This window comes from Oncorhynchus kisutch, linkage group LG7 (genome assembly GCF_002021735.2).
Source record: "Oncorhynchus kisutch isolate 150728-3 linkage group LG7, Okis_V2, whole genome shotgun sequence".
Lineage (NCBI taxonomy): Eukaryota > Metazoa > Chordata > Actinopteri > Salmoniformes > Salmonidae > Oncorhynchus > Oncorhynchus kisutch.
In genome coordinates this window covers 53,986,741-54,057,312 of record NC_034180.2, presented here as the reverse complement: position 1 = coordinate 54,057,312, position 70,572 = coordinate 53,986,741, and the positions used below count along the sequence as shown (strand labels likewise).

The following is a 70,572-nucleotide window of genomic DNA, read 5'->3' as shown; positions in this document are numbered from 1 at the left end:
TAGACAGGTGTGTGCCTTCCCAAATCATGTCCAATCAAAATAATGTAATCCATTTTAGAATAAAGATGTAACGTAACAAAATGTGGAAAAGGTTAAGAAGTCTGAATACTTTCCGAAGGCACTGTACATACAATGAATTAAGACTGACACTTAAGTACTGTGGTCGGTTTGTATTACCTTATAAACTAAATTAAAGTATAGTGGTTGGTGGGGGTCTACTTGGGGAGAGTTGGTCCACTGAGATGAGGGGTGAGTGGAGGCCCCACGCAAACCTCAGAGAAGTGTCTGATAACCTCGCAGTCACCACATCCCAGTCACCCCATCCCAGTCACCCCATCCCAGTCACCCCATCCCAGTCACCTCAGGGAAGTGTCTGATACCCTCCCAGTCACCCCATCCCAGTCACCCCATCCCAGACACCTCAAAGAAGTGTCTGATACCCTCCCAGTCACCCCATCCCAGAAACCTCAGAGAAATGTCTGATAACCTCCCAGTCACCCCATCCCAGTCACCCCATCCCAGACACCTCAGGGAAGTGTCTGATACCCTCCCAGTCACCCCATCCCAGTCACCCCATCCCAGACACCTCAGAGAAGTGTCTGATACCCTCCCAGTCACCCCATCCCAGACACCTCAGAGAAATGTCTGATAACCTCCCAGTCACCCCATCCCAGTCACCCCATCCCAGTCACCCCATCTCAGACACCTCAGGGAAGTGTCTGATACCCTCCCAGTCACCCCATCCCAGCCACCCCATCCCAGTCACCCCATCCCAGTCACCTCAGAGAAGTGTCTAATACCCTCCCAGTCACCCCATCCTAGTCACCTCAGAGAAGTGTCTGATACCCTCCCAGTCACCCCATCCCAGTCACCCCATCCCAGTCACCTCAGAGAAGTGTCTGATACCCTTCCAGTCACCCCATCCCAGACACCTCAGAGAAGTGTCTGATACCCTCCCAGTCACCCCATCCCAGACACCTCAGAGAAATGTCTGATAACCTCCCAGTCACCCCATTCCAGTCACCCCATCCCAGTCACCCCATCCCAGTCACCCCATCCCAGTCACCCCATCCCAGACACCTCAGGGAAGTGTCTGATACCCTCCCAGTCACCCCATCCCAGTCACCCCATCCCAGACACCTCAGAGAAGTGTCTGATACCCTCCCAGTCACCCCATCCCAGACACCTCAGAGAAGTCTGATACCCTCCCAGTCACCCCATCCCAGACACCTCAGGGAAGTGTCTGATACCCTCCCAGTCACCCCATCCCAGCCACCCCATCCCAGTCACCCCATCCCAGACACCTCAGAGAAGTCTGATACCCTCCCAGTCACCCCATCCCAGTCACCTCAGAGAAGTGTCTGATACCCTCCCAGTCACCCCATCCCAGTCACCCCATCCCAGTCACCTCAGAGAAGTGTCTAATACCCTCCCAGTCACCCCATCCTAGTCACCTCAGAGAAGTGTCTGATATCCTCCCAGTCACCCCATCCCAGACACCTCAGAGAAGTGTCTGATACCCTTCCAGTCACCCCATCCCAGTCACCTCAGAGAAGTGTCTGATACCCTCCCAGTCACCCCATCCCAGTCACCTCAGAGAAGTGTCTGATACCCTCCCAGTCACCCCATCCCAGTCACCCCATCCCAGTCACCCCATCCCAGACACCTCAGAGAAGTGTCTGTTACCCTCACAGTCACCCCATCCCAGTCACCTCAGAGAAGTGTCTGTTACCCTCCCAGTCACCCCATCCCAGTCACCCCATCCCAGTCACCTCAGGGAAGTGTCTGATACCCTCCCAGTCACCCCATCCCAGTCACCCCATCCCAGACACCTCAAAGAAGTGTCTGATACCCTCCCAGTCACCCCATCCCAGACACCTCAGACAAATGTCTGATAACCTCCCAGTCACCCCATCCCAGTCACCCCATCCCAGTCACCCCATCCCAGTCACCCCATCCCAGTCACCTCAGGGAAGTGTCTGATACCCTCCCAGTCACCCCATCCCAGTCACCCCATCCCAGACACCTCAAAGAAGTGTCTGATACCCTCCCAGTCACCCCATCCCAGACACCTCAGACAAATGTCTGATAACCTCCCAGTCACCCCATCCCAGTCACCCCATCCCAGTCACCCCATCCCAGACACCTCAGGGAAGTGTCTGATACCCTCCCAGTCACCCCATCCCAGTCACCCCATCCCAGACACCTCAGAGAAGTGTCTGATACCCTCCCAGTCACCCCATCCCAGACACCTCAGAGAAATGTCTGATAACCTCCCAGTCACCCCATCCCAGTCACCCCATCCCAGTCACCCCATCTCAGACACCTCAGGGAAGTGTCTGATACCCTCCCAGTCACCCCATCCCAGCCACCCCATCCCAGTCACCCCATCCCAGACACCTCAGAGAAGTGTCTGATACCCTCCCAGTCACCCTATCCCAGACACCTCAGAGAAGTCTGATACCCTCCCAGTCACCCCATCCCAGTCACATCAGAGAAGTGTCTAATACCCTCCCAGTCACCCCATCCCAGACACCTCAGAGAAGTGTCTGATACCCTCCCAGTCACCCCAACCCAGTCACCCCATCCCAGTCACCTCAGAGAAGTGTCTGATACCCTTCCAGTCACCCCATCCCAGACACCTCAGAGAAGTGTCTGATACCCTCCCAGTCACCCCATCCCAGACACCTCAGAGAAATGTCTGATAACCTCCCAGTCACCCCATCCCAGTCACCCCATCCCAGACACCTCAGGGAAGTGTCTGATACCCTCCCAGTCACCCCATCCCAGTCACCCCATCCCAGACACCTCAGAGAAGTGTCTGATACCCTCCCAGTCACCCCATCCCAGACACCTCAGAGAAGTCTGATACCCTCCCAGTCACCCCATCTCAGTCACCCCATCCCAGTCACCCCATCCCAGACACCTCAGGGAAGTGTCTGATACCCTCCCAGTCACCCCATCCCAGCCACCCCATCCCAGTCACCCCATCCCAGACACCTCAGAGAAGTGTCTGATACCCTCCCAGTCACCCCATCCCAGACACCTCAGAGAAGTCTGATACCCTCCCAGTCACCCCATCCCAGTCACCTCAGAGAAGTGTCTGATACCCTCCCAGTCACCCCATCCCAGTCACCCCATCCCAGTCACATCAGAGAAGTGTCTAATACCCTCCCAGTCACCCCATCCTAGTCACCTCAGAGAAGTGTCTGATATCCTCCCAGTCACCCCATCCCAGACACCTCAGAGAAGTGTCTGATACCCTCTGAGTCACCCCATCCCAGTCACCCCATCCCAGTCACCTCAGAGAAGTGTCTGATACCCTTCCAGTCACCCCATCCCAGTCACCTCAGAGAAGTGTCTGATACCCTCCCAGTCACCCCATCCCAGTCACCTCAGAGAAGTGTCTGATACCCTCCCAGTCACCCCATCCCAGTCACCCCATCCCAGTCACCCCATCCCAGACACCTCAGAGAAGTGTCTGTTACCCTCACAGTCACCCCATCCCAGTCACCTCAGAGAAGTGTCTGTTACCCTCCCAGTCACCCCATCCCAGTCACCCCACCCCAGTCACCTCAGAGAAGTGTCTGTTACCCTCCCAGTCACCGCATCCCAGTCACCTCAGAGAAGTGTCTGATACCCTCCCAGTCACCCCATCCCAGTCACCTCAGAGAAGTGTCTGATACCCTCCCAGTCACCCCATCCCAGTCACCTCAGAGAAGTGTCTGATACCCTCCCAGTCACCCCATCCCAGTCACCTCAGAGAAGTGTCTGATACCCTCCCAGTCACCCCATCCCAGTCACCTCAGAGAAGTGTCTGATACCCTCCCAGTCACCCCATTCCAATCCCCCAGATAAAGCCCCTCTCTATTCTCACCAATAACCACCATTAAATCTTAGTTATTATGAGGAATAATACAGATTCCTAATCTGTCCAGAACTCTTATTCATTTTACGATGGATTTGCAAATTCACACAAATATTGAATACATTTACATTGTAGAATAATGAAGTCCTTCATTCTCCCTCTCCCAAACTAAATCCATCCCTCTCCACCAGCAGTCCCATCCCTCTCCCAAACTAAATCCCTCCCTCTCCACCAGCAGTCCCATCCCTCTCCCAAACTAAATCCCTCCCTCTCCACCAGCCCCTCCCAGTTCTCCCTCTTTACCTCTACCAAGCCAAGCTTATCCCAACCTCCCATCTTTACTCAACCAAGCCAAGCTTATCCCAACCTCCCATCTTTACTCAACCAAGCCAAGCTTATCCCAACCTCCCATCTTTACTCAACCAAGCCAAGCTTATCCCAACCTCCCATCTTTACTCAACCAAGCCAAGCTTATCCCAACCTCCCATCTTTACTCAACCAAGCCAAGCTTATCCCAACCTCCCATCTTTACTCAACCAAGCCAAGCTTATCCCAACCTCACATCTTTACTCAACCAAGCCAAGTTTATCCCAACCTCCCATCTTTACTCAACCAAGCCAAGCTTATCCCAACCTCCCATCTTTACACACCCTTGCCCCCCCCCCAAGCCAATCTTATCACCACCTTCCAGCCCTATCTTAAGGAACACCTTATCACCCCCCTATGCCCTCAGAACAAGCCTCAATTCGTCGGGACATGGACTCTCCAAGGTGTCCAAAGCATTGGGTGGTGGACCGCTCTCGATACACACAGGAAACCCAGCAACGTTGCAGTTCTTGACACAACCAGTGTGCCTGGAACCTACGACCGTACCCCCGTTCACAGGCGCTAAAATCATTGGTCATCCTCTGAACGGCACACAATCCATGTCTCAATTGTCTCCAGGCTTAAATGTTTTTATTTATCCCGTCTCCTCCCCTTCATCTACACTGACTGAAGTAGGTTTAACAGGTGACATCAATCAGGGATCCTTTCTTTCAACTGGATTCACCTGGTCAGTCCATGGAAAGAGCAGGTGTTCATAATGTTTTGTCCTCCCAGTGTATGTTCTTAAGAATAACTTAATAATTATTCAATTTGACTCATGCTTGCTGCCAAAAGGCATATAATATGATAAGTGGTTGAGCAACGAAACAACGGCAAGGTGACAGGAAGTTCGATGCTCTCTCCATCACGTAGAGGAGTGGGGGGGTGTGAGGGGTGTTAGCAGTTAAGGTGAAACTGAGCCCTAGAGGCCTGCAGCTTTGTGGAGGTGGAGCTGGAGAGAGAGGAGAGAGAGAGAGAGAGAGAGAGAGAGAGAGAGAGAGAGAAGCAGCCAATGAGGGAATGTGGTGTGAGAGAGAGAGAGAGAGAGAGAGAGAGAGAGAGAGAGAGAGAGAGAGAGAGAGAGAGAGAGAGAGAGAAACAGCAGATGAGGGAATGTGGTGTGAGAGAGAGAGAGAGAGAGAGAGAGAGAGAGAGAGAGAGAGAGAGAGAGAGAGAGAGAGAGGAGAGGATGTGGTGAGAGACACAACACCCTGAGTGCTGAAACACAGGCGGTATGATGAGAAACAACGAACATGTACCCTTCCATCTCACCACAACCCAAACCACCCCTCTGCTCTGCTCAGGTTTCTGCAAACACAACCGTTTGTCACAGGGCTGTTTGACGCGGGACAATGTTCCATTTCTATCTGTGTCACACATGTTGTCACAGTCACAGACACAGCTGTTCCTGTTGAATCTGGTGCAAAGAAATGACAAGTAGTGTAGCCTATCTAGTTTAGTATAGTGCCCAATGCACATACTGTGCAGTATCTCTCCTGGGTCATGTCTCTATGTTCTATGAATGTAGTTGTACATCATATACAGCTCCCTATACTGTTCTGAAATCAAGGAGTTTCTGAGACTCACGTCTCCAGTAATGTTACTGTGAGTCCCTGGGAATATAGTGTTCTTGCTACAGCAACGGTCATGATGCCATCTGTTGATTTGGAAAGTGGAGAAGATAATGATTCCTGTAATCAACTCACTGTAAATAGCAGCACCACATTTAAACACGTACTGTAACATTTAGTCAATGTGAGAGTTAATGACTCTTAATGATAGTGTGTGTGTGTGTGTGTGTGTGTGTGTGTGTGTGTGTGTGTGTGTGTGTGTGTGTGTGTGTGTGTGTTTTCGTACAGCGCCCTGGCGAACCTGTCATAGTGTGGGCGCTGGCAGCACAGTACCAGACAGACCAGACAGTACCAGACAGACCAGACAGTACCAGACAGACCAGACATTACCAGACAGAACAGATAGTACCAGACAGTACTAGACCGACTAGACAGTACCAGACAGTACCAGAAAGACCAGACAGTACTAGACAGACCCGACAATACCAGACAGACCAGGCAGACCAGACAGACCAGACAGACCAGACAATACCAGACAGACCAGGCAGACCAGACAGTACTAGACAGACCAGGCAGACCAGACAGACCAGACAGTACCAGACAGACCAGGCAGTACCAGGCAGACCAGACAGTACCAGACAGTACCAAATAGACCAGACAGTACCAGACAGACCAGACAGTACCAGACAGACCAGACAGTACCAGACAGACCAGACATTACCAGACAGACCAGACAGACCAGACAGACCAGACAGACCAGACAGTACTAGACAGACCAAACAGTACCAGATGGACCAGGCAGACCAGACAGACCAGACAGTACCAGACAGTACCAGACAGTACCAGACAGACCAGGCAGTGCCAGACAGACCAGGCAGTGCCAGACAGACCAGACAGTACCAGACAGACAGTAACAGACAGTACCAGACAGACAGTAACAGACAGTACCAGACAGATCAGACAGTACCAGACAGACCAGACAGATCAGACAGTACCACACAGACCAGACAGACCAGACAGTACCAGACAGACCAGACATTACCAGACAGACCAGACAGTACTAGACAGACTAGACAGACCAGACAGTACCAGACAGACCAGACAGTACCAGACAGTACTAGACAGACCAGACAGTACTAGACAGACCAGACAGACCAGACAGTACCTGACAGGCAGACAGTACCAGACAGACCAGAGGGTACTAGACAGACCAGACAGACCAGACAATACCAGACAGACCAGACAGTACTAGACAGACCAGACAATACCAGACAGACCAGAGCGTACTAGACAGACCAGACAGACCATACATACCAGACAGACTAGACAGACCAGACAGTACCAGGCAGACCAGGCAGACCAGAGGGTACTAGACAGACCAGACAGACCAGACAATACCAGACAGTACCAGGCAGACCAGACAGTACCAGACAGACCAGACAGTACGAGACAGATCAGACAGTACCAGACAGACCAGACAGTACCAGACAGTACCAGAAAGACCAGACAGTACTAGACAGACCCGACAATACCAGACAGACCAGGCAGACCAGACAGACCAGACAGTACCAGACAGACCAGACAGATCAGACAGTACCAGACAGACCAGACATTACCAGACAGACCAGATAGTACCAGACAGTACTAGACAGACCATACATACCAGACAGACTAGACAGACCAGACAGTACCAGGCAGACCAGGCAGACCAGGCAGACCAGAGGGTACTAGACAGACCAGACAGACCAGACAATACCAGACAGTACCAGGCAGACCAGACAGTACCAGACAGACCAGACAGTACGAGACAGATCAGACAGTACCAGACAGACCAGACAGTACCAGAAAGACCAGACAGTACTAGACAGACCCGACAATACCAGACAGACCAGGCAGACCAGACAGACCAGACAGTACCAGACAGACCAGACAGTACGAGACAGATCAGACAGTACCAGACAGACCAGACAGACCAGACATTACCAGACAGACCAGATAGTACCAGACAGTACTAGACCGACTACACAGTACTAGACAGTACCAGACAGAACCAGACAGTACTAGACAGTACCAGACAGTACCAGAAAGACCAGACAGTACTAGACAGACCCGACAATACCAGACAGACCAGACAGTACCAGACAGACCAGACAATACCAGACAGACCAGGCAGACCAGACAGACCAGAGAGACCAGACAGTACCAGACAGACCAGACATTACCAGACAGACCAGACAGTACTAGACAGACTAGACAGACCAGACAGTACCAGACAGACCAGACAGTACCAGACAGACCAGACAGTACTAGACAGACCAGACAGTACCAGACAGGCAGACAGTACCAAACAGACCAGAGGGTACTAGACAGACCAGACAGACCAGACAATACCAGACAGACCAGAGCGTACTAGACAGACCAGACAGACCATACATACCAGACAGACTAGACAGACCAGACAGTACCAGGCAGACCAGGCAGACCAGAGGGTACTAGACAGACCAGACAGACCAGACAATACCAGACAGTACCAGGCAGACCAGAGGGTACCAGACAGACCAGACAGACCAGACAGTACGAGACAGATCAGACAGTACCAGACAGACCAGACAGTACTAGACAGTACCAGACAGTACCAGAAAGACCAGACAGTACCAGAAAGACCAGACAGTACTAGACAGACCCGACAATACCAGACAGACCAGGCAGACCAGACAGACCAGACAGTACCAGACAGACCAGACAGTACCAGACAGTACCAGACAGACCAGACAGTACCAGACAGACCAGACAGTACTAGACAGTACCAGACAGTACCAGAAAGACCAGACAGTACTAGACAGACCAGGCAGACCAGACAGTACCAGACAGACCAGACAGTACCAGACAGACCAGGCAGTACCAGGCAGACCAGACAGTACCAGACAGTACCAAACAGACCAGACAGTACCAGACAGACCAGACAGTACGAGACAGATCAGACAGTACCAGACAGACCAGACATTACCAGACAGACCAGACAGTACCAGACAGACCAAACAGTACCAGATGGACCAGGCAGACCAGACAGACCAGACAGTACCAGACAGACCAGACAGTACCAGACAGACAGTACCAGACAGTACCAGACAGACCAGACAGCGCCAGACAGACCAGACAGTACCAGACAGATCAGACAGTACCACACAGACCAGACAGTACCAGACAGACCAGACATTACCAGACAGACCAGACAGTACTAGACAGACTAGACAGACCAGACAGTACTAGACAGACTAGACAGACCAGACAGTACCAGACAGACCAGACAGTACCAGACAGTACTAGACAGACCAGACAGAACTAGACAGACCAGACAGACCAGACAGTACCAGACAGTACCTGACAGGCAGACAGTACCAGACAGACCAGAGGGTACTAGACAGACCAGACAGACCAGACAATACCAGACAGACCAGACAGTACTAGACAGACCAGACAATACCAGACAGACCAGAGCGTACTAGACAGACCAGACAGACCAGACAGTACCAGGCAGACCAGGCAGACCAGAGGGTACTAGACAGACCAGACAGACCAGACAATACCAGACAGTACCAGGCAGACAAGACAGACCAGGGGGTACCAGACAGACCAGACAGTACCAGACAGACCAGAGGGTACTAGACAGACCAGACAGACCAGACAATACCAGACAGACCAGACAGTACTAGACAGACCAGACAATACCAGACAGACCAGAGCGTACTAGACAGACTAGACAGACCAGACAGTACCAGGCAGACCAGGTAGACCAGAGGGTACTAGACAGACCAGACAGACCAGACAATACCAGACAGTACCAGGCAGACCAGAGGGTACCAGACAGACCAGACAGTACCAGACAGACCACACAGTACGAGACAGATCAGACAGTACCAGACAGTACCAGAAAGACCAGACAGTACTAGACAGACCCGACAATACCAGACAGACCAGGCAGACCAGACAGACCAGACAGACCAGACAGTACCAGACAGACCAGACAGTACCAGACAGTACCAGACAGACCAGACAGTACCAGACAGACCAGACAGTACCAGACAGACCAGACATTACCAGACAGACCAGATAGTACCAGACCGACTACACAGTACTAGACAGTTCCAGACAGACCAGACAGTACCAGACAGTACCAGAAAGACCCGACAATACCAGACAGACCAGACAGTACCAGACAGACCAGACATTACCAGACAGACCAGACAGTACTAGACAGACCAGACAGTACCAGACAGTACCAGACAGTACTAGACAGACCAGACAGTACTAGACAGAACCAGACAGTACCTGACAGGCAGACAGTACCAAACAGACCAGAGGGTACTAGACAGACCAGACAGACCAGACAATACCAGACAGACCAGAGCGTACAAGACAGACCAGACAGACCATACATACCAGACAGACTAGACAGACCAGACAGTACCAGGCAGACCAGGCAGACCAGAGGGTACTAGACAGACCAGACAGACCAGACAATACCAGACAGTACCAGGCAGACCAGACAGACCAGAGGGTACCAGACAGACCAGACAGACCAGACAGTACCAGACAGACCAGACAGTACTAGACAGTACCAGAAAGACCAGACTGTACTAGACAGTGTGCCGCTCCTCCAGACAGACCAGACAGTGTGCTGCTCCTCCAGACAGACCAGACAGTACCAGACAGTGTGCTGCTCCTCCAGACAGACCAGACAGTGTGCTGCTCCTCCAGACAGACCAGACAGTACCAGACAGTGTGCTGCTCCTCCAGACAGTACCAGACAGACTAGACAGTGTGCTCCGTCTTCTCCAGGCTTATTTTTGTTTAGTTTTATATAACTATGAAAGCTCAAAGGCTAATTTCTTTAACATTTATAAAACAAGCATTATCCCTTAGGACTAGCACAGCAGATACTTCCATTGTTGAAGCATATGTTGTAGAACAGTGGTGTTGATCTGACCAAATCTCCAGGCTCATCTTTTCAGAATCACAATTTTGAGATTAATATTCGTTAAAGTCACAGAGAGCTATTGTAAGAAACTACATCAGATAATTTTTCAGTTAATATCCATTATTGAATTTTTTTTTTAAATATATATATATATATATATATAGTGATTATGAGTGGTAGTACACCAGTCTCAGGTTCATAGCCTGACCTCTAGTGGTTATGAGTGGTAGTACACCAGCCTCAGGTTTAGCCTGACCTCTAGTGGTTATGAGTGATAGTACACCAGTCTCAGGTTAAGCCTGACCTCTAGTGGTTATGAGTGGTAGTACACCAGTCTCAGGTTTATAGCCTGACCACTAGTGGTTATGAGTGGTACGGCCTATTTTCTTTACTGCCAATGCTTCCTATGGAGCATCTTGAGTTCTTCAACCTGATGACTATTCCGTAGGGACTTGGTGAGAGTCAAGAGGCATTGTTCAAGAGGTTCTGATAGACTCCGCCACAACATATTTAATCAAAATCACATTTTTTTATTCATCACAATATTTACAAACAGTAGAATGAAACAAAAATTAATAAAATGAGTCGATACGATACAGCAGCAACAGTGATTAATAGGAGTTTATCTGGTACAGCAGGAAGACAATTTGTCAGTGGAAGAACAATGGAGTGGCTGTTGAATTGAATTGAATCTACCTGTAGCTGACTACAAGGAAAGAAGAACCCTGACCTCACAGATGCATGTCTCTGTGTCTGTGTGGGAGGGGGAGGGGGGGGTCCCTCATCTCCACAACAACCAGTCCCTCTTAGTTCCACAACAACCAGTCCCTCTTAGTTCCACAGCAACCAGTCCCTCTTAGTTCCACAGCAACCAGTCCCTCTTAGTTCCACAGCAACCAGTCCCTCTTAGTTCCACAGCAACCAGTCCCTCTTAGTTCCACAGCAACCAGTCCCTCTTAGTTCCACAACAACCAGTCCCTCTTAGTTCCACAACAACCAGTCCCTCTTAGTTCCACAACAACCAGTCCCTCTTAGTTCCACAACAACCAGTCCCTCTTAGTTCCACAACAACCAGTCCCTCTTAGCTCCACAACAACCAGTCCCTCTTAGCTCCACAACAACCAGTCCCTCTTAGCTCCACAACAACCAGTCCCTCTTAGCTCCACAACAACCAGTCCCTCTTAGCTCCACAACAACCAGTCCCTCTGCATGATCTAGATTATACAGCTCTATCTGAACAGATGCAGGCAAACATAGTCAGTCCCTTTGATTCATGATGACAGTACCTTTGATTCATGACGACAGTCCCTTTGATTCATGACGACAGTCCCTTTGATTCATGACGACAGTACCTTTGATTCATGACGACAGTCCCTTTGATTCATGACGACAGTCCCTTTGATTCATGACGACAGTCCCTTTGATTCATGACGACAGTCCCTTTGATTCATGACGACAGTCCCTTTGATTCATGACGACAGTCCCTTTGATTCATGACGACAGTCCCTTTGATTCATGACGACAGTCCCTTTGATTCATGACGACAGTCCCTTTGATTCATGACGACAGTCCCTTTGATTCATGACGACAGCCCCTTTGATTCCTAAACAGTGAATGATTGAAACATGACGACAGTCCTTTTCCATAGATGCTGAAGACCTAAGGGCTGTTTGGCGGTTCAGAGTTAAGGGGCCAGTTTCCCAGACCCAGGTTAATTAAGACCAGTCCTGGACTGAAAAAGAGATTATAAATTGAAAATGTTTTTAGTCCACGCAGCACTGGGCTTTTAATCTGAATGTCGGAAACTGGCTCCAAATGTTCCAGGTTTTATACTAGTGCCCTTCCACAGGGCCCCCACCCCAACCCTTCCCCTCCACAGAGCCCAACCTGAACCCTTCCCCTCCACAGGGCCCCAACCAGGACCCTTCCCCACCACAGAGCCCCAAACTGGACCCTTCCCCTCCACAGAGCCCCAACCTGGACCCTTCCCCTCCACAGAGCCCCAACCTGGACGCTTCCCCTCCACAGAGCCCCAACCTGGACCCTTCCCCTCCACAGAGCCCCAACATGGACCCTTCCCCTCCACAGAGCCCCAACCTGAACCCTTCCCCTCCACAGAGCCCCAACCTGAACCCTTCCCCTCCACAGGGCCCCAACCTGGACCCTTCCCCTCCACAGAGCCCCAACCTGGACCCTTCCCCTCCACAGAGCCCCAACATGGACCCTTCCCCTCCACAGAGCCCCAACATGGACCCTTCCCCTCCACAGAGCCCCAACATGGACCCTTCCCCTCCACAGAGCCCCAACCTGAACCCTTCCCCTCCACAGAGCCCCAACCTGGACCCTTCCCCTCCACAGGGCCCCAACCTGGACCCTTCCCCTCCACAGAGCCCCAACCTGGACCCTTCCCCTCCAAAGGGCCCCAACCAGGACCCTATCCAGGACCCTTCCCCTCCACAGGGCCCCAACCTGGACCCTTCCCCTCCACATTGCCCCAACCTGGACCCTTCCCCTCCACAGGGCCCCAACCTGGACCCTTCCCCTCCACAGGGGCCCAACCTGGACCCTTCCCCTCCACAGGGGCCCAACCAGGACCCTTCCCCTCCACAGGGGCCCAACCAGGACCCTTCCCCTCCACAGGGGCCCAACCAGGACCCTTCCCCTCCACAGGGGCCCAACCAGGACCCTTCCCCTCCACAGGGGCCCAACCAGGACCCTTCCCCTCCACAGGGCCCCAACCAGGACCCTTCCCCTCCACAGGGCCCCAACCAGGACCCTTCCCCTCCACAGAGCCCCAACCTGGACCCTTCCCCTCCACAGGGCCCCAACCAGGACCCTTCCCCTCCACAGGGCCCCAACCAGGACCCTAACCAGGACCCTTCCCCTCCACAGAGCCCCAACCTGGACCCTTCCCCTCCACAGAGCCCCAACCTGGACCATTCCCCTCCACAGGGCCCCAACCTGGACCATTCCCCTCCACAGGGCCCCAACCTGGACCATTCCCCTCCACAGAGCCACAACTTGAACCCCTTGTTTGTAAACAACGTAATTGTAAATGCTGTGTAGCCTCAAAAGATGGTTAAAACTATAATTGTGACATCATGGATGGTCAGTCCTTGCATCCATAGATCTGTGAATAAATTTGGAAGCATCATTCCTCAGACGGACACCACAGACAACTAACAACAACATGATATTGGGTGGTGGTCTGTTTCCCTGTCTTTCTAATCAAAAAACACAGAACAGCGCCCCCTTCTGGATGACAGAATTCTCCTCCCTGGATTATACATCATTATACACCATGATCACAGGGGACAGTGTTTATTTTATTCCTCATGTTTGTTAAACTACTGATGGTCAGTGTTCAATAAATGTGTTTCAAACAGTGAATTCTACTCTTTATTATATAAAAAAAATTAAAAAAAATATATATATATTATATATATATATAAAAAATATATATCTATGAATATAGAGTTATAGTTATATGACTTATGTTGTTTATGTTCAGTACTGTCTGGTATGCTTCTGTTTCAGTGCGTTTGAAAGCTTGCACCTGGGTGACCTATATTATGAACTGTTAGTAGTGGCCGGGGGGGGGGGGGGGGGGTCTTTAGTCCCCGTAGATAGGGTTTAAACACCTCGTGATCTTTAGTTCCCGTAGATAGGGTTTAAACACCTCGTGATCTTTAGTTCCAGTAGATAGGGTTTAAACACCTCGTGATCTTTAGTCCCCGTAGATAGGGTTTAAACACCTCGTGATCTTTAGTTCCCGTAGATAGGGTTTAAACACCTCGTGATCTTTAGTTCCCGTAGATAGGGTTTAAACACCTCGTGATCTTTAGTTCCCGTAGATAGGGTTTAAACACCTCGTGATCTTTAGTCCCCGTAGATAGGGTTTAAACACCTCGTGATCTTTAGTTCCCGTAGATAGGGTTTAAACACCTCGTGATCTTTAGTCCCCGTAGATAGGGTTTAAACACCTCGTGATCTTTAGTTCCCGTAGATAGGGTTTAAACACCTCGTGATCTTTAGTCCCCGTAGATAGGGTTTAAACACCTCGTGATCTTTAGTCCCCGTAGATAGGGTTTAAACACCTCGTGATCTTTAGTCCCCGTAGATAGGGTTTAAACACCTCGTGATCTTTAGTTCCCGTAGATAGGGTTCAAACACCTCGTGATCTTTAGTCCCCGTAGATAGGGTTTAAACACCTCGTGATCTTTAGTCCCCGTAGATAGGGTTTAAACACCTCGTGATCTTTAGTCCCCGTAGATAGGGTTTAAACACCTCGTGATCTTTAGTCCCCGTAGATAGGGTTTAAACACCTCGTGATCTTTAGTTCCCGTAGATAGGGTTTAAACACCTCGTGATCTTTAGTCCCCGTAGATAGGGTTTAAACACCTCGTGATCTTTAGTCCCCGTAGATAGGGTTTAAACACCTCGTGATCTTTAGTTCCCGTAGATAGGGTTTAAACACCTCGTGATCTTTAGTCCCCGTAGATAGGGTTTAAACACCTCGTGATCTTTAGTTCCCGTAGATAGGGTTTAAACACCTCGTGATCTTTAGTCCCCGTAGATAGGGTTTAAACACCTCGTGATCTTTAGTCCCCGTAGATAGGGTTTAAACACCTCGTGATCTTTAGTCCCCGTAGATAGGGTTTAAACACCTCGTGATCTTTAGTTCCCGTAGATAGGGTTCAAACACCTCGTGATCTTTAGTCCCCGTAGATAGGGTTTAAACACCTCGTGATCTTTAGTCCCCGTAGATAGGGTTTAAACACCTCGTGATCTTTAGTCCCCGTAGATAGGGTTTAAACACCTCGTGATCTTTAGTTCCCGTAGATAGGGTTTAAACACCTCGTGATCTTTAGTCCCCGTAGATAGGGTTTAAACACCTCGTGATCTTTAGTCCCCGTAGATAGGGTTTAAACACCTCGTGATCTTTAGTCCCCGTAGATAGGGTTTAAACACCTCGTGATCTTTAGTCCCCGTAGATAGGGTTTAAACACCTCGTGATCTTTAGTTCCCGTAGATAGGGTTTAAACACCTCGTGATCTTTAGTCCCCGTAGATAGGGTTTAAACACCTCGTGATCTTTAGTTCCCGTAGATAGGGTTTAAACACCTCGTGATCTTTAGTCCCCGTAGATAGGGTTTAAACACCTCGTGATCTTTAGTGCCCGTAGATAGGGTTTAAACACCTCGTGATCTTTAGTCCCCGTAGATAGGGTTTAAACACCTCGTGATCTTTAGTCCCCGTAGATAGGGTTTAAACACCTCGTGATCTTTAGTTCCCGTAGATAGGGTTTAAACACCTCGTGATCTTTAGTCCCCGTAGATAGGGTTTAAACACCTCGTGATCTTTAGTCCCCGTAGATAGGGTTTAAACACCTCGTGATCTTTAGTCCCCGTAGATAGGGTTTAAACACCTCGTGATCTTTAGTCCCCGTAGATAGGGTTTAAACACCGTGATCTTCATTCTCAAACAGTCGTGAAATAACGCTGCATTTGAATCATCACAGAAGAGACTTCAGATCTTCAGAGAGGTGTAAATAAGGGTACGCAACTAGGGTATTGGAGTAATTAAGGGTATGTAACTAGGGTATTGGAGTCATTAAGGGTACGTAACTAGGGTACGTAACTAGGGTATTGGAGTCATTAAGGGTACGTAACTAGGGTATTGGAGTCATTAATGGATACGTAACTAGGGTATTGTAGTAATTAAGGGTACGTAACTAGGGTATTGGAGTAATTAAGGTTACATAACTAGGGTACGTAACTAGGGTATTGGTGTCATTAAGGGTACGTAACTAGGGTATTGGAGTCATTAAGGGATACGTAACTAGGGTATTGGAGTCATTAAGGGTACGTAACTAGGGTATTGGAGTCATTAAGGGGTACGTAACTAGGGTATCGGAGTCATTAAGGGATACGTAACTAGGTTATTGGAGTCATTAAGGGTACGTAACTAGGGTATTGGTGTCATTAAGGGTACGTAATTAGGGTATTGGGGTCATTAAGGGTACATAACTAGGGTATTGGGGTCATTAAGGGTACGTAACTAGGGTACATAACTAGGGTATTGTAGTCATTAAGGGGTACGTAACTAGGGTATTGGAGTCATTAAGAGTACGTAACTAGGGTATTGAAGTCATTAAGGGTACGTAACTAGGGTATTGGAGTCATTAAGGGTACATAACTAGGGTATTGGAGTCATTAAGGGTACGTAACTAGGGTATTGGAGTCATTAAGGGTACATAACTAGGGTACATAACTAGGGTATTGGAGTCATTAAGGGTACATAACTAGGGTATTGGAGTCATTAAGGGTACGTAACTAGGGTATTGTAGTCATTAAGGGATACATAACTAGGGTATTGGAGTCATTAAGGGTACGTAACTAGGGTATTGGGGTCATTAAGGGTACGTAACTAGGGTACATAACTAGGGTATTGTAGTCATTAAGGGTACATAACTAGGGTACATAACTATGGTATTGTAGTCATTAAGGGTACATAACTAGGGTACATAACTAGGGTATTGTAGTCATTAAGGGTACGTAACTAGGGTACATAACTAGGGTATTGGAGTCATTAAGGGATATGTAACTAGGGTACATAACTAGGGTATTGTAGTCATTAAGGGTACGTAACTAGGGTACATAACTAGGGTATTGCAGTCATTAAGGGATATGTAACTAGGGTACATAACTAGGGTATTGTAGTCATTAAGGGTACGTAACTAGGGTACATAACTAGGGTATTGTAGTCATTAAGGGTACGTAACTAGGGTACATAACTAGGGTATTGGAGTCATTAGGGGATATGTAACTAGGGTATTGGTGTAATGTTACAAGGTTCATTCCCAACTCCTTTAGTGAAAAACAGAAAACTTCTTATTTCTACATGTTCAGTTTGAACAAAACCACTTCATTTTTTTTGTGTTCATTTTAAAAAGCTTCTTTAATTTCATCATTAGATCACACAGTGGAGCGAATCCTCCAATCAGACGGTACCAACGAGATAAGATACCTTCCTGACAATACTAAACCATAAAGCCCAACGTGTCAGTGAGACGCAGCGGAGCAGACTAAATAATTATGGATAAGAACACACAGCTGGCTTTGACAGGCTCTCTCTCACACCAGCTTAGAAACAAACTATTTGGATACCATGCAGTAAGCTTGTGGGCACTTTCACATTCAACACAGTCAAGCTCTCTCTTGCAGACACACACACACACAGACACACACACAGACAGCAGCTGTTGTTCTTTACTGATGGAATGGGGTTTTGGGGAGTGGTAGAGGGGGGGATGAGTGGTAGAGGGGGTTTGGTGCGTGGTAGAGGGGGTTTGGTGCGTGGTAGAGGGGGTTTGGTGCGTGGTAGAGGGGGGGTGGTGCATGGTAGAGGGGGTTTGGTGCGTGGTAGAGGGGGTTTGGTGCGTGGTAGAGGGGGTTTGGTGCGTGGTAGAGGGGGTTTGGTGCGTGGTAGAGGGGGTTTGGTGCGTGGTAGAGGGGGGTGCATGGTAAAGGGGGTTTGATGCGTGGTAGAGGGGGGATGCGTGGTAGAGGGGGGATGCGTGGTAGAGGGGGGATGCGTGGTAGAGGGGGTTTGGGGAGCGGTAGAGGGGGGTTGGTGCGTGGTAGAGGGGGGTTGGGGAGCGGTAGAGGGGGGTAGGGGGGATTGGGGTAGAGGGGGTAGGGGGGATTGGGGAATAGGGGGTTGGGGAGCGGTAGAGGGGGTAGGGGTAGAGGGGGTAGGGGAGCGGTAGAGGGGGTTTGGGGAGCGGTAGAGGGTGGTTGGGGGGTAGAGGAGGTTTGGGGAGCGGTAGAGGGTGGTTGGGGGGTAGAGGACTGGTAACAGGCCCATGTTCATAGTCTCGACTCCCTAGTGAGTGAGAGGTGTCCGTGTGATCAGTCGATCAGTCAGAGACATAAAGAGACTTGAAGCCAGAGGGGAAAAAAACTGTCCCTGACAGCAGTAATACTGTAGTAGTACTAGATAGTAGTACTGTAGTAGTACTAGTCTTCATTTCCCCAGACCAATCTTCTTGGCCTCCGTTTCGTAGATCAACAGCCTCCACATTTTAACTATGAACACCTCGGCCTCTTCGTCCAGAACCTGCAGGTACAATACATAATTCAGTCAAGTTAGTTAGTGATCTCGTCTCTTAACACTTTCATAACCAACTCAAATGTAGGATTTACATATCATTTTTACATTTCACGTTAGTCCTTTAGCAGACTCTTATCCAGAGCGACTTACAGTTGACTGCAGTCATCTTAAAAATAACTGAGGTGAGACAACAACTACACATCTCAGTCGTAGAAAGTCTGAGCGAGTGGAACAAGCTAGAAGTAGCTCATCCGGGTGAACACACGATCACTATTAGTGGTTCAGCCTTGAAGATCGTTCCAATGACCATGTTTAATGATTGGCTAATGATCTACTCACCATGGCAACATCATCCAAGATCCCCTGCGGTGTGCCGTGAGACATGACCTTCAGGAGATAACATAACAAGCTGGTCAGACATCACACAGTGAGACATGACCACTACAGTTTTATTTATTTATTTATTTTACCTTTATTTAACCAGGTAGGCAAGTTGAGAACAAGTTCTCATTTACAATTGCGACCTGGCCAAGATAAAGCAAAGCAGTTCGACAGATAAAACGACACAGAGTTACACATGGAGTAAAAACAAACATACAGTCAATAATACAGTAGAAACAAGTCTATATACAATGTGAGCAAATGAGGTGAGAAGGGAGGTAAAGGCAAAAAAGGCCAAGATGGCAAAGTAAATACAATATAGCAAGTAAAATACTGGAATGGTAGTTTTGCAATGGAAGAATGTGCAAAGTAGAAATTAAAAAAATAATGGGGTGCAAAGGAGCAAAATAAATAAATAAATTTAAATTAAATACAGTTGGGAAAGAGGTAGTTGTTTGGGCTAAATTATAGGTGGGCTATGTACAGGTGCAGTAATCTGTGAGCTGCTCTGACAGTTGGTGCTTAAAGCTAGTGAGGGAGATAAGTGTTTCCAGTTTCAGAGATTTTTGTAGTTCGTTCCAGTCATTGGCAGCAGAGAACTGGAAGGAGAGGCGGCCAAAGAAAGAATTGGTTTTGGGGGTGACTAGAGAGATATACCTGCTGGAGCGTGTGCTACAGGTGAGAGATGCTATGGTGACCAGCGAGCTGAGATAAGGGGGGACTTTACCTAGCAGGGTCTTGTAGATGACATGGAGCCAGTGGGTTTGGCGACGAGTATGAAGCGAGGGCCAGCCAACGAGAGCGTACAGGTCGCAATGGTGGGTAGTATATGGGGCTTTGGTGATAAAACGGATTGCACTGTGATAGACTGCATCCAATTTGTTGAGTAGGGTATTTGAGGCTATTTTGTAAATGACATCGCCAAAGTCGAGGATTGGTAGGATGGTCAGTTTTACAAGGGTATGTTTGGCAGCATGAGTGAAGGATGCTTTGTTGCGAAATAGGAAGCCAATTCTAGATTTAACTTTGGATTGGAGATGTTTGATATGGGTCTGGAAGGAGAGTTTACAATCTAACCAGACACCTAAGTATTTGTAGTTGTCCACGTATTCTAAGTCAGAGCCGTCCAGAGTAGTGATGTTGGACAGGCGGGTAGGTGCAGGCAGCGATCGGTTAGTAGTGAGTCATTTAACAGACTCTCTGATCCACTACAGTAGTGAGTCATTTAACAGACTCTGATCCACTACAGTAGTGAGTCATTTAACAGACTCTCTGATCCAGAGCCACTACAGTAGTGAGTCATTTAGCTGACTCTGATCCAGAGCCACTACAGTAGTGAGTCATTTAGCTGACTCTCTGATCCAGAGCCACTACAGTAGTGAGTCATTTAATAGACTCTGATCCAGAGCCACTACAGTAGTGAGTCATTTAACAGACTCTCTGATCCAGAGCCACTACAGCAGTGAGTCATTTAGCAGACTCTCTGATCCAGAGTCACTACAGTAGTGAGTCATTTAGCAGACTCTCTGATCTAGAGCCACTACAGTAGTGAGTCATTTAACAGACTCTCTGATCCAGAGCCACTACAGTAGTGAGTCATTTAATAGACTCTGATCCAGAGCCACTACAGCAGTGAGTCATTTAGCAGACTCTCTGATCCAGAGTCACTACAGTAGTGAGTCATTTAGCAGACTCTCTGATCCAGAGCCACTACAGTAGTGAGTCATTTAACAGACTCTCTGATCCAGAGCCACTACAGTAGTGAGTCATTTAACAGACTCTCTGATCCAGAGCCACTACAGTAGTGAGTCATTTATCAGACTCTCTGATCCAGAGTCACTACAGTAGTGAGTCATTTAGCAGACTCTCTGATCCAGAGCCACTACAGTAGTGAGTCATTTAGCAGACTCTCTGATCCAGAGCCACTACAGTAGTGAGTCATTTAACAGACTCTCTGATCCAGAACCACTACAGTAGTGAGTCATTTAACAGACTCTCTGATCCAGAGCCACTACAGTAGTGAGTCATTTAACAGACTCTCTGATCCAGAGTCACTACAGTAGTGAGTCATTTAACAGACTCTCTGATCCAGAGCCACTACAGTAGTGAGTCATTTAACAGACTCTCTGATCCAGAGCCACTACAGTAGTGAGTCATTTAACAGACTCTCTGATCCAGAGCCACTACAGTAGTGAGTCATTTAGCAGACTCTCTGATCCAGAGCCACTACAGTAGTGAGTCATTTAACAGACTCTCTGATCCAGAGCCACTACAGTAGTGAGTCATTTAACAGACTCTCTGATCCAGAGCCACTACAGTAGTGAGTCATTTAGCAGACTCTCTGATCCAGAGCCACTACAGTAGTGAGTCATTTAGCAGACTCTCTGATCCAGAGCCACTACAGTAGTGAGTCATTTAACAGACTCTCAGGTACAACTCACCTTCGAACAAACAAAGTCAACTAGCGTAGCTTCCTCCTCTCCGATATATTCTATAATCTTCTTGTTGATCCAGGGTCTGATGCGACGGTCCATCAGAGTCTGAGGAGAAGAACAAAAAAGGTGGCAGATTTGGTGTTTTAAAAGAGACACAGGAACGACAGTCCCAACTCCGACAACTTTTTTTATTTTATTTTTTATTTTAACTTACACACACACGCCCAAATTCATACCGGCGCGATTAAACGGTTAGCCACGGCGCCTCGGAAATGTAAAAGGAAGAGAGCACATCTCCAGCAAGAAAAAAAAACGAAGAGGCATTTGTGGCTCATTCCCGACTGCAACCGAACTCTAATTTACAAAACGAGAGACTTTATTCCAGACCTCGGGACGACTAAGTAATCCCCTACCACAAAGCATAGCTAATAGAGATTATAACACAACATTCAGGTTCTACTTCTCTATCGAACAAGCTGAGTCGACAAAAACATGTTTACAATAGTGGTGGTATATGTACCCCACTTTGGGTGGAGTCTCATCCTCCTCCTCCTCCTCCTCCTGTTCCTTCTCCCTTAATTAAACGTGACCTGACCCCGCCCCTTAATTAAACGTGACCTGACCTCGACCCCGCCCCTCTTCATCACTAATACATGACTCTCTCCCCTTATCAATGCCTGCCACATGTGATCGTCCTCTCTAACACTCAATACATCCCAAGCTTAATTGCACACACTATATACCTTCCTCCTACAGATACCCCATTAACCTCTGGTGTACACACTCTAAACCATAGCACTCAATAATTCAATAGAATACCTGATAATTCACCCTATTTCAAGTGTAGGAGTTAGAATCCATCACTCTATATTTAGAGAAGAGAGCTCTAGCCTGGGTACCAGTCTGTTTGTGCTATCATCTATTGGGAGTTGAAATGAAACATCTCAGGGACCAGGTTAGAAGAGCTCATCCTAAATGAGTCCACAACAGTCTGTTGATGTAAATCTCAGTAATCTATCCATACGACCAGGTCCTATAGTCTCTCCACAACCCCTCTTCATCCTTACCGAGTCCACAGCAGTCCAGTCCAGAGGGTAGTTAAACAGCTCCGGTCTGGCTGTAGGGATCTTCTCAATGAGACTCCTGATGTGTTTCCGTTTCTCCTCTGTGTTTTGTCCTCCCTTCCCTCCAGGTACCTCTGCCCCGTCCAGACCCAAGCTCTTATCATCCTCGCCGTAGTCCAGTGGAACCAGCTTACGTTTACGAGGCGCCTCGTCGGCCTCCTCCTCTCCGAACTTGTTGAAGACGCTGTCGACGTTGGCCAGCTTCTTACGTTTACTCCCAGTGTGGACCTGATGGCTGGGGCTGGCGCCGGCTCCTGGGGACGGGAGAGGGGGAACAAGAGAGAAACAGTGGGTTATAGTGGGGAAGGAAAGCGAGAGAGAGTGAGAGGGAAGGAGAGCGAGAGAGAGAGAGAGAGAGGGAAGGAGAGCGAGAGAGAGAGATGGAAGGAGAGCGAGAGAGAGAGAGAGGGAAGGAGAGCGAGAGAGAGAGAGAGGGAAGGAGAGCGAGAGAGAGAGATGGAAGGAGAGCGAGAGAGAGAGAGGGAAGGAGAGAGAGAGAGGGAAGGAGAGAGAGAGAGAGAGGGAAGGAGAACGAGAGAGGGAAGGAGAGCGAGAGAGGGAAGGAGAGCGAGAGAGAGAGAGGGAAGGAGAGCGAGAGAGAGAGAGGGAAGGAGAGCGAGAGAGAGAGAGGGAAGGAGAGCGAGAGAGAGGGAAGGAGAGCGAGAGAGAGAGAGGGAAGGAGAGCGAGAGAGAGAGAGGGAAGGAGAGCGAGAGAGAGAGAGGGAAGGAGAGCGAGAGAGAGGGAAGGAGAGCGAGAGAGAGAGAGAGAGGGAAGGAGAGCGAGAGAGAGAGAGAGAGAGAGAGGGAAGGAGAGCGAGAGAGAGAGAGAGAGAGGGAAGGAGAGCGAGAGAGAGAGAGAGAGGGAAGGAGAGCGAGAGAGAGAGAGAGAGAGGGAAGGAGAGCGAGAGAGAGAGAGAGGGAAGGAGAGCGAGAGAGAGAGAGGGAAGGAGAGCGAGAGAGAGAGAGGGAAGGAGAGCGAGAGAGAGAGAGAGAGAGAGAGGGAAGGAGAGCGAGAGAGAGAGAGAGAGAGAGAGGGAAGGAGAGCGAGAGAGAGAGAGAGAGAGGGAAGGAGAGCGAGAGAGAGAGAGAGAGAGAGGGAAGGAGAGCGAGAGAGAGAGAGAGAGAGGGAAGGAGAGCGAGAGAGAGAGAGAGAGAGGGAAGGAGAGCGAGAGAGAGAGAGAGAGAGGGAAGGAGAGCGAGAGAGAGAGAGAGAGGGAAGGAGAGCGAGAGAGAGAGAGAGAGAGGGAAGGAGAGCGAGAGAGAGAGAGAGAGAGGGAAGGAGAGCGAGAGAGAGAGAGAGAGGGAAGGAGAGCGAGAGAGAGAGAGGGAAGGAGAAGCGAGAGAGAGAGAGGGAGGGAAGGAGAGCGAGAGAGAGGGAGGGAAGGAGAGCGAGAGAGAGAGAGGGAGGGAAGGAGAGCGAGAGAGAGAGAGGGAAGGAGAGCGAGAGAGAGAGAGAAGGAGAGCGAGAGAGAGGGAAGGAGAGCGAGAGAGAGGGAAGGAGAGCGAGAGAGAGAGGGAAGGAGAGCGAGAGCGAGAGAGGGAAGGAGAGCGAGAGAGCGAGAGAGGGAAGGAGAGCGAGAGAGAGAGAGGGAAGGAGAGCGAGAGAGAGAGAGGGAAGGAGAGCGAAGAGAGAGAGAGGGAAGGAGAGCGAGAGAGAGAGAGGGAAGGAGAGCGAGAGAGAGAGAGGGAAGGAGAGCGAGAGAGAGAGAGGGAAGGAGAGCGAGAGAGAGAGAGGGAAGGAGAGCGAGAGAGAGAGAGGGAAGGAGAGCGAGAGAGAGAGAGAGAAGGAGAGCGAGAGAGAGAGAGAAGGAGAGCGAGAGAGGGAAGGAGAGCGAGAGAGGGAAGGAGAGCGAGAGAGGGAAGGAGAGCGAGAGAGGGAAGGAGAGCGAGAGAGGGAAGGAGAGCGAGAGAGGGAAGGAGAGCGAGAGAGGGAAGGAGGGAGGGAGAGCGAGAGAGGGAAGGAGAGCGAGAGAGGGAAGGAGAGCGAGAGAGGGAAGGAGAGCGAGAGAGGGAAGGAGAGCGAGAGAGGGAAGGAGAGCGAGAGAGGGAAGGAGAGCGAGAGAGGGAAGGAGAGCGAGAGAGAGAGAGGGAAGGAGAGCGAGAGGGAAGGAGAGCGAGGAGAGAGGGAAGGAAAGAGGAGAGAGGGAAGGAGAGCGAGGAGAGAGAGGGAAGGAGAGCGAGAGAGAGGAATGGGGGTGTGGCCCGGTTCCTATTTTTAGAAATACTTCACAAACGAAAAGCCGAAATGTCTTGAGTCAATAAGTCTTCAACCCCTTTCGTTATGGAGCCTAAACACATTCAGGAGTAGAAATCTCCTTCATCTGATCACATACTAAGTTGGAGCATGGACAGCGTATGCAATGAGTGTGTTTGACATGATTTTTGAATGACTACCTCATCTCTGTACCCCACATATACAAGCACCGTGCGTTGACACTTTGGCATCAGTGGTCGGGAAGTAGGGGGGGGGGGAAAGATGGCTCCTTCGGCTCTTTGTGGAGAACTATCAGTTGGCAGTTCGACAGTTCGTGCAACTCTGTAGAAGTCTTGTTAATTTTCAGCATGTTTAGCTTGTGAAATGCTTAAGTCGATGGCCCTGTGTTAGCGCTCTAGCTCGTGGTTATCTGTTGGGACCGCTCCGGGTCATCGATCGCATGGAGTGGTAGCAACATCGTTGTGAAGCTACGACAAACAAACCAACCACCAGGTGTATCCGACGGACAGTCAGTGAAACTATAAGGCAAGACGTCAACAGGTGAAACTACAAGGCAAGACGTCAACAGGTGGAACTACAAGGCAGGAAGTCAACAGGTGAAACTACAAGGCAGGAAGTCAACAGGTGAAACTACAAGGCAGGAAGTCAACAGGTGAAACTACAAGGCAGGAAGTCAACAAGTGGAACTACAAGGCAAGAAGTCAACAGGTGAAACTACAAGGCAAGAAGACAACAGGTGAAACTACAAGGCAGGAAGTCAACAGGTGGAACTACAAGGCAAGAAGTCAACAGGTGAAACTACAAGGAGTCAACAGGTGAAACTACAAGGCAGGAAGTCAACAGGTGAAACTACAAGGCAGGAAGTCAACAGGTGAAACTACAAGGAGTCAACAGGTAAACACTGTTCTCTCGCCATCATTCGTTTTCTCTCTATCGTTCCAGTGCTTTACACTGCAGCAGAGTGGTCCCCCCCCCAATGCGCTCCCTGTGATTGGTCGAACCGATTAAATCGGAATGGCCAATTAATTAGGGCCGATTTCAAGTTTCATAATAATCGGAAATCGTTATTTTTGGACACCAATTTTGCCCGATTACACCTTTAATCTTTATTTAACTAGGCAATTCTTAATGCAATTCTTACATTCTTATTTTCAATGACGGCCTGGGAACGGTGGGTTAACTGCCTCGTTCAGGTGCAGAACGAGAGGTTTTCACCTTGTCAGCTCGGGGGATCCAACCCTGCAACCTTACAGTTAACTAGTCCAACGCTCTAACGACCTGCTTCTCTCTCGTTGCACTCCACAAGACTGCTTGTTAAGCGAATGCAGTAAGCCAAGGTAAGTTGCTAGCTAGCATTACATGTATCTTTAAAAAAAACAATCAATCATAATCACTAGTTAACTACACATGGTTGATGATATTACTAGATATTATCTAGCGTGTCCTGTGTTGCATATAATCTGACTGAGCATACAAGTATCTAAGTATCTGACTGAGCGGTGGTAGGCAGAAGCAGGCGCGTTAACATTCATTCAAACAGCACTTTCGTGCGTTTTGCCAGCAGCTCTTCGTTGTGCGTCAAGCATTGCGCTGTTTATGACTTCAAGCCTATCAACTCCCGAGATGAGGCTGGTGTAACCGAAATGAAATGGCTGGCTAGTTAGCGCGCGCTAATAGCATTTCAAACGTCACTCGCTCTGAGCCTTCTAGTAGTTGTTCCCCTTGCTCTGCATGGGTAACGATGCTTCGAGGGTGGCTGTTGTCGTTGTGTTCCTGGTTCGAGCCCAGGTAGGAGCGAGGAGGGGGACGGAAGCTATACTGTTACACTGGCAATACTGAAGTGCCTATAAGAACATCCAATAGTCAAAGGTATATGAAATACAAATGGTATAGAGGGAAATAGTCCTATAATTCCTATAATAACTACAACCTAAAACTTCTTACCTGGGAATATTGAAGTCTCATGTTAAAAGGAACCACCAGCTTTCATATGTTCTCATGTTCTGAGCAAGGAACTGAAACGTTAGCACATATTGCACTTTTACTTTCTTCTCCAACACTTTGTTTTTGCATTATTTAAACCAAATTGAACATGTTTCATTATTTATTTGAGGCTAAATGGATTTTATTGATGTATTATATTAAGTTAAAATAAGTGTTAATTCAGTATTGTTGTAATTGTCATTATTACAAATTTTAAAAAATATATTATTATTATATATTTTTTTTACATCGACGATGTAACACCCATTCCTACACACCACCACACCCCCATTCCTACACACCACACCCCATCCTACACCCCCATTCCTACACACCCCCATTCCTACACACCCCCATTCCTACACACCACCACACCCCCATTCCTACACACCACCACACCCCCATTCCTACCACCACACCCCCATTCCTACACACCACCACACACCCATTCCTACACACCACCACACACCCATTCCTACACACCACCACACACCCATTCCTACACACCACCACACACCCATTCCTACACACCACCACACCCCATTCCTACACACCACCACACCCCCATTCCTACACACCACCACACCCCCATTCCTACACACCACCACACCCCCATTCCTACACACCACCACACCCCCATTCCTACACACCACCACACACCCATTCCTACACACCACCACACACCCATTCCTACACACCACCACACCCCCATTCCTACACACCACCACACCCCCATTCCTACACACCACCACACCCCCATTCCTACACACCACCACACCCCCATTCCTACACACCACCACACCCCCATTCCTACACACCACCAAACCCCCATTCCTACACACCACCAAACCCCCATTCCTACACACCACCACACACCCATTCCTACCCTCCCCCAATCACTCCTCCCACACCCCAGTAGGCTAGTTGAGAACAAGTTCTCATTTACAATTGCGACCTCCCCCCACACCCATTACCTTACTGTAATAGATTTCCATTACAATCACCTAAGAGCCATTTCTCAAGGAAGAATTTAGCTAGGACTGTCTGGGAGTCGTCTGATTGGGTAGTGGAATACTGAAAACTAGTTGTTATTGGCAGAGAGGTTTGGAACTCTGTCATTGGTCTATTAACCAATTTACCACATGGTGATGTAGTATAGGCTCTACCCGGCCCGGTCGGAATAGTTCTACCCGGCCCGGTCGGACCAGTTCTACCCGGCCCGGTCGGACCAGTTCTACCCGGCCGGGTCAGAATAGCTCTACCCGGCCGGGTCAGAATAGCTCTACCCGGCCCGGTCAGAATAGCTCTACCCGGCCCGGTCAGAATAGCTCTACCCGGCCCGGTCAGAATAGCTCTACCCGGCCCGGTCAGAATAGCTCTACCCGGCCCGGTCAGAATAGCTCTACCCGGCCCCGTCTGAATAGTTCTACCCGGCCCAGTCAGAATAGTTCTACCCGGCCCAGTCAGAATAGTTCTAACCGGCCCAGTCAGAATAGTTCTAACCGGCCCAGTCAAAATAGTTCTACCCGGCCCAGTCAAAATAGTTCTAACCGGCCCAGTCAAAATAGTTCTACCCGGCCCAGTCAAAATAGTTCTACCCGGCCCAGTCAAAATAGTTCTACCCGGCCCAGTCAAAATAGTTCTACCCGGCCCAGTCAAAATAGTTCTACGGCTCTACCCGGCCCAGTCAGAATAGTTCTAACTCACCCAGTTTGAGGCTGAGGCCTATCTTGGGCCGGTGTTCATCTGTGGGCTGGGCGTCTGGAGAGTTCTCATGAGGAATGATGATGCCACACGGAGACTCGTTGCCAGGGGAGTTGGGCGTGGCGCCGCCGCTGCCCGACGACACAGAGGGTGCCGACGTGATTGGCCGCAGTGTGGGCTTGAGGTGTGGGTGTGTCCTGGCGTCTGACGAGTCGTCCCCGTCACGATCGTCAAGCTCCTCTCCATCCTCCACGTCATCGTCTGATTGGGACTGAGGGTGTTCGGGAGGAGGCCTGTCTGCACCTCCTCCTCCTCCTCTCCTGTCCCTGTGGTGCTCCCTCTCTCGGTGCTCCCTCTCTCGGTGCTCCCTCTCTCGGTGCTCCCTCTCTCGGTGTGGTTTCTCCTGCTGCACCTCCTCCTCCGGCTTCACTGGGGGCTGCCGCCTCCGCTCCGCCTCCTCCTCCATCTTGGTTTAAAATCGAATCACTATTTATTTAAAGTCTCAACACACTAAAATGTCATGAATGTGCCTTGTTGATTTAGTGTGTATTGTCCCCATTTGAAAGGTACAATACACACTGATCAACATTTCTCATTTCTGTTACTGTGCCAAAGTTAACCAGCTGGTTGATTTTACTCTGTAGTACAGGAGACAGACAGGAGGCGCACGAGAGACAGACAGGAGACAGACAGGAGGCGCACGAGAGACAGACAGGAGGCACACAGGAGACACACAGGAGGCAGACAGGAGGCACACAGGAGACACACAGGAGACAGACTGTAGCTCCTGTTCCACAACAGACAGTCAGACATACCCTCTGCAGCTCCTGTTCTACAACAGACAGACATACCCTCTGCAGCTCCTGTTCTACAACAGACAGACATACCCTCTGCAGCTCGGCCTCAGGGTCTGGGTGTCCCTCAGCTAACAGTCTCTGTCTGATCTGATCATGCTCCTCCTTCTCCCTCTTCCGGTCTCTATCATCCAGCTCCGTCTCCTTCTCACGGTCTCTCAGACGCTTCTGCAATGCACTACCCCTGAGGGGAGGGGGGACAGAGAGACAGTCAGTCATACACTACCCCTGAGGGGAGGGGGGACAGAGAGACAGTCAGTCATACACTACCCTTGAGGGGAGGGGGGACAGAGAGACAGTCAGTCATACACTACCCCTGAGGGGAGGGGGGACAGAGAGACAGTCAGTCATACACTACCCCTGAGGGGAGGGGGACAGAGAGACAGTCAGTCATACACTACCCCTGAGGGGAGGGGGACAGAGAGACAGTCAGTCATACACTACCCCTGAGGGGAGGGGGGACAGAGAGACAGTCAGTCATACACTACCCCTGAGGGGAGGGGGGACAGAGAGACAGTCAGTCATACACTACCCCTGAGGGGAGGGGGGACAGAGAGACAGTCAGTCATACACTACCCCTGAGGGGAGGGGGGACAGAGAGACAGTCAGTCATACACTACCCCTGAGGGGAGGGGGGACAGAGAGACAGTCAGTCATACACTACCCCTGAGGGGAGGGGGACAGAGAGACAGTCAGTCATACACTACCCCTGAGGGGAGGGGGACAGAGAGACAGTCAGTCATACACTACCCCTGAGGGGAGGGGGGACAGAGAGACAGTCAGTCATACACTACCCCTGAGGGGAGGGGGACAGAGAGACAGTCAGTCATACACTACCCCTGAGGGGAGGGGGACAGAGAGACAGTCAGTCATACAGATTAACACTACAGACCCGGGTTCAAGTACTATTTGGAATCATTCAAATACTTAGCATTTGCTTTAGGCTGCCTATAGCGCCACATGGGCGGGGTTTGCTTCTTTTTTTACACCACACAAACTCAAATCAAGCCCAACTTGAGCTTATGAAATGATTTTAAAATAGTGTCATCTCACCGGTAGTATTTGGACTCATCTCACCTGTAGTATTTGGACTCATCTCACCTGTAGTATTTGGACTCATCTCACCTGTAGTATTTGGACTCATCTCACCTGTAGTATTTGGACTCATCTCACCTGTAGTATTTGGACTCATCTCTGTTATAAACGGTGTCATCTCACCTGTAGTATTTGGACTCATCTCACCTGTAGTATTTGGACTCATCTCACCTGTAGTATTTGGACTCATCTCACCTGTAGTATTTGGACTCATCTCACCTGTAGTATTTGGACTCATCTCACCTGTAGTATTTGGACTCATCTCACCTGTAGTATTTGGACTCATCTCACCTGTAGTATTTGGACTCATCTCACCTGTAGTATTTGGACTCATCTCACCTGTAGTATTTGGACTCATCTCACCTGTAGTATTTGGACTCATCTCACCTGTAGTATTTGGACTCATCTCTGTTATAAACGGTGTCATCTCACCTGTAGTATTTGGACTCATCTCTGTTATAAACGGTGTCATCTCACCTGTAGTATTTAGACTCATCTCTGTTATAAACGGTGTCATCTCACCTGTAGTATTTGGACTCATCTCTGTTATAAACGGTGTCATCTCACCTGTAGTATTTGGACTCATCTCTGTTATAAACGGTGTCATCTCACCTGTAGTATTTGGACTCATCTCTGTCATCGTCATAATCTTCCAGGAACTCTTTCAGACGCTTGCCTTCTTTGGTCTGGAGGAAGAGGAAGAACACTGGATTACATACTAAGTCTAAGTCTCCACACATCACAGACAGAATCAGAGGCCAGGACAACTAAACGGATGACATGTACGTGGCATTACTGTCACGTTTGTTAGTATAGACGGACCAAGGTCGCAGCGTACGTAGAGTTCCACATTATTTATTAGAGAGTGAAACTTAGAAAAACCAAAACAATAAACGAACCGTGACGACAATGCAGAGCGAACAGGCAACTAAACATAAACAATATCCCATCACCCACAGGTGGGAAAAAAAATACTACTTAAGTATGATCCCCAATTAGAGACAACGATAACCAGCTGCCTCTAATTGGGAATCATACAAATCACCAACATAGAAAATCAAACCTAGAACCCCACATAGAAAATATAAACTAGAACAACCCCCCCAGTCACGCCCTGACCTACTTTACCATAGGAAATATAAACTAGAACAACCCCCCCCAAGTCACGCCCCTGACCTACTCTACCATAGAAAATATAAACTAGAACACCCCCCCCCCCAGTGACGCACTGACCTACTCTACCATAGAAAATATAAACTAGAACAACCCCCAAGTCACGCCCTGACCTACTCTGACATAGAAAATAAAACCTTTCTATGGTCAGGATGTGACAATTACAGGTTGACAGAATCAGGAAGATTGTATACTTATAGAAGGCATATACAGTGGGGCAAAAAAAGTATTTAGTCAGCCACCAATTGTGCAAGTTCTCCCACTTAAAAAGATGAGGCCTGTAATTTTCATCATAGGTACACTTCAACTATGACAGAAAAAAAAATCCAGAAAATCACATTGTAGGATATTTAACCTCTTGCGACGAGCAAACCCGTATCCGGGAGCGTAATCATAGCCTCAAGCTCATTACCATAACGCAACTTTTCCTAGTCATGAAAATCGCAAATTAAATGAAATAAATTTATTCAAACACAAGCTTAGCCACAATTGGTGGCTGACTAAATACTTTTTTGCCCCACTGTATAGAATCATCTCTCTGACCATATCATGGCGTCTCTCCTCCTCTCTCTGGTTCTCTTTGTCATAGTCCCGAGCCTTCTTCCTCTCCCTGATCTCCCAGTTCTTCAGACGCTGAGAAGAAGAGAAACAGCATCTGATATATATACACACACACACACACGGAATGCTGTTTCAGCCAATCAGCATCCAAAACCAACTGTAATTTGCATCTATACATAGACAGGTGTTCAATTGAGTTGTCTGAAGACAGAGCTAGTGTGAGCAGTGTCTGTGTCTCAAAAATAACCCTGCTCTGGTCTAAAGTAGTGAACTATATAGGGAATAGGGCTCTGGTCTATAGTAGTGCACTATATAGGGAATAGGGCTCTGGTCTATAGTAGTGCACTATATAGGGAATAGGGCTCTGGTCTAAAGTAGTGAACTATATATAGGGAAAAGGGTGCCATAGGGCTCTGGTCTAAAGTAGTGCACTACATAGGGAATAGGGCTCTGGTCTAAAGTAGTGAACTATATAGGGAATAGGGCTCTGGTCTAAAGTAGTGCACTATATAGGGAATAGGGCTCTGGTCTAAAGTAGTGCACTACATAGGGAATAGGGCTCTGGTCTAAAGTAGTGAACTATATATAGGGAAAAGGGTGCCATAGGGCTCTGGTCTAAAGTAGTACACTATATAGGGAATAGGGCTCTGGTCTAAAGTAGTGCACTATATAGGGAATAGGGCTCTGGTCTAAAGTAGTGCACTATATAGGGAATAGGGCTCTGGTCTAAAGTAGTGAACTATATAGGGAATAGGGCTCTGGTCTAAAGTAGTGCACTATATAGGGAATAGGGCTCTGGTCTAAAGTAGTGAACTATATATAGGGAAAAGGGTGCCATAGGGCTCTGGTCTAAAGTAGTGCACTATATAGGGAATAGGGCTCTGGTCTAAAGTAGTGCACTATATAGGGAATAGGGCTCTGGTCTATAGTAGTGCACTATATAAGGAATAGGGCTCTGGTCTAAAGTAGTGCACTACATAGGGAATAGGGTTGCATAGGGCCCTGGTCTAAAGTAGTGAACTATATAGGGAATAGGGTTCTGGTCTAAAGTAGTGCACTATATAGGGAATAGGGCTCTGGTCTAAAGTAGTGCACTATATAGGGAATAGGGCTCTGGTCTAAAGTAGTGCACTATATAGGGAATAGGGTTCTGTAGGGCCCTGGTCTAAAGTAGTGCACTACATAGGGAACAGGGTGCCATTTGGAACAGATGCCTAAGTGCCTTAATTAAGCCTGAGGGAATCAGAAAGAGTTGTCAGACTGGTTGTGTTCTCATGCTACGACAGTATATTGCAGTAGTGCCTAAAGTAAAGCCTAATTTACCCTACACAAGTATGTAATGCAAGAAAGCTGTTAGCAAATAAGAATGTTAATCGTGTATGGAGTTGCATGTTTGTGTATTTTTGCAACGTCACAGAACTACCACCATTCCTCCGTGGGTAATGTAGTTTTTACCTTGTGTACTTGCGTAGGGTATAAATTCAGCCTCGTCAAACATGGACTACATGTCAAACTTACTTCCTGGTAAGCAGTCTCCTTGTCCCTCATCTTCCTCTCCAGTTTCCTGCGTTCGTACGCCTCCTCCTGATCTTCCTCGCGGTCGTGTTTCTTCTCATCGCGGCTCCGTTCTCTACAGGCAGAGACGTGAGTTTAAATACTCGCCACTGGACTAGCGCCTCGGAGTGCTGAACTAGGGACCTCATACCAACCTGGATTTACTGCGGTCTTGGCTGACTTCTCGACTCCTCTCCTTCACGCGTTCCCTCTCTCCTCGCTCCCTCTCTCCCCGTTCCCTCTCTCCCCGTTCCCTCTCTCCCCGTTCCCTCTCTCCCCGTTCCCTCTCTCCCCGTTCCCTCTCTCCTCGTTCCCTCTCTCCTCGCTCCCTCTCTCCCCGTTCCCTTTCTCTCTCCTTCGTCCGTTCACGTTCCCGATCGATCCGGTCCCGGTCTCTCTCCTTGATGTTGTCGTTTCTCTCCTTCTCCTTCTCCCTCTCGCGGTCCCGGCGCTCCCTCTCTCGCTCCCTCTCTTTGTCCCTCTCCCTCCTGTCCTTATCGATCTCTTGCCGTTCCTGCTCTTTTTTTCCCTTCTCCTCCTCCAGTTTCTACGGGAAGAAGAGGAGTATCCTGTGTTATCACTCTACCGTTGTATTCACCAAGGACAACAGTTTCTACGGGAAGAAGAGGAGTATCCTGTGTTATCACTCTACCGTTGTATTCACCAAGGACAACAGTTTCTACGGGAAGAAGAGGAGTATCCCGTGTTAGTCACTCTACTGCTGTATCCCCCATAGACAACACAGTCAACACAGCAGTGAGAGAGAACAAGCTACCTGAACCATGAAAAAAAAAGCCCTAGTCCATTATTTCTCCTCCACAAACTTTACAGTTGGCACTATGCATTGGGGCAGGTAGCGTTCTTCCGGCATCCGCCAAACCCAGATTCGTCCGTCAGACTGCCAGATGGTGAAGTGTGATTCATCACCTCAGAGAAAGCGTTTCCACTGCTCCGGAGTCCAATGGTGGTGAGCTTTACACCACTCCAGCTAACGCTTGGCATTGAGCGTGGTGATCTTAGGCTCGTGTGCGGCTGCTCGGCCATGGAAACCCATTTCATGAAGCTCCCGACAAACAGGTATTGTGCTGAAGTTGCTTCCAGATGCCCACGTGACACCCGAACTGGACTCGCATGTAAAGAATGCATGCATTGGGGTCTAGGAAACTGTGCAGTATCCCAACATCCCTACGGACGATGCCCACTACGATCGATTGAGTCGAGGCAGAGATCTGGGGAAGGGTACCAAACAAATGTCTGCAGCATTGAAGGTCCCCAAGAACACAGTGGCCTCCATCATTCTAAAATGGAAGAAGTTTAGAACCACCAAGACTCTTCCTTGAACTGGCCACCCGGCCAAACTGAGCAATCAGGGGAGAAGGGCCTTGGTCAGGGAGGTGACCAAGAACCCGATGGTCACTCTGACATCTCTGGGGAGATGGGAGGACCTTCCAGAAGGACAACCATCTGTGCCACTCTCTACCAATCAGGCCTTTATTGTAGAGTGGCCAGATGGAAGCCACTCCTCAGTAAAAGGCACATGACAGCCTGCTTGGAGTTTACCAAAAGGCACCTAAAGACTCTAAAGACTCTCCGACCATGAGAAACAAGATTCTCTGGTCTGATGAAACCAAGATTGAACTCTTTGGCCTGAATGCCAAGCGTCACGTCTGGAGGAAACCTGGCACCATCCCTACAGTGAAGCATGGCGGTGGCAGGATCATGCTGTGGGGAGGTTTTTCAGCTGCAGGGACTTGGGAGACCAGTCAGGATCGAGGGGAAGATAAACAGAGCAAAGTACAGAGAGATCCTTGATGAAAACCAAGGATCCAGAGCGCTCAGGACCAAAGACTGGGGTGAGGGTTCGCATTCCTATCTCCTACATGGGGGCGGCAGGGTAGCCTAGTGGTTAGAGCGTTGGGCTAGTAACGTGTATATATATACAGTGCAGTAACAGTCTCAGAGCCAGCTGCCCCTATGCAAGTCCTCCAGAAAGGAACGCCCGAGACGTAGAGAGAAGAAATTAAAAGATTATGCTTACATCATCCCCAAAGCTCTGAGATTCATCAATATATCGTCTACCATAATGGTTGGGGTTTTATAATCAATAGATCTAAAAGAACCATTACATTACATCCACCCTACTCTCTAGCTGGTAGTTCTGCTGCGTAGTTTCATCCCAAGTCACTATTAGTTAACAGTTGATCCTACGATGTTGGGGCTACTGAAATAGCAGGGCATTGTCGACTGATGGATACATATTGTTTATAAAATATTACATTTTTATCAAGTTCAATTGATCAAATGCACAAAATGAGGAAATATCAACTAATGATGTTGACAATATGAATTAATGATCTTAGGAAGGGTGTTCAATACATGAATTTGAAGTCTAATAGGTAACAGGATGTTGAAACTACACTAGGTGTAGTGTAGATGTGGGTATTGTAGTTCTTTTCTCTCCAAAGCCTAATGAGTGAGTGGTAAGGTAAGAGAACAGTGGGCTGTGTTACCTTGTGAGTGTCCCGGAACTTAGAGATCTCTCTGGATATCAGGTCTCTTTTGTCATCCTCCATCTCCATCACATTGATGTCCTCCTGGGAAACACAAGTCACGAAACAGGTTATCCAATGGCTGGAGGTAATACAGTACAGGAAGACAAGTCACGGAACAGGTTATCCAATAGCTGGAGGTAATACAGTACAGGAAGACAAGTCACAAAACAGGTTATCCAATGGCTGGAGGTAATACAGTACAGGAAGACAAGTCACGAAACAGAAACAGACTACTGTACATACACTAACATTACCAAAAGTACGTGGCCACCTGACAGATTCGTCCGTCAGAACGCCAGATGGTGAAGTGTGATTCATCACTCCAGAGAGCGTGTTTCCACTGCTCCGGAGTCCAATAGAGGCGAGCTTTACACCACTCCAGCCGACGCTTGGCATTGAGCATGGTGATCTGAGGCTTGTGTGCGGCTGCTCGGCCATGGAAACCCATGAAGCTCCCGATGAACAGTTCTTGTGCCGACGTTGCTTCCAGAGGCAGTTTGGAACTCGGTAGTGAGTGTTGCAACCCAGGACAGAAGATTTTTACGCACTTCAGCACTCGGCGGTCCCGTTCTGTGAGCTTGTGTGGCCTATCACTCTGCGGCTGAGCCGTTGTTGCTCCTAGACGTTTCCACTTCACAATAACACCACTTACAGTTGATCCGAGGCAGATCTAGAAGGGCAGACATTTTACGAACTGACTCGTTGGAAAGGTGACTTCCTACGACGGTGCCACGTTGAAAGTCCCTGAGCTCGTCAGTAAAGGGCCATTCTACTGACAGTGTTTGTCTATGGAGATTGCATGGCTGTGTGCTTGATTTTATACACCTCTCAGCAACAGGCGTGGCTGAAATAGCCAAATCCACCAATTAGAATGAGTGTCCGGTAAATGTATGTAAATGAGTTTGATAAGATGACATTCTCTCGCCACAAAATGGCAACTCGCTAGTATTTAAATCTGACCAATGGGGGGGTGAGAACACATTTATGATTTCAGGTCAACCAGAATCACTAATAGTACTAGCATTTGTTGGTAGCTTGCAGTCGGGCTGAATTAATACACGTATTTTACATTGACCAACTTTATTTAATCTCTACGACTTCGCTGTCCTCCTGGAACATACAGCGCCTTGCGAAAGTATTCACCCCCCCTTGGCATTTCTCCTATTGTGTTGCACTTTCAACCTGGAATTAAACATCCATTTTAGGGGGAGGTTGTATCATTTGATTTACAGAACATGCCTACCACTTTGAAGATGAAAAAAAAAAATTGTGAGACAAAGCACCAATAAGACCAAAAAACCTGAAATCTTGAGCGTGCATAACTATTCACCCCCCCACCACCCACAAAGTCAATACTTTGTAGAGCCACCTTTTGCAGCAATTACAGCTGCAAGTCTCTTGGGGTATGTCTCTATAAGCTTGGCACTAGAGGTCGATCAATTCATCGGAATGGCCGATTAATTAGGGCCGATTTCAAGTTTTCATATAACAATAGGAAATCTGTATTTTTGGGCGCCGATTTCCGATTTTTTAAATACCTTTATTTAACTTGGCAAGTCAGTTAAAGAACACATTCTTATTTTCAATGACGGCCTAGGAACAGTGGGGTTAACTGCCTTGTTCAGGGGCAGAACGACAGATTTTCACCTTGTCAGCTCAGGGGTTCCAATCTTGCAACCGCACAGTTAACTAGTCCAACGCTCTAACCACCTGCCTCTCATTGCACTCCACAAGTAGCCTGCCTGTTACGCGAATGCAGTAGAAGCTAAGGCAAATTGCTAGCTAGCATTAAACTTCTTATATTTTTTTTTTACATAATTATGACATAACATTGAAGGTTGTGCAATGTAACAGGAATATTTAGACTTATGGATGCCACTCGTTAGATAAAATATGGAACGGTTCCGTATTTCACTGAAATAATAAACGTCTTGTTTTCGAAATGATAGTTTCCGGATTCGACCATATTAATGACCAAAGGCTCGTATTTCTGTGTGTTATTATGTTATAATTAAGTCTGATTTGATAGAGCAGTCTGACTGAGCAGCAGCAGGCCCGTAATCATTCATGCAAACAGCACTTTGCAAGCACAGCGTTGGTTATGACTTCAAGCCCATCAGCCTAATGGCTGGTGTAACCAATGTGAAATGGCTAGCTAGTTAGCTGGGTGTGCGCTAACACTGTTTCAAACGTCACTCGCTTTTAGATTTGGAGTAGTTATTCCCCTTGCGCTGCAAGGGCCACGGCTTTTGTGGAGCGATGGGTAACGATGCTTCGAGTGTGGCTGTTGTCGATGTGTTCCTGGTTCGAGCCCTGGTAGGAGCAAGGAGAGGGATGGAAGCTATACTGTCACACTGGCAATACTATAGTGCCTATAAGAACATCCAATAGTCAAAGGTATATGAAATACAAATGGTATAGAGGGAAATAGTCCTATAAATACTATATTAACTACAACCTAAAACTTCTTACCTGGGAATATTGAAGACTCATGTTAAAAGGAACCACCAGCTTTCATATGTTCTCATGTTCTGAGCAAGGAACTCAAACGTTAGCTTTCTACATAGCACATATTTTCATGGCACACATTGCATGTTGGCAACACTTTGTTTTTGCATTATTTAAACCAAATTGAACATGTTTCATTATTTATTTGAGGCTAAATTGATTTTATTGATGTATTATATTAAGTTAAAATAAGTGTTAATTCAGTATCGTTGTAATTGTCATTAGTACAAATAAATTAAATTCAGCCGATTAATCGGTATCGGCTTTTTTGGTCCTCCAATAAATCGGTATCATAATCATAATCGATCGACCTCTACTTGGAACATCTAGCCACTGGGATTTCTGCTCATTCTTCAAGGCAAAACTGCTTCAGTAGCTCCATCTGCTCACGTTGGATGGGTTCCGCTGGTGTACAGCAATCTTTAATTTTTACCACAGATTCTCAATTGGATTGAGGTCTGGGCTTTGACTAGGCCATTTTTTTTTTAACCTTTATTTAACAAGGCAAGTCAGTTAAGAACAAATTCTTATTTTCAATGACGGCCTAGGAACAGTGGGTTAACTGCCTGTTGTGGGGCAGAACGACAGATTTGTACCTTGTCAGCTCGGGGGTTTGAACTTGCAACCTTCCGGTTACTAGTCCAACGCTCTAACCACTAGGCTACCCTGCCGCCCCCCATGTAGGGAATAGGGTGCCATTTTGGATACAAGCTTGTGTTTGTAGCTACTAGCTAGTTGACATGGTTAACAGGAGGCCCACTGGCAGTGTGAATAGAAGGCCAGCGAGAGACCAGTAAACCAGGTCCTAGAGGTGTACAGGTGTAACCACTAGGCTACCTAACTCCTCTCTCCAGAGGAACGGACGCTACTACCTCCCCTCTCCAGAGGAACGGACGCTACTACCTCCCCTCTCCAGAGGAACGGACGCTACTACCTCCCCTCTCCAGAGGAACGGACGCTACTACCTCCCCTCTCCAGAGGCACGGACGCTACTACCTCCCCTCTCCAGAGGCACGGACGCTACTACCTCCCCTCTCCAGAGGCACGGACGCTACTACCTCCCCTCTCCAGAGGAACGGACGCTACTACCTCCCCTCTCCAGAGGAACGGACGCTACTACCTCCCCTCTCCAGAGGAACGGACGCTACTACCTCCCCTCTCCAGAGGAACGGACGCTACTACCTCCCCTCTCCAGAGGAACGGACGCTACTACCTCCCCTCTCCAGAGGAACGGACGCTACTACCTCCCCTCTCCAGAGGAACGGACGCTACTACCTCCCCTCTCCAGAGGAACGGACGCTACTACCTCCCCTCTCCAGAGGAACGGACGCTACTACCTCCCCTCTCCAGAGGAACGGACGCTACTACCTCCCCTCTCCAGAGGAACGGACGCTACTACCTCCCCTCTCCAGAGGAACGGACGCTACTACCTCCCCTCTCCAGAGGAACGGACGCTACTACCTCCCCTCTCCAGAGGAACGGACGCTACTACCTCCCCTCTCCAGAGGAACGGACGCTACTACCTCCCCTCTCCAGAGGAACGGACGCTACTACCTCCCCTCTCCAGAGGAACGGACGCTACTACCTCCCCTCTCCAGAGGAACGGACGCTACTACCTCCCCTCTCCAGAGGAACGGACGCTACTACCTCCCCTCTCCAGAGGAACGGACGCTACTACCTCCCCTCTCCAGAGGAACGGACGCTACTACCTCCCCTCTCCAGAGGAACGGACGCTACTACCTCCCCTCTCCAGAGGAACGGACGCTACTACCTCCCCTCTCCAGAGGAACGGACGCTACTACCTCCCCTCTCCAGAGGAACGGACGCTACTACCTCCCCTCTCCAGAGGAACGGACGCTACTACCTCCCCTCTCCAGAGGAACGGACGCTACTACCTCCCCTCTCCAGAGGAACGGACGCTACTACCTCCCCTCTCCAGAGGAACGGACGCTACTACCTCCCCTCTCCAGAGGAACGGACGCTACTACCTCCCCTCTCCAGAGGAACGGACGCTACTACCTCCCCTCTCCAGAGGAACGGACGCTACTACCTCCCCTCTCCAGAGGAACGGACGCTACTACCTCCCCTCTCCAGAGGAACGGACGCTACTACCTCCCCTCTCCAGAGGAACGGACGCTACTACCTCCCCTCTCCAGAGGAACGGACGCTACTACCTCCCCTCTCCAGAGGAACGGACGCTACTACCTCCCCTCTCCAGAGGAACGGACGCTACTACCTCCCCTCTCCAGAGGAACGGACGCTACTACCTCCCCTCTCCAGTGGGAACGGACGCTACTACCTCCCCTCTCCAGTGGAACGGACGCTACTACCTCCCCTCTCCAGTGGAACGGACGCTACTACCTCCCCTCTCCAGTGGAACGGACGCTACTACCTCCTCTCTCCAGTGGAACGGACGCTACTACCTCCTCTGTACAGCGGAACGGAAGCTACTACCTCCTTTCTCCGGAGGAACGGACGCTACTACCTCCTCTCTCCGGGGGAACGGACGCTACTACCTCCTCTCTCCGGGGGAACGGACGCTACTACCTCCTCTCTCCGGGGGAACGGACGCTACTACCTCCTCTGTACAGCGGAACGGAAGCTACTACCTCCTCTTTCTTCTCTCTCTTCTTCTTGCGGGGCTGGTTGTCTCCGTCCTGAGAAGGGGCGTTGAGCTCACTGCCGTACTCCCGGATCAACCCCTCGATCGCCCCTTTTACTATCTGGTCACGACGCTTTGTGTCCTCATCAAGATCCTCCTCCTCCTCCTCCTCCTCTTCCTCTTCCTTGAGCCCGTCCTCTGTCATGGCTCCCTATGAGACAGAAACAGAAAGCGGAGACGGAGGTTCTTATTATGAATTCCCATGTCTAATGGATATGATATTTACCTTGGCTGTAAATAGAATCATAGGTTGTATCCCGAGTGGTGCAGCGGTCTAATGCACTCCATCTCAGTGCTAGAGACGTCCCTACAGACATCCTGGTTCAAATCCAGGCTGTATCACAACCGGCCGTGATTGGGAGTGGCATAGAGCGGCACACAATTGGCCCAGCGTCATCCGGGTTTGGCCGGTGGTAGGCCGTCATTGTAAATAAGAATGTGTTCTTAACTGACTTGCAGTTAAATTAAAATTTTTATTAAATCTGAGTCTGTCCTTCATCACCTCTCATGATAGACAGGACATAGGTCTACTGATCACCCCATGTTCTGTGTGTGTGTGTGTGTGTGTTCACCCCGTTGGAGTTCCTCTTCCTAGCCTTCCATTCTTCAAGCTGGGCCTTGGTCTTAGCATCCACCTTAACCAGCAGCTTCTTGTCTCCCAGCAACAGCTCATGTAGCAGACGAAGGGAACGCAGGGTGGACTCTGGCTCCTTGTACTCACAGAAACCAAACGCTACAGAGACACAGACAGAGAGGAAGGGAGCGAGGGAGAGAGAGAGAGAGAGAGAGAGAGGAAGGGAGCGAGGGAGAGAGAGAGAGAGAGAGGAAGGGAGCGAGGGAGAGAGAGAGGAAGGGAGCGAGGGAGAGAGAGAGGAAGGGAGCGAGGGAGAGAGAGAGGAAGGGAGCGAGGGAGAGAGAGAGAGGAAGGGAGCGAGGGAGAGAGAGAGAGGAAGGGAGCGAGGGAGAGAGAGAGAGGAAGGGAGCGAGGGAGATAGAGAGAGGAAGGGAGCGAGGGAGATAGAGAGAGGAAGGGAGCGAGAGAGATAGAGAGCGCGATAGAGAGGGGAAGGGAGCGAGGGAGATAGAGAGCGCGATAGAGAGGGGAAGGGAGCGAGGGAGATAGAGAGCGCGATAGAGAGGGGAAGGGAGCGAGGGAGATAGAGAGCGCGATAGAGAGGGGAAGGGAGCGAGGGAGATAGAGAGCGCGATAGAGAGGGGAAGGGAGCGAGGGAGATAGAGAGCGCGATAGAGAGGGGAAGGGAGCGAGGGAGGAAGAGAGCGCGATAGAGAGAGGAAGGGAGCGAGGGAGATAGAGAGCGCGATAGAGAGGGGAAGGGAGTGAGGGAGATAGAGAGCGCGATAGAGAAGGGAAGGGAGTGAGGGAGATAGATAGAGAGAGGGGGGAGGGGAAGATGGAGACGGAGAGAGAGAGAAGGAGACATGGAAGATGTCACTAACGTTACAAACAGAGAGTGGTTACTAGTGAACACTCAGGTGGGGAAAAGACAAGAGTTAGTACCGAGCTGACAGAGAAAGACAAACTCTGTTCTCTTTCAAATCTTATTTTGAATAAATTAACTGATTTACATCAGCGATCAAAAAGAAAAGTTTATTTGTTTCTAAAAACCCATCTGTTGTAGAGAACTAGAGCCAACTCCTTAACATAACATGAAGCTGGTCTCATCACCTCACTATGTAAACAGTCATCATGAGGCTGGTAACGACACGGGCTTGGAGGTAACAACACGCTAACAAAACGCTAACAAAACGCTAACAACACGCTAACAACACGCTAACAACACAGGATTGGCGGTAACACGGGCTTGGCGGTAACACGGGCTTGGCGCTAACAACACGCTAACACGGGCGTGGCGCTAACAACACAGTAACAACACGCTAACAACACGGGCGTGGCAGTAACAACACGGGCTTGGCGGTAACAACACGGGCTTGGCAGTAAAAACACGCTAACAACACGGGCTTGGCGGTAACACGGGCTTGGCAGTAACAACACGCTAACAACATGGTAACAACACGGTAACAACACAGGCTTGGCAGTAACAACACGGTAACAACACGGGCTTGGCAGTAACAACACGCTAACAACACGGGCTTGGCGGTAACAACACGGGCTTGGCGGTAACAACACGGGCTTGGCGGTAACAACACGGGCTTGGCGGTAACAACACGGGCTTGGCGGTAACAACACGGTAACAACACGGGCTTGGCGGTAACAACACGGGCTTGGTGGTAACAACACGGGCTTGGTGGTAACAACACAGGCTTGGCGGTAACAACGCGGTAACACCACGGTAACAACACGGGATTGGCGGTAACACGGTAACAACACGGTAACACCACGGTAACAACACGGGATTGGCGGTAACAACCCGGTAACACCACGGTAACACCACGGGATTGGCGGTAATACGGTAACAACACGGTAACACCACGGTAACACGGGATTGGCGGTAACACGGTAACACAACGGGGTTGGCGGTAACAACACGGTAACAACACGGTAACAACACGGTGTTGGCTGTAACAACACGGTAACACCACAGTAACAACACGGTAACAACACGGGCTTGGCGGTAACAACACGGTAACACAGGCTTGGCGGTAACAACACGGTAACAACACGGTGTTGGCGGTAACAACACGGTAACACCACGGTAACAACACGGTAACAACACGTGTTGGCAGTAACAACACGGTAACAACACGGTAACAACACGGTAACACAGGCTTGGCGGTAACAACACGGTAACAACACGGTGTTGGCGGTAACAACACGGTAACAACACGGTAACAACACGGTGTTGGCAGTAACAACACGGTAACAACACGGTAACAACACGGTAACAACACAGGCTTGGCGGTAACAACACGGTAACAACACGGTGTTGGCAGTAACAACACGGTAACACCACGGTAACAACACGGTAACAACACGGTGTTGGCAGTAACAACACGGTAACAACACGGTAACAACACAGGCTTGGCGGTAACAACACGGTAACACCACGGTAACAACACGGTAACAACACGGTGTTGGCAGTAACAACACGGTAACAACACGGTAACAACACAGGCTTGGCGGTAACAACACGGTAACACCACGGTAACAACACGGTGTTGGCAGTAACAACACGGTAACAACACGGTAACAACACGGTAACAACACAGGCTTGGCGGTAACAACACGGTAACAACACAGGCTTGGCGGTAACAACACTGTAACAACACAGGCTTGGCAGTAACAACACGGTAACAACACGGTAACACAGGCTTGGCAGTAACAACACGGTAACAACACGGTAACAACACAGGCTTGGCGGTAACAACACGGTAACAACACGGTAACAACACGGTAACAACACAGGCTTGGCGGTAACAACACGGTAACAACACGGTAACAACACAGGCTTGGCAGTAACAACACGGTAACAACACGGTAACAACACGGTAACAACACAACAAGGAAAGGAGGGAAAGTATAGTAGAAGTGATGTACCTGTTTTGTTTTTACCTTGCAGTTTCCCAGAAGCCCCTTGGACCCTCTTCCAGCTCAGGACCAGGCCACATTTCTACAGGATGGAGGAAAGGAGGGGACCTCATCTGAGACTAAACGCCAATGTCAGAGTGATCCATCATCAATCCCATTACTTCATAGTAGAGGTCGACCTCTACTTAATATATGCCCTTTTATATGTAAAACGGTTGTCACAAAGTGTTTGACATTTTAACACGGACCAGACGCCAAAGAACAGGCAGAAGAAAAGAACCAGAACACAAACTAGAAATGGGTCATTTTCCTGAAGATACATTATGTGCAGGGTTTACAGTAATATGACTGAAACTTATATTGATCTCAGATGGATTGTCTGGGGCCAAAGTTAACCTGCCCTTTCATGTCAGAAAGTCATGACCATCATGTTTTTAGGGAAAGAGGATCATTTTGTACATTTTGTGATGTAAATTCCAGTCCCTTTGCTGAAGGACTCCGGGGGATTCTTTACTCTATAATGAATTTATTTGATTTATTATGCCGACATCTTCGAAACTATCATTTTCACCTCTGGAAATGAGCCCAATAACATATTGGTAAAAAATATATATATATATTGGACCATGGATATGGGGTTCCCGAGTGGCGCAGGGGTCTAAGGCACTGCATCTCAGTGCTAGAGGCGCCACTACAGACAGCCTGGTTAGAATCCAGGCTGTATCACAACCGGCCGTGATCGGGAGTCCCATAGGGCTGTGCACAATTGGCAAAGCGTCGTCCGGGTTTGGCCAGTGTAGGGTGTCATTGTAAATAAGAATTTGCTCTTAACCAACTTGCCTAATTAAATAAAGGTTAAATTAAATTAAAATAATATAGCCCAGGGTTCTGCAATCTTGTACCTGGAGAGCTACCGTTCTGTAGGTTTTCGCTCCAACCCTAATCTAGTGCACCTGATTCTAATTATTAGCTGGTTGACAAGATTAATCAGGTTTGTAAACAACTGGGATTGGCCCGAAAACCTACAGGAGGGTCTCTCTCCAGGGACAAGGTTGGAGAGCCCTGGACTAGATAGATGTAAACCTACTGTATGTAGGTATCTCTCCAGGAACAGGGTTGGAGAGCCCTGGACTAGATAGATGTCAACCTACAGTAGGCATCTCTCCAGGTATCTCTCCAGGAACAGGGTTGGAGAGCTCTGGACTAGATAGATGTAAACCTACTGTAGGTATCTCTCCAGGAACAGGGTTGGAGAGCCCTGGACTAGATAGATGTCAACCTACAGTAGGCATCTCTCCAGGTATCTCTCCAGGAACAGGGTTGGAGAGCCCTGGACTAGATAGATGTCAACCTACAGTAGGCATCTCTCCAGGTATCTCTCCAGGAACAGGGTTGGAGAGCTCTGGACTAGATAGATGTAAACCTACTGTAGGCATCTCTCCAGGAACAGGGTTGGAGAGCCCTGGACTAGATAGATGTAAACCTACTGTAGGTATCTCTCCAGGAACAGGGTTGGAGAGCTCTGGACTAGATAGATGTAAACCTACTGTAGGTATCTCTCCAGGAACAGGGTTGGAGAGCCCTGGACTAGATAGATGTCAACCTACAGTAGGCATCTCTCCAGGTATCTCTCCAGGAACAGGGTTGGAGAGCTCTGGACTAGATAGATGTAAACCTACTGTAGGTATCTCTCCAGGAACAGGGTTGGAGAGCCCTGGACTAGATAGATGTAAACCTACTGTAGGTATCTCTCCAGGAACAGGGTTGGAGAGCTCTGGACTAGATAGATGTAAACCTACTGTAGGTATCTCTCCAGGAACAGGGTTGGAGAGCCCTGGACTAGATAGATGTCAACCTACAGTAGGCATCTCTCCAGGTATCTCTCCAGGAACAGGGTTGGAGAGCTCTGGACTAGATAGATGTAAACCTACAGTAGGCATCTCTCCAGGTATCTCTCCAGGAACAGGGTTGGAGAGCCCTGGACTAGATAGATGTCAACCTACAGTAGGCATCTCTCCAGGTATCTCTCCAGGAACAGGGTTGGAGAGCTCTGGACTAGATAGATGTAAACCTACTGTAGGTATCTCTCCAGGAACAGGGTTGGAGAGCCCTGGACTAGATAGATGTCAACCTACAGTAGGCATCTCTCCAGGTATCTCTCCAGGAACAGGGTTGGAGAGCCCTGGACTAGATAGATGTCAACCTACAGTAGGCATCTCTCCAGGTATCTCTCCAGGAACAGGGTTGGAGAGCTCTGGACTAGATAGATGTAAACCTACTGTAGGCATCTCTCCAGGAACAGGGTTGGAGAGCCCTGGACTAGATAGATGTAAACCTACTGTAGGTATCTCTCCAGGAACAGGGTTGGAGAGCTCTGGACTAGATAGATGTAAACCTACTGTAGGTATCTCTCCAGGAACAGGGTTGGAGAGCCCTGGACTAGATAGATGTAAACCTACTGTAGGTATCTCTCCAGGAACAGGGTTGGAGAGCTCTGGACTAGATAGATGTAAACCTACTGTAGGTATCTCTCCAGGAACAGGGTTGGAGAGCCCTGGACTAGATAGATGTCAACCTACAGTAGGCATCTCTCCAGGTATCTCTCCAGGAACAGGGTTGGAGAGCTCTGGACTAGATAGATGTAAACCTACTGTAGGTATCTCTCCAGGAACAGGGTTGGAGAGCCCTGGACTAGATAGATGTAAACCTACAGTAGGTATCTCTCCAGGAACAGGGTCGGAGAGCCCTGGACTAGATAGATGTAAACCTACTGTAGGTATCTCTCCAGGAACAGGGTTGGAGAGCCCTAGACTAGATAGATGTAAACCTACAATAGGTATCTCTCCAGGAACAGGGTTGGAGAGCTCTGGACTAGATAGATGTAAACCTACTGTAGGTATCTCTCCAGGAACAGGGTTGGAGAGCCCTGGACTAGATAGATGTAAACCTACAGGAGGGTATCTCTCCAGAAACAGGGTTGGCTCTTGCAACTTCAATGCGCCTCGATAGGAATATTTATCTGGCATTGAACAAGTCGACTAAGTAAACAGGCCAACTATTCTATAGGGTTGTCCAAGTTTGTTCTTATTAACAACATTACATGCAAAAAAAATTCGACTGGAAAGGTACATCCTGAGACCTGAGTGATAAAGTAGAGGCTTTGAATGACTTTACCAGCAGGCTACATTAGGCTACACACCACTGTCTGAGTTGAGCGCCGCGTGGTTTTACAGACGGTTTAATTCCTTTCATCTGAACATCGAGTGTCAGCAACAATCATGCATGTCAGTGCCGTGCACACAGCGTAACAGAGAACATTTCATATTTGAGAACACATTAGGGAATATATTTAATAAAGGGAATATATTTAATAAAGGGAATATATTTATTCAGGAATATATTTATTCCGGGAATATATTTAATAAAGGGAATACATTTATTCAGGAATATATTTAATAAAGGGAATATATTTATTCGGGAATATATTTAATAAAGGGAAGATATTTATTTCGGGAATATATTTAATAAAGGGAATATATTTAATAAAGGGAATATATTTATTCAGGAATATATTTAATAAAGGGAATATATTTATTCAGGAATATATTTAGTAGAACAGACATGCTTCTGTATTATGCTATGTGATCTCCATACCCCCCTCTGTGTGATCTCCATACCCCCCTCTGTGTGATCTCCATACCCCCCTCGGTGTGATCTCCATACCCCCCTCTGTGTGATCTCCATACCCCCCTCTGTGTGATCTCCATACCCCCCTCTGTGTGATCTCCATACCCCCCTCTGTGTGATCTCCATACCCCCCTCTGTGTGATCTCCATACCCCCCTCTGTGTGATCTCCATACCCCCCCCGTGTGTGAGACTTGGTTAAACTGAACAAAAGTATTTCTATATAACATTCCAACCCGTGTTTCCAATCCCAGGCTTGCTTACCGCTAGCAGCTGTCTGACCAGCATGTCTGAAGCCTTCTCGGAGATGTTCCCTACAAACACTGTAGTGGTGGGACCACTGCCCCCCTCCTGGTTCTCCTTGGCTCTGACTGGGTTCAGCTCTTTCCTCTGAGCAGGAGGCTTCTGGACCATAGACACTGTGGTAGGAACCAGGACCTGCAATACAACACAATAGGAAATAGAGTTGTCTGCTAGCCAGTGTGATGAACGTATACCTGTGTGTGTGTGTGTGTGTGTGTGTGTGTGTGTGTGTGTGTGTGTGTGTGTGTGTGTGTGTGTGTGTGTGTGTGTGTGTTAATAACAGTTCATGCTCACCGTAGGTGCAGAGGTCATTATCCCCATGTGGACTGGAATCATGGGTGTACCTGGAAGAAAACCGAGAGACATCATCATAATCTATCACCTTCAAACTCTCCACTCGGTAGAGCTGAATATCAATATCCCTTAAAGTGGACGAAGAATGTTCTGATATTTAATGAAATATGTTTGCTAATATGGGTGATTGTTAATGGGACAATTGATGAGGGGCAGCAGGGTAGCCTAGTGGTTAGAGCGTTGGACTAGTAACCGGAAGGTTGCAAGTTCAAATCCCCGAGCTGACAAGTTACAAATCTGTCGTTCTGCCCCTGAACAAGGCAGTTAACCCGCTGTTCCTAGGCTGTCATTGAAAAATAAGAATTTGTTCTTAACTGACTTGCCGAGTTAAATAAAGGTAAAATAAATAAAAATCACTACAACAAACTAGTTGTTTGAAATATCTTTTTTTTTACGGTAATGTTATAAACGTTCGTTATCGCATCAATTCAGGCAATTTTTTGCGATATGGATATTTGTCCATATTGCCCAGCTCTACTAGACTTTAACCCACCTGCTGGGACTCCCTGGGGGAACCCTGCGAAGTGGGGAGGGCGAATCCCGGGGGGCAACTGGGGGAGGCGGTTCAGGTGTGGGGGGTACGACATCTTGGGAGGTGGAGTGACCTGGGGGAACAAGAAGAGACGCACAGGTTAAGGGACTACCATGGGGGTACCAATGGATAGATTCTGGCCTGCGGGGATAAATTAGCTAGGCTGGCTATACCGGCTAGCTTAGGTTACTGCTATCCTTAGATATTTGGTTAGCCTACACAACCTAAAAAAAAAGCCATGCATTTAAACATTCCACATAGGTTCAATTCTATATACTGGCTGGTTAGCTAATCAATGCAACAACATTAATTTCACATTCCCTGTTAGTTCACATTCCCTGCTGGCTGGTAGATACCACCGCTACCACGCAAGTTAGCTAGCTAGCTAACGTTATGGACTATTTACTAAAATAGTTTAGTGTTGACATACCTGAAAACAGGCGGCGTGCACACAATGTACTCTTGTAATCAACGTATTATATCTGTTTTCATATAAGTCAGTCTAAATTACTATATGAACGATATTTGATCGGTCTTTCAATAGCTAACTTGCTAGCTACGTTATGCATCTAACAAGGACCTGTGTTTTTTGCAATGCATTATGGGATATGCCATTGAAACATAAATTAAAAAGTTTACCATTTTTCAACACTTGGGGGCGACAGGGGTACATACCGGTCCAAAATACCCCTGTTTATTATCGTACCACCGTTTTGTTTGTTTCTTCATGTTTTTGCTCCATAACATGTCAACAGAACAGACACAAACCACTGTATTTAGGTGATGAGAAGCTGTACCCATGGGCAACGTTCTGTTACATTAAATTCTTCAATAACAACAACACAATTCATCTAAATTATTGTATTTCCACAAAATGAAACAATGGTTGACTTTTACTCTTGGCATAATAAAAATATACCTATTTGCTATTTTAATAAGCCTATCCTAGCCCCTCCCCCCAAAAAACACAGGCTTATTGAAAGAGCAAATTGGTATATGGTCAATCGGTCGCACTCCACTGCAAGTAAACAGAGGGTACAGACTGATATCTAATATGTTTTTCACAATTATGGAAAGCAGACATCGAGGTCAAGCAACATGTTTGTCAACCGCAGTTTGCTGTGTTGGTGGAAATTTCCGCCCCTGCGAAATTGCGGGATCATGGGTGCGTTTCAGAAACCCAAGACACTCCTTCGGAACAAACCCATCTATTGGACTCATCTCATTGGCTTGTGCGAAGGTGTGGCATGTGGTATTGACGCACGTTCCCCAATGAGGTTTGTCCTGTGTAGGCCGTCATTGTAAATAATAATTTGTTCTTAATTAACTGACGTGCCTAATTAAATAAAGGTTCCATCAAAAATAAAATAATCTGATTTGGGGTTTAAAAAAATAAATAATTATAATTATAATTATACGGCCCAGTGATGCTTAGAAACAAATTAAAGGTTACACATTTCAGTTGATCGTGCTCTTGGCATCCTCTCATGAATATTAATGAGATCAAAGGGGAGCATAAGACCAGCCCCCGGTAGAGCATCAACATCATAAGAGAGAGGGGGGATCTTACAGAAGACCTTTTGAATCGCAGCCTTGGTCGTTAAACGGCTGTTATCAATTATTTTGAAGTTAACGGATAAATTAAATAGGATTTAAACATGACTTTAAGAGGGCCACTGTGTCGTCTCCTACGGACGCAACTCAACAATACCTGTCAGAGCAGAGCGCATTCTGTGGCTGTTTTAGGAGCACCATTCTCAAAAGGACAGGTAAGGAAAAAGCTCATATACTATTAGGATTCATTTATTTAATATGATTATTTGATTAGGCTATTTCGTTTACCAGAATTATTGAACGTTGTCGTTTTTTCTTTTAGAAAAGGGGAGGGGTGGAAAATGGACCCAAAGCCATCAGAGATGCTGGTCTGATCGAGAGACTTTCACATCTGGGTAAGTGATGGAAAATCTTCAAATTATAAAACAAACGTAGAAATGTACTGGTGGATTAAAATAATTGTGTATAAAACTTATTCTAACCTTGAAATAGGTTAATGGTTCATGTGAGAGCTGCTTCCTCTTTTCCTATTACGGGAAGTAAAAGCATAATGTATTACATCAGTCTTTTACAATAAATGGGTCTAAGCTAATGTTGCCAAACAAAGAAACCAATCATATTTAGGATATTGTTTAGACCTTGAATGCTGGCGATCTAAACATATTTATTTATTTATTTAAATCTAAAACTATTATTATCTCGTAAATAAAACGGTAAAAGAGCGGTTTTATTGGGCCACATGGGCGAGAAAGAATGGGCAAGTCTCTGCTGTCGTCACGCCTTACGCACATACAGAACCTTCCCCGAAAAAGCGAACTCTCTCCTCCCATGTAGTACTATAAGCTCTCCCTTTGTACGCTCGCGACTATAATAGATTCATTGAAGGCCCTATCGCTGTCTTGAATGTTTGAAAGATGAAAATAAAAAAATAGTTTGTGTAAGCCTAACAGTGAGATTGTATCACCCATCCGGCTCCACGTGTCTGCATACTGTAACGTTAATGTCTTTGGTAATATACAGACTGTGTTCCAACCCAGAGTAAACCATGGACACAAACTGCCTCAGGCAATATTCTTACACTTCCAAATATTTAATAATTAAATCATTAAAAGGGTCAGATCTTAATTGTGAAAAGATAAAATTATCTATGTAGGCTAGGCTAGGGATGCCACACAGAACGAGTTTTTCTCAGCAAAACATTAGAGCATTAGTTGGTAAATCGTAGAACATTGTCCATGTGTGAGGCTACTTGTCTGCCTAAGGAGACTATATGGACCGGGTCTTAGCAGAGGCTCATTCATTTCCTCAGACAAGATGATTCCACTTCTAAACCAATGGGATTATTGTCAGGTCATAAATAGTGAGTCCTATGATGTCCCAGAGAATGGCAAGTTCTCAGCACACACAACACATCTGAATGAAGTGCAGCAAGCCTACATCTAGTTGGGTGTAAACGTTCAAGTGAGACACAAATGTTCCAGCGTAGAGAACGCCAGGTTCAGTTCTGGAATGTGCAAGTCATTTCCTGTAATCTTAGCTTCGTCTCATCCCTGAGCACTCAGCGGCACGACAAGGTGCAGCTACCCAATCAACCGTCCCACCCAGTCAACCATTCCCAGGGACGGTCTGTGGTGTAATATGAGAAGCCTATCTTTAGATGGTGTGTTTTTTTTCTCTCTCTCTGTTGTCGGATGTGGACCACTGGCATACTTTTTACAAGACATCAAACCCCATAAGACCAACATTTTTAACGAATCCAAGGGGATTTTATGGCATTTAAGTGCTTTTGTTTTTATATGAGCCCAGACTACTGGTACAATAATAATATATATAAGTATAAGTATTTGTGACCTCTGTTGTAACTTGCAGCTCATTGGGAAGTAAATGTTCCGGTTTACTCATCCTTAAGGCCTTTAGTCTATTGAGACCAATGCTTTGTTCATCTCCTGCTGTGTCCAAGTACGTGCCTTGTTAATATGACTCATGATCTCTTGTAAAATCATTCACTTGGTATGTAATATAGTGCTATTTCAGTTGTTTTAAAAAGTTAAAAAGTAAATAAAAAATTAAATATGAAAAGTAAATAACTTTTTCTGATGCTAATTTGGCAACAATGAGACTAAAAATGATATCCTCCTTTAATATCTAGAAGACTGAGATGTTCAGTCATTGTGCACTTTTCAAGAAACATCCCTTTGAACTGCATCAAATATCACTGGTGTTGCGTCAAGTGTAAATACATACTGTATTAGATCATGATTGCATGAACAGAGATGCCCCACCACCCCCCCTTCCCGAGTACAGGATTCAGCTATTCCTGTCCAGCGGTCTAAGATGGTAACACGATTGCATGAACAGAGATGCCCCCCCCTCCCGAGTACAGGATCCAGCTATTCCTGTCCAGCGGTCTAAGATGGTAACACGATTGCATGAACAGAGATGCCCCCCCCCCCCCGAGTACAGGATCCAGCTATTCCTGTCCAGCTGTCTAAGATGGTAACATGGGGGTGTGTTAGACATAACGAGGTACCACATTGGTCTTGATCAGCAAAGTAACTCTACACCCACCAATCCAGTGGAATATTGTCACCCACAGATGTTGTTTCAAATCCCTTGTTTACTTCAACTCCTAAGTCATTAGTCCGAGGTGCCGATACTAGTAGATTGGGTGCATTGCAACTCAATTTCGTCGCAACCGTAGCAGTGGTAGCAGGAGGTGATCTTGTCTTGGAGAAACCTGAGAGGACACACGTAGGAAATGGGACACGTGGAAAGTAGTGCCCAGTCAGACATACAGGGGTTCCAGTGACAGCTTGAATGACTCCGTCTCGGCAATCAGAGATGCTATGAGAGGGGGGTGTAAAAGAGAGCAAGGGTAGAGGGGGTTGGACATCAGAGCCTGGAGAAAGACCCTTTGGGGGGGCGAGTAGCCTAGTGGTTAACGCTTTGGGGCAGTAACCCGAAAGTTTGCTGGATCGAATCCCTGAGCTGACAACGTAAAAATCTATCGTTCTTCCCCTGAGCAAGGCAGTTAACCTACTGTTCCCCTGTAGGCCGTCATTGTAAATAAGAATTTGTTCTTAACTGACTTGCCTAGTTAAATAAAGGTTTAAAAAAATATATACAGTTGAAGTCGGAAGTTTACATACACCTTAGCCAAATACATTTCATCTCCGTTTTTCACAATTCCTGACATTTAATCCTAGTACAAATGAATTGCCTGTCTTAGGTCAGTTAGGATCACCACTTTATTTTAAGAATGTGAATTGTCAGAATAATATAGTGGAGATAATTATTTATTTCAGCTTTTATTTCTTTCATCACATTCCCAGTGGGTCAGAAGTTTACATACACTCAATTAGTATTTGGTAGCATTGCCTTTAAATTGTTTAACTTGGGTCAAACATTTGGGGTAGCCTTCCACAAGTTTCCCACAATAAGTTGGGTGAATTTTGGCCCATTCCTCCTGACAGAGCTGGTGTAACTGAGTCGGGTTTGTAGGCCTCCTTGCTCGCACATGCTTTTTCAGTTCTGCCCACACATTTTCTATAGGATTGAGGTCAGGGCTTTGTGATGGCCACTCCAATACCTTGACTTTGTTGTCCTTAAGCCATTTTACCACAACTTTGGAAGTATGCTTGAGGTCATTGTCCATTTGGAAGACCCATTTGCAACCAAGCTTTAACTTCCTGACTGATGTCTTGAGATGTTGCCTCAATATATCCACATAATTTTCCTACCTCATGATGCCATCTATTTTGTGAAGGGCACCAGTCCCTCCTGCAGCAAGGCACCCCCACAACATGATGCTGCCACCCCCGTGCTTCACAGTTGGGATGGTGTTCTTCAGCCTCCCCCTTTTTCCTCCAAACATAACGATGGTCATTATGAGCTCTAAAGCTCTAAAAGCAGCATCCATCCAACAAACCCAGAAAAGCCAAGACTGTTTCTCGATCTGGGATCTAGATCATTCTAGGTCTCAGGAATCCATCAGTTATGCACTTAGCCATGAACAAAATTCCTCCATTTGCTGTTAAATTAATCCAGTTTTTATTTTTTTAAACAATAATGAATATAAAAAAATACCTTTTAATTTCCTCACCCAGTGCATGACAGTTATTTGATTTCATTGTGCAGATTACCCAGTGCATGACTTCGGAGACCTGAGCTTCCAGCATCTGGAGAAGGATGAGCCTTACATGCACGTCCCCTTCCCTCGCACTGTGGGCAGAGCTAACAAACTGCTGTCAGGGGCCGTCAGCAACGCGGTGGGAGCCGGACACACTACCATCATGCTGGGAGGAGACCACAGGTACATACCACAACAACAACCCTTCATGTTCTCGGAGAACACTGTGGTTATTTTAGCAACATCGACTTATATAACTGTCAACGTTGACAGTGTTAGGAAATTAAGTATTAGGCTTAGGACCCTAGACACAGCGAGAGTAACCCGGGTAACCAGCTTCTTTATGATAGGTCAGTGTTCCCAGGGAATAATGGTGATTGGATACTAACTCACTTCCTGATCTCTCTCCTCGCAGCCTGGCCATTGGTTCAGTGGAAGGCCACGCCAAGCAGCGTCCTGACCTGTGTCTGATCTGGGTCGACGCCCACGCTGACATAAACACGCCCTTCACCTCTCCCTCAGGCAACCTCCACGGACAGTCGGTGGCCTTCATGCTCAAAGAGCTGCAGAACAAGGTCAGAGAACGGGGCCTTGGGGCATTCTCACTAGCCTGGTTCTTCCGCTGAGACATGCCTGTAGACTATTATAACTATCTGCCTGGTCCCAGATCTGTTCGTGCTGCATAACCTTCTTTTAGATACAATAGGAGTCTACAGCCATGTCTCAGGACAAGCCTGTTCCCAGATCTGTTAAAACTCCTCTGCCATGATACTCACCTCTTGTTATTGTTGTCTGTAGATGCCAGAGCTCCCAGGCTTCTCCTGGGTGAAGCCCTTCCTGTCGGCTAAAGACCTGGTCTACATTGGCCTGAGAGACGTAGACCCGGGAGAGTAGTAAGTACACTTCTCTGTACACTACTAAGTACAATCATCTGGATTATAACACACAGTTAAAACCCTTGGTTTAAGTAGTAGTATAGTAGTATAGTAGTATAGCCGATTACAACAGGTGTAGACCGTACAGTGAAATGCTGACTGACCAACCAATGCAGTTTAAAAAAAATACGGACAAGAATAAGAGATAAAAGTAACAAGTAATTAAAGAGAAGCAGTAAAATAACAATAGCGAGACTATATACAGGGGGTACCGGTATAGAGTCAATGTGCGGGGGCACCGGTTAGTTGAGATAATATGTACATGTAGGTAGAGTTATTAAAGTGACTGCATAGATGACGACAACAGAGAGTAGCAGTGGTGTAAAATAGGGGGGGGGGTGCAAATAGTCAACCTGTCAGAATGCTCTCGATGGTGCAGCTGTAGAACCTTTTGAGGATCTGAGGACCCATGCCAAATATTTTCAGTTTCCTAAGGGGGAATAGGTTTTGTCGTGCCCTCTTCAAGACTGTCTTGGTGTGCTTGGACCATGATAGTTTGTTGGTGATGTGGACACCAAGGAACTTGAAGCTCTCAACCTGCTCCACTGCAGCCCTGTGGATGAGAATGGGGACGTGCTCGGTCCTCCTTTTCCTGTAGTCCACAATCATCTGCTTTGTCTTGATCACGTTGAGGGAGAGGTTGTTGTCCTGTCAACACACTGCCAGGTTTCTGACCTCCTCTCTATAGGCTGTCTCGTCGTTGTCGGTGATAAGGCCTACCACTGTTGTGTCATCTGCAAACTTAATGATGGTGTTGGAGTCATGCCTGGCCATGCAGTCATGAGTGAACAGGGCGTACAGGAGGGGACTGAGCACGCACCCCTGAGGGTTCCCCTGTGTTGAGGATCAGTGTGGCGGTTGTGTTGTTACCTACCCTTACCACCTGGGGGCGGCCCATCAGGAAGTCCAGGATCCAGTTGTAGAGGGAGGTGTTTAGTCCCAGGGTCCTTAGCTTATTGATGAGCTTTGAGGGCACTGTGGTGTTGAACGCTGAGCTGTAGTCAATGATGGTTTGCCGCCTCTGTATGGGCGTTTTCCTGTTTGCTTATGGCGGAATACAGCTCATTCAATGCTGTCTTAGTGCCAACCTCAGTCTGTGGTGGTATGTAGACAGCTACTAAAAATACAGATGAAAACTCTCTCTAGGTAGATAGTGTGGTCTAAAGCTTATCATGAGAAACTCTACCTCAGGCGAGCAATGGCTCGAGACTTCCTTAGATATCGTGCACCAGCTGTTGTTTACATATACATATATACATAACTACATAGTCCGCCGCCCCTTGTCTTACCAGACGCCCCTGCACTATCCTGCCGGTACATCGTATAACCAGCCAGCTGTATGTTGATGATGTCGTCGTTCAGTAACGGGATATTACAGTTGGTAATTTAATCTTCCGCGTAGGTCATCTATTTTATTCTCCAAAGATTGAACGTTTGCTAGCAAAACGGAAGGAAGTGGAGGTTTATTCAATCGCCTAGGAATTCTCAGATGGCAGCCTGCCTTCTTGCCCCTTTTTCTCTTTCTCCTCTTCACGCAAATCACGGGGATCTGGGCCTGTTCCCGAGAAAGCTCGGGCTCGTCGGACTCATTAAAGGCAAAAAATGATTCTGCTAGTCCATGCTGAGTAATCGCAGTCCTGATGTCTAGAAGTTATTTTCGGTCATAAGAGACGGTAGTGGCAAAATTATGTACAAAATAAGTTTAAAAAAAAATAATAAGTTACAAACAATGCAAATAAACAAACAAACGTATATCTGTAGTGTATTGTAACAGTAGTATACACTTCCATTACATTTTAGTCATTAGCAGATACTCTTATCCAGAGTGACTCACAGTGCATTCAACTTAAGGTAGCTAGGTGGGACAACCACATACCAGTCATACCACAGGTAAACAACAGTCACTTGGTTTCGTCTTTGTGTTTCTGTATTCTGATAGTAAAGTTGATCTGGATAAGATTGTCTGCTAACTGACTCAAATATGAATTGACTTATTTTTTTATTTTTTTTTGTACACAAAATGTACATCCAAATATACTTCCAGACATGATACTAATGACATTCTACTCTCCTTTCTCCTCACAGCGACATACTGAAGGACTTGGGTGTCCAGTACTTCACAATGAGAGACATCGACAGGCTCGGCATCCAGAGAGTCATGGAAGTCACTTTCGACCACCTCTTGTCAAGGTCATTGAATTACACCATACCATTGTGGTCGATAGTTTGGATGTATTTAGTTGACAATTGAATTTGAGTTGAAAGTTGATTCGCCGAACTGTATTCCGAACCCGTTTTCTTCTTCTCTTGTCCAACAGGAAGCAGCGGCCGATCCATCTGAGTTTTGACATTGATGCGATGGACCCGTCTTTGGCCCCAGCCACAGGAACACCAGTGAACGGAGGTCTGACTTACAGAGAAGGAATCTGGATCACAGAGGAGATCCACAACACAGGTATGTTAGGGCTATAATTATTCTGTTTTGAGAAGAGGGAGTTTAAAAAATATATATATTCACATGGCAGCCATACGTAGCCGATGTGAAATTGCTAGCTAGTTAGCGGTGGTGCGTGCTAGTGGTGTTTCAATCGGTGACGTCACTCGCTCTGAGACCTTAAAGTAGTGGTTCCCCTTGCTCTGCAAGGGCCGCGGCTTTTGTGGAGCGATGGGTAACGATGCTTTGAGGGTGACTGTTGACGTGTGCAGTGCGTCCCTGGTTCGCGCCCAGGTCGGGGCGAGGGGACTGACGTAAAGTCTCTACTGTTACACATAGACACTGAAATACATGGATAATGATCAGACATTTTTACTTCAAACAAAGAAACTGTCACACGAACACATTCAGAAGAAATAAGGAGGGAAGGTCTGTCGTTAAACTTGGAGAAGTTTCTTCAAGTAGGAATGAAGGATGTAGGTAATGTTGTCAGTCTGGTGTAGAAGGAATGTTCTACTCGGTTATATCACCAGCTGGGTGTTCTGTGTGCAAGGAGTTTTGAATGTTCGTTTTAATTCCTCTAAGTTATGGCCGACTCTTGGTAGGATGAGAATAGTGGGTACGTAACCTTTATTATATTTATACTTCTGGTACGATGAGAATATAAACGTTGTCTATGAAGTAATATTTCGATCTGAAACATTGTTTGACGTCCAGTTTCTTTGTTTGAAGTAAAATTTCTGTCTGCAACGTTCTACCAAAGGAACTGAAACTAATAGATTGTACTTGTGTTTAATCTCCAGGGTTGTTGTCAGTGATGGACCTTGTTGAGGTCAACCCAGACCTGGGGGCGAGTCGTGAGGCGGTGGAGAGCACTGCTTCCATGGCGGTGGACGTCATCGCATCCGCCCTAGGGCAGACTCGCGAGGGAGGTCCCATCACTCAGGAGTCACAAACGCTTAAAGAGGATACGGAACAGCTCCGGCTCTAGAACACACAGTTTCTAGAACGCACAGCTTCTAGAACACACAGCTTCTAGAAGACTAAGAACTTTCAACATGTGACCACTTGGCATTCCTGAATTCTAAAAGACTTTACCTACACACACTGATGCAGTAGTTGGAAAGTCTTCTGTGTGTGTGGTGCTGTATGTCAACCTGTTCAACAGACAGTCAAACTTCAATCATGACTGAACTTATAATAACCAATAAGCCCCAATTAAAGGCTTTATACGCCTTATTTACTAAGATGACTTGAAAAACTTAGCCTGGACCCAGATCTTTGCTATCATATCATCTGTTTGGCAGGACAAGGAATCGCACAAAATAGTCACACAAACAGACTGGTACCCAGGCTATAGAAAGCTCTCATCTAAAATGTCAACTGTAATTGATGTGATCAGCTGGTCTCCCTGGCCTTTGGAAAGACAGCCTCCCTAGCTCCACTAGGGAAATGTTGACTGTATTTGACTGTGATCAGCGGTGTGCCATAGACATAGTGATCAGCGGTGTGCCATAGACATAGTGATCAGCGGTGTGCCATAGACATAGTGATCAGCGGTGTGCCATGCACTTTATTTAACTCGGCAAGTCAGTTAAGAACAAATTATTATTTTCAATGACGGCCTAGGAACAGTGGGTTAACTGCCTGTTCAGGGGCAGAACGACAGATTTGTACCTTGTCAGCTCAGGGATATGAACTTGCAATCTTTACGGTTGCTAGTCCAACACTCTAACCACTAGGCTACCCTGCCGCCTAGTTGCTGACGACTTGACCCTGCAGCTCTGTAATGGGGTTGTATGAAGCCGGACACGACGACAAGCATGAAACTGCCTCAAAACTACGTTTAGGTGCAGACTGTTATTATTATTCTACTAATGTGTACACTGTTTAGTTTGGACATATACCTCAGCTAAATAAGAAGTGGCTGTGCCAGTTGAATTGTCGTAGGGATGCTGTGCCAGTTGGTAGCGATGCTGTGCCAGTTGAGTTGTCGTAGGGATGCTGTGCCAGTTGAGTTGTCGTAGGGATGCTGTGCCAGTTGAGTTGTCGTAGGGATGCTGTGCCAGTTGAGTTGTCGTAGGGATGCTGTGCCAGTTGGTAGGGATGCTGTGCCAGTTGAGTTGTAGGGATGCTGTGCCAGTTGGTAGGGATGCTGTGCCAGTTGAGTTGTTGTAGGGATGCTGTGCCAGTTGGTAGGGATGCTGTGCCAGTTGAGTTGTAGGGATGCTGTGCCAGTTGGTAGGGATGCTGTGCCAGTTGAGTTGTTGTAGGGATGCTGTGCCAGTTGGTAGGGATGCTGTGCCAGTTGAGTTGTTGTAGGGATGCTGTGCCAGTTGGTAGGGATGCTGTGCCAGTTGAGTTGTTGTAGGGATGCTGTGCCAGTTGAGTTGTTGTAGGGATGCTGTGCCAGTTGAGTTGTTGTAGGGATGCTGTGCCAGTTGAGTTGTTGTAGGGATGCTGTGCCAGTTGGTAGGGATGCTGTGCCAGTTGAGTTGTTGTAGGGATGCTGTGCCAGTTGGTAGGGATGCTGTGCCAGTTGGTAGGGATGCTGTGCCAGTTGAGTTGTTGTAGGGATGCTGTGCCAGTTGAGTTGTTGTAGGGATGCTGTGCCAGTTGAGTTGTTGTAGGGATGCTGTGCCAGTTGGTAGGGATGCTGTGCCAGTTGAGTTGTTGTAGGGATGCTTTTGCACTTTTGGACCAGATGTGGTTTTGACACATTTTATTAGAAGTATTGTGTTTTGTAGTTTTACATTGAATAATCACTATTATGAATCCATGTTTATGTATTCACTGTATGTTTTACATTTGTCCGTTTTTAAATGACTAGGTAACGCTTTTCTCCAGTAAATCTATATAAGTTAAGTGGTGTACGTAATGGATATGGTAAATGCTGATAAGAGTGAAGTAATATTATTTTATTTACTAAATGTAAAAACATGCCTTTTGATGTGACCACTAAATCTGTATTTTAAATAAAGTAATTTAGTCTTCCACAACGACGTCAGTCTGTGTTTATTACTAGTTACCACGGAGATGTGTGTTCATTACTAGTTACCGCGGAGATGTGTGTTCATTACTAGTTACCGCGGAGATGTGTGTTCATTACTAGTTACCGCGGAGATGTGTTTTCATTACTAGTTACCGCGGAGATGTGTATTCATTACTAGTTACCGCGGAGACGCGTGGCTTATGACTGGCAGAGCAAATCTAGTTGGTTTTAGTCTATTATATAATGTTCAGTCTTATATAACCAGGTCTATATATGGAGTGTTCAGTGTGCCCAGTCTGGTTTTGCGAGGCTACAAGGCACAGATATGTTCTGGAATAATCACATACTCCAAGGGCTGTCACTATAGTCTTTCCATCTGTCCTCACCCCGCATTTCTCTCTCAACTATATAGTCTTTCCATCTGTCCTCACCCCGCATTTCTCTCTCAACTATATAGTCTTTCCATCTGTCCTCACCCCGCATTTCTCAACTTCAGTAGGAAGCAAGGAGAGGATTTCAAGTAAAGGACACAAGGAATCGTGAGAAGACCAATGTTAAAAATCCTTGTCGCCTCTTCAAAACCCATCGGATGAGAACGGTTCCTCCCCTCTCGGACCTTCTCATCCAATGGGTTTTTGAGAAGGAGGCGAGGAGAGAGGAAGTGAGGAATCAAGGAAATGCAATTGCAAAAAAAAAGGAGGTTGGTGGCACCTTAATTGGGGAGAAAGGCTTGTGGCAAAGTGGGTGGGGTTATATCCTTCCTGTTTGGCCCTGTCCGGGGGTGTCCTCGGATGGGGCCACAGTGTCTCCTGACCCCTCCTGTCTCAGCCTCCAGTATTTATGCTGCAGTAGTTTATGTGTCAGGGGGCTAGGGTCAGTTTGTTATATCTGGAGTACTTCTCCTGTTCTATTCGGTGTCCTGTGTGAATCTAAGTGTGCGTTCTCTAATTCTCTCCTTCTCTCTTTCTCTCTTTCTTTTTCTCTCTCGGAGGACCTGAGCCCTAGGACCATGCCCCAGGACTACCTGACATGATGACTCCTTGCTGTCCCCAGTCCCCAGTCCACCTGGCCATGCTGCTGTTCCAGTTTCAACTGACCTGAGCCCTAGGACCATGCCCCAGGACTACCTGACATGATGACTCCTTGCTGTCCCCAGTCCACCTGGCCATGCTGCTGCTCCAGTTTCAACTTCCACCTGACTGTGCTGCTGCTCCAGTTTCAACTGCCTTATTATTATTCGACCATGCTGGTCATTTATGAACATTTGAACATCTTGGCCATGTTCTGTTATAATCTCCACCCGGCACAGCCAGAAGAGGACTGGCCACCCCACATAGCCTGGTTCCTCTCTAGGTTTCTTCCTAGGTATTGGCCTTTCTAGGGAGTTTTTCCTAGCCACCGTGCTTCTACACCTGCATTGCTTGCTGTTTGGGGTTTTAGGCTGGGTTTCTGTACAGCACTTTGAGATATCAGCTGATGTACGAAGGGCTATATAAATAAATTTGATTTGATTTGATTTGTGGTAATGGCTCAAAATTCTGACTATATATAGAGAAAGAAGTTGTCTATTGCACATACGTTTTCCACAATACTTCTCGCAGGCATTTAAACACGATACCATTTGGATGCACTTTCATGCTAGGTTTAGGACCTCATATTGAAGCTTATAGCCTAACTGATGTATAGAACAATCTTTAAATGATCTACTTTGGTTATAGAGACAAGCATCACGAAACCTCTGACACAATATGTTCATTTGACTTGGTGAAAATCGGTTGTTGGTTTTTTTTTCCCACCCAACTTGTTTTCCATGTGGTTTCTTTATTCACAGACTCCATGAAATGATGACCGACCTCTTCCTACATATTTAGTCCAATTATATATTTTCTGTATGGTCTCCTAGAAACAAGGGTGGCTTAACTTAACCCCTTTGGTTCAATTTACCCCCACTCTCCCCTAAACAAAATATATTTCTCTGAGCAATTGTATTCGTATAAAATAATATAATTTGCCAAATATTTTGAGCATAGATTATAGCTCCGTCTTTGAATTACTTCCTAAATACAGTCTTTCATGTTCATATTTATTAAAGGGAGTTAGTATCTCTAAACTATATTTCCCTGGGAGTGACACTGAATGAAAAAACACTTCTCTCAGTAGAACAGAGTACGAAAATAACAACAGCCACGTGTGGGAAGTCATTGGATAATACCAGGTGTTGTTAACAACACAACATGCTGTTATCTACACCACGCCCCTGTTCTATTTTAGAATCACTACTCGGTTTCCATTCAATTCTTTTATTGTTCATTTACATGGAATGTACCACACCACGCCCCTGTTGTATTTGTAACCACGATACAATGACTTTATTGGAGGAGGTCGAGGTAGACAGATATAACCAGTGTTGTGGAGGAGGTTTAGGTAGACAGATATAACCAGTGTTGTGGAGGAGGTTTAGGTAGATAGATATAACCAGTGTTGTGGAGGAGGTTTAGGTAGACAGATATAACCAGTGTTGTGGAGGAGGTTTAGGTAGACAGATATAACCAGTGTTGAGGAGGAGGTCTAGGTAGACAGATATAACCAGTGTTGTGGAGGAGGTTTAGGTAGATAGATATAACCAGTGTTGTGGAGGAGGTCTAGGTAGACAGATATAACCAGTGTTGTGGAGGAGGTCTAGGTAGACAGATATAACCAGTGTTGTGGAGGAGGTCTAGGTAGACAGATATAACCAGTGTTGTGGAGGAGGTTTAGGTAGACAGATATAACCAGTGTTGAGGAGGAGGTCTAGGTAGACAGATATAACCAGTGTTGTGGAGGAGGTTTAGGTAGACAGATATAACCAGTGTTGTGGAGGAGGTCTAGGTAGACAGATATAACCAGTGTTGTGGAGGAGGTTTAGGTAGACAGATATAACCAGTGTTGTGGAGGAGGTCTAGGTAGACAGATATAACCAGTGTTGTGGAGGAGGTTTAGGTAGATAGATATAACCAGTGTTGTGGAGGAGGTCTAGGTAGACAGATATAACCAGTGTTGTGGAGGAGGTCTAGGTAGACAGATATAACCAGTGTTGTGGAGGAGGTCTAGGTAGACAGATATAACCAGTGTTGTGGAGGAGGTCTAGGTAGACAGATATAACCAGTGTTGTGGAGGAGGTCGAGGTAGACAGATATAACCAGTGTTGTGGAGGAGGTCTAGGTAGACAGATATAACCAATGTTGTGGAGGAGGTCTAGGTAGACAGATATAACCAGTGTTGTGGAGGAGGTCTAGGTAGACAGATATAACCAGTGTTGTGGAGGAGGTCTAGGTAGACAGATATAACCAGTGTTGTGGAGGAGGTCTAGGTAGACAGATATAACCAGTGTTGTGGAGGAGGTCTAGGTAGACAGATATAATATGACATTTGTAATGTCTTTATTCTTTTGAATCTTCTGTATGTGTAATGTTAACTGTTAATTTTTATTGTTTATTTCAATTTTGTATATTATCTACCTCACTTGCTTTGGCAATCTTAACATATGTTTCCCATACCAATAAAGCCCCTTGAATTGAATTGATTTGATAGATAGATATAAATGTCGCTCCCACTCTTCCCCCTTGGCGCTCGAGGGCGCCATTCTACCCAGCATTGCGCCCTCCTGCCATCATTACCCATAACTGCCTTCCCCTCGTCACGCACATCAGCAATTATTGGATTCACCTGGACTCAATCACCTCTGTCATTACCTCCCCTATATCTGTCTGGTTCCCCGCTCTGTTCCCTGCTGCAGCATTGATTGTCTTATGTCCTTGTTTTCCCGTGTACTGACGTTGTTCCTGTCTTTACAATAACCAGTGTTGTGGAGGAGGTCTAGATAGACAGATAGGCTGGGAGGGACTCGGGAGCAGGCTGGGAGAGACTCGGGACCAGGCTGGGAGAGACTCGGGACCAGGCTGGGAGGGACTCGGGACCAGGCTGGGAGGGACTCGGACCAGGCTAGGAGAGACTCGGGACCAGGCTGGGAGAGACTCGGGACCAGGCTGCGAGAGACTCGGAACCAGGCTGGGAGAGACTCGGGACCAGGCTGCGAGAGACTCGGAACCAGGCTGGGAGAGACTCGGGACCAGGCTGGGAGAGACTCGGGACCAGGCTGGGAGAGACTCGGGACCAGGCTGGGAGAGACTCGGGACCAGGCTGGGAGAGACTCGGGAACAGGCTGGGAGAGACTCGGGACCAGGCTGGGAGAGACTCGGGACCAGGCTGGGAGAGACTCGGGACCAGGCTGGGAGAGACTCGGGAACAGGCTGGGAGAGACTCGGGACCAGGCTGGGAGGGACTCGGGACCAGGCTGGGAGAGACTCGGGAACAGGCTGGGAGAGACTCGGGAACAGGCTGGGAGAGACTCGGGACCAGGCTGGGAGAGACTCGGGACCAGGCTGGGAGAGACTCGGGACCAGGCTGGGAGAGACTCGGGACCAGGCTGGGAGAGACTCGGGAACAGGCTGGGAGAGACTCGGGAACAGGCTGGGAGAGACTCGGGACCAGGCTGGGAGAGACTCGGGACCAGGCTGGGAGAGACTCGGGACCAGGCTGGGAGAGACTCGGGACCAGGCTGGGAGAGACTCGGGAACAGGCTGGGAGAGACTCGGGACCAGGCTGGGAGAGACTCGGGACCAGGCTGGGAGAGACTCGGGAACAGGCTGCCATAGTTCTGACACCAAGGCCCATATCCACAAAGCATCTCAAAGTAAGATCTAGGATCTGTCCATATCATCTCATTCATTATGATCTACAATACAAAACTGATCCTAGATCAGCACTCCTACCAGGAGAAGCTTCCCCAATACCTTCCCACTCAGAGCCTTATGTCTCCAGACTCTTCCTACTGACTCACTCTGTCTCTGATGCGATTTCGGCTGTTCTCTCTGAATACCCAGCTTTTGGATGATGTCCGTGCCGATCTGGTCTGTCTCGGCGGCGATCTGGTCTGTCTCAGGGGCGATCTGGTCTGTCTCAGGGGCGATCTGGTCTGTCTCAGGGGCGATCTGGTCTGTCTCGGCAGCGATCTGGTCTGTCTCAGGGGCGATCTGGTCTGTCTCAGGGGCGATCTGGTCTGTCTCAGGGGCGATCTGGTCTGTCTCGGCAGCGATCTGGTCTGTCTCGGCGGCGATCTGGTCTGTCTCGGCGGCGATCTGGTCTGTCTCAGGAGCGATCTGGTCTGTCTCAGGGGTGATCTGGTCTGTCTCGGCAGCGATCTGGTCTGTCTCAGGGGCGATCTGGTCTGTCTCAGGGGCGATCTGGTCTGTCTCAGGGGCGATCTGGTCTGTCTCAGGGGCGATCTGGTCTGTCTCGGCGGCGATCTGGTCTGTCTCAGGGGCGATCTGGTCTGTCTCAGGGGCGATCTGGTCTGTCTCAGGGGCGATCTGGTCTGTCTCAGGGGCGATCTGGTCTGTCTCGGCAGCGATCTGGTCTGTCTCAGGGGCGATCTGGTCTGTCTCGGCGGAGATCTGGTCTGTCTCAGGGGCGATCTGGTCTGTCTCAGGGGCGATCTGGTCTGTCTCAGGGGCGATCTGGTCTGTCTCAGGGGCGATCTGGTCTGTCTCAGGGGCGATCTGGTCTGTCTCAGGGGCGATCTGGTCTGTCTCAGGGGCGATCTGGTCTGTCTCAGGGGCGATCTGGTATGTCTCAGGGGCGATCTGGTCTGTCTCAGGGGCGATCTGGTCTGTCTCGGCAGCGATCTGGTCTGTCTCAGGGGCGATCTGGTCTGTCTCAGGGGCGATCTGGTCTGTCTCGGCAGAGATCTGGTCTGTCTCAGGGGCGATCTGGTCTGTCTCAGGGGCGATCTGGTCTGTCTCAGGGGCGATCTGGTCTGTCTCGGCGGCGATCTGGTCTGTCTCGGCGGCGATCTGGTCTGTCTCAGGGGCGATCTGGTCTGTCTCAGGGGCGATCTGGTCTGTCTCGGCAGCGATCTGGTCTGTCTCAGGGGCGATCTGGTCTGTCTCGGCAGCGATCTGGTCTGTCTCAGGGGCGATCTGGTCTGTCTCAGGGGCGATCTGGTCTGTCTCGGCAGCGATCTGGTCTGTCTCAGGGGCGATCTGGTCTGTCTCGGCAGCGATCTGGTCTGTCTCAGGGGCGATCTGGTCTGTCTCGGCGGCGATCTGGTCTGTCTCAGGGGCGATCTGGTCTGTCTCAGGGGCGATCTGGTCTGTCTCAGGGGCGATCTGGTCTGTCTCGGCGGCGATCTGGTCTGTCTCAGGGGCGATCTGGTCTGTCTCGGCGGCGATCTGGTCTGTCTCAGGGGCGATCTGGTCTGTCTCAGGGGCGATCTGGTCTGTCTCAGGGGCGATCTGGTCTGTATCAGGGGCGATCTGGTCTGTCTCGGCGGCGATCTGGTCTGTCTCAGGGGCGATCTGGTCTGTCTCAGGGGCGATCTGGTCTGTCTCAGGGGCGATCTGGTCTGTCTCAGGGGCGATCTGGTCTGTCTCAGGGGCGATCTGGTCTGTCTCAGGGGCGATCTGGTCTGTCTCAGGGACGATCTGGTCTGTCTCAGGGGCGATCTGGTCTGTCTCGGCGGCGATCTGGTCTGTCTCAGGGGCGATCTGGTCTGTCTCAGGGACGATCTGGTCTGTCTCAGGGGCGATCTGGTCTGTCTCGGCGGCGATCTGGTCTGTCTCAGGGGCGATCTGGTCTGTCTCAGGGGCGATCTGGTCTGTCTCAGGGGCGATCTGGTCTGTCTCAGGGGCGATCTGGTCTGTCTCAGGGGCGATCTGGTATGTCTCAGGGGCGATCTGGTCTGTCTCAGGGGCGATCTGGTCTGTCTCAGGGGCGATCTGGTCTGTCTCGGCAGCGATCTGGTCTGTCTCGGCAGCGATCTGGTCTGTCTCAGGGGCGATCTGGTCTGTCTCGGCAGCGATCTGGTCTGTCTCAGGGGCGATCTGGTCTGTCTCAGGGGCGATCTGGTCTGTCTCAGGGGCGATCTGGTCTGTCTCGGCGGCGATCTGGTCTGTCTCGGCGGCGATCTGGTCTGTCTCAGGGGCGATCTGGTCTGTCTCGGCAGCGATCTGGTCTGTCTCGGGGGCGATCTGGTCTGTCTCAGGGGCGATCTGGTCTGTCTCAGGGGCAATCTGGTCTGTCTCAGGGGCGATCTGGTCTGTCTCAGGGGCGATCTGGTCTGTCTCAGGGGCGATCTGGTCTGTCTCAGGGGCGATCTGGTCTGTCTCAGGGGCGATCTGGTCTGTCTCAGGGACGATCTGGTCTGTCTCAGGGGCGATCTGGTCTGTCTCGGCGGCGATCTGGTCTGTCTCAGGGGCGATCTGGTCTGTCTCAGGGACGATCTGGTCTGTCTCAGGGGCGATCTGGTCTGTCTCGGCGGCGATCTGGTCTGTCTCAGGGGCGATCTGGTCTGTCTCAGGGGCGATCTGGTCTGTCTCAGGGGCGATCTGGTCTGTCTCAGGGGCGATCTGGTCTGTCTCAGGGGCGATCTGGTATGTCTCAGGGGCGATCTGGTCTGTCTCAGGGGCGATCTGGTCTGTCTCAGGGGCGATCTGGTCTGTCTCGGCAGCGATCTGGTCTGTCTCAGGGGCGATCTGGTCTGTCTCGGCAGCGATCTGGTCTGTCTCAGGGGCGATCTGGTCTGTCTCAGGGGCGATCTGGTCTGTCTCAGGGGCGATCTGGTCTGTCTCAGGGGCGATCTGGTCTGTCTCGGCGGCGATCTGGTCTGTCTCGGCGGCGATCTGGTCTGTCTCAGGGGCGATCTGGTCTGTCTCGGCAGCGATCTGGTCTGTCTCGGGGGCGATCTGGTCTGTCTCAGGGGCGATCTGGTCTGTCTCAGGGGCAATCTGGTCTGTCTCAGGGGCGATCTGGTCTGTCTCAGGGGCGATCTGGTCTGTCTCAGGGGCGATCTGGTCTGTCTCGGCAGCGATGTGGTCTTTCTCAGGGGCGATCTGGTCTGTCTCAGGGGCGATCTGGTCTGTCTCAGGGGCGATCTGGTCTGTCTCAGGGGCGATCTGGTCTGTCTCAGGGGCGATCTGGTCTGTCTCAGGGGCGATCTGGTCTGTCTCAGGGGCGATCTGGTCTGTCTCAGGGGCGATCTGGTCTGTCTCGGCGGCGATCTGGTCTGTCTCAGGGGCGATCTGGTCTGTCTCGGCGGCGATCTGGTCTGTCTCAGGGGCGATCTGGTCTGTCTCGGCGGCGATCTGGTCTGTCTCAGGGGCGATCTGGTCTGTCTCAGGGGCGATCTGGTCTGTCTCAGGGGCGATCTGGTCTCTCAGGGGCGATCTGGTCTGTCTCAGGGGCGATCTGGTCTGTCTCAGGGGCGATCTGGTCTGTCTCGGCGGCGATCTGGTCTGTCTCAGGGGCGATCTGGTCTGTCTCGGCGGCGATCTGGTCTGTCTCAGGGGCGATCTGGTCTGTCTCAGGGGCGATCTGGTCTGTCTCAGGGGCGATCTGGTCTGTCTCAGGGGC

At 48.3% G+C, this 70,572-nt stretch overlaps 3 protein-coding genes across 4 annotated transcripts; 2 read left to right on the top strand and 1 right to left on the bottom strand.

Moving 5' to 3' along the window:
• The first annotated feature begins 11,148 nt into the window (after positions 1–11,148).
• On the top strand, positions 11,149–13,849 carry LOC116374604 (proline-rich protein HaeIII subfamily 1-like). Its single transcript, XM_031828098.1, has 2 exons — positions 11,149–11,155; positions 12,663–13,849. The coding sequence occupies exons 1-2, from the start codon at positions 11,149–11,151 to the stop codon at positions 13,847–13,849; spliced, it is 1,194 nt and encodes a 397-aa protein (XP_031683958.1).
• A 3,904-nt stretch (positions 13,850–17,753) lies between these two features.
• LOC109884465 (RNA-binding protein 25-like) lies at positions 17,754–50,679 on the bottom strand. 2 transcript variants are annotated; one of them, XM_031829346.1, is made up of 18 exons: positions 50,511–50,679; positions 50,042–50,153; positions 49,489–49,538; positions 49,156–49,329; positions 45,216–45,288; positions 42,271–42,431; positions 41,646–41,849; positions 36,487–36,570; positions 34,132–34,523; positions 33,941–34,052; positions 32,405–32,494; positions 31,301–31,374; positions 29,627–29,777; positions 28,743–29,205; positions 22,781–23,091; positions 21,720–21,818; positions 19,237–19,284; positions 17,754–18,903 (listed from the first exon to the last, which is right to left on the bottom strand). In XM_031829346.1, the coding sequence occupies exons 2-18, from the start codon at positions 50,133–50,135 to the stop codon at positions 18,811–18,813; spliced, it is 2,673 nt and encodes an 890-aa protein (XP_031685206.1). In that variant the 5' UTR covers positions 50,136–50,153; positions 50,511–50,679; the 3' UTR covers positions 17,754–18,810. The 2 variants fall into 2 exon arrangements, with proteins under 2 accessions (XP_031685206.1, XP_031685207.1); XM_031829347.1 differs by having other exon boundaries at positions 45,231–45,288.
• An 890-nt stretch (positions 50,680–51,569) lies between these two features.
• LOC109884466 (arginase-2, mitochondrial-like) lies at positions 51,570–62,128 on the top strand. Its single transcript, XM_020476431.2, has 8 exons — positions 51,570–51,849; positions 51,957–52,029; positions 55,772–55,946; positions 56,179–56,338; positions 56,562–56,656; positions 58,784–58,888; positions 59,017–59,153; positions 59,936–62,128. The coding sequence occupies exons 1-8, from the start codon at positions 51,739–51,741 to the stop codon at positions 60,121–60,123; spliced, it is 1,044 nt and encodes a 347-aa protein (XP_020332020.2). The 5' UTR covers positions 51,570–51,738; the 3' UTR covers positions 60,124–62,128.
• Positions 62,129–70,572: the final 8,444 nt, after the last annotated feature.

What these genes read in the sequence shown, in the direction of transcription:
- LOC109884466 (XM_020476431.2), top strand. Translation starts at nt 51,739, where the DNA reads ATGACTTTAAGAGGGCCACTGTGTCGTCTCCTACGGACGCAACTCAAC. An exon ending in TCAAAGAGCTGCAGAACAAG is followed by an intron (nt 56,339 to 56,561) that starts GTCAGAGAACGG and finishes TGTTGTCTGTAG; the next exon opens with ATGCCAGAGCTCCCAGGCTT. An exon ending in GACGTAGACCCGGGAGAGTA is followed by an intron (nt 56,657 to 58,783) that starts GTAAGTACACTT and finishes TTCTCCTCACAG; the next exon opens with CGACATACTGAAGGACTTGG.
- LOC109884465 (XM_031829346.1), bottom strand. Translation starts at nt 50,135, where the DNA reads ATGTCGTACCCCCCACACCTGAACCGCCTCCCCCAGTTGCCCCCCGGG. An exon ending in AGAGAGAGAAGAAAGAGGAG is followed by an intron (nt 36,571 to 41,645) that starts GTAGTAGCTTCC and finishes TGTGTTTCCCAG; the next exon opens with GAGGACATCAATGTGATGGA. An exon ending in AGGAGAGACGCCATGATATG is followed by an intron (nt 31,375 to 32,404) that starts GTCAGAGAGATG and finishes CTCTTCCTCCAG; the next exon opens with ACCAAAGAAGGCAAGCGTCT.